The sequence below is a fragment of the Plecotus auritus genome (genome assembly GCF_963455305.1).
Source record: "Plecotus auritus genome assembly, chromosome: 13".
Lineage (NCBI taxonomy): Eukaryota > Metazoa > Chordata > Mammalia > Chiroptera > Vespertilionidae > Plecotus > Plecotus auritus.
This window is the reverse complement of record NC_137779.1, coordinates 16,130,372-16,201,440: the sequence shown is the minus strand read 5'-3', so window position 1 is coordinate 16,201,440 and position 71,069 is coordinate 16,130,372. Positions and strand designations below refer to the sequence as shown.

The 71,069-nt window shown below is 46.2% G+C and overlaps 2 protein-coding genes and 1 pseudogene across 8 annotated transcripts in view; 2 read left to right on the top strand and 1 right to left on the bottom strand.

Moving 5' to 3' along the window:
- The first annotated feature begins 27,079 nt into the window (after positions 1 to 27,079).
- Positions 27,080 to 62,354, top strand: MSANTD2 (Myb/SANT DNA binding domain containing 2). 6 transcript variants are annotated; one of them, XR_013959550.1, is made up of 5 exons: positions 27,080 to 27,572; positions 51,131 to 51,220; positions 54,984 to 55,083; positions 56,854 to 56,914; positions 60,840 to 62,354. XR_013959550.1 is itself a non-coding variant. In XM_080650169.1 (4 exons), exons 1-4 carry the CDS (start codon positions 27,108 to 27,110, stop codon positions 61,690 to 61,692), a joined length of 1,479 nt encoding a protein of 492 aa, XP_080506295.1. In that variant the 5' UTR covers positions 27,086 to 27,107; the 3' UTR covers positions 61,693 to 62,354. The 6 variants fall into 6 exon arrangements, 5 of the variants coding, with proteins under 5 accessions (XP_080506298.1, XP_080506295.1, XP_080506294.1 ...); XM_080650169.1 differs by lacking the exon at positions 51,131 to 51,220 and having other exon boundaries at positions 27,086 to 27,572; XM_080650168.1 differs by lacking the exon at positions 51,131 to 51,220 and having other exon boundaries at positions 27,086 to 27,572; positions 54,828 to 55,083.
- LOC308238184 (endothelial cell-selective adhesion molecule-like) lies at positions 35,526 to 37,451 on the bottom strand (annotated as a pseudogene). The gene is made up of 4 exons (XR_013961676.1): positions 37,416 to 37,451; positions 37,111 to 37,312; positions 36,758 to 36,912; positions 35,526 to 35,539 (listed from the first exon to the last, which is right to left on the bottom strand). The product of XR_013961676.1 is annotated as an endothelial cell-selective adhesion molecule-like (transcript).
- A 3,944-nt stretch (positions 62,355 to 66,298) lies between the features above and the next one.
- Positions 66,299 to 71,069, top strand: part of LOC308238288 (endothelial cell-selective adhesion molecule-like) — an 8,662-nt gene continuing 3,891 nt past the window's right edge. Inside the window, exons 1-2 of the mRNA XM_080649990.1 lie at positions 66,299 to 66,604; positions 69,873 to 70,060. Coding sequence (XP_080506116.1) covers positions 66,535 to 66,604; positions 69,873 to 70,060 — 258 coding nt within the window. The 5' untranslated portion in view covers positions 66,299 to 66,534. The remainder of the gene's footprint in view (positions 66,605 to 69,872; positions 70,061 to 71,069) is intronic.

Genomic DNA, 71,069 nt, shown 5'->3' with positions numbered 1-71,069 from the left:
GGTGGGAACAGGAAGTAAGTGCAGGGAATCAGAGAGTGGAGGTCTCTTTGCAAATACCCTCCCCAAACTCTCTCCTAAGATATTTTAAGCAGATCTTATCCGGGCTTGACTTGAATCCTTGCAGAGACAGGGAGCTCATAAGCTGATGGGGAAGCCTGGTCCCAGGCAGCTCCAGCGAGGACAGCGGCTCTTGTCCGCGGATACCTGTCTCATTTCGGGGGCGTGGTTCTAGTTCTGTCTCTAAGTAAAGAATTGGTTGGGAAGTGGGTAGGAATAGAAGTCGAATCAAGAAACAGAGATGGAGTCCAAGAATGAAGGAAAAGAAAACCTCTTGGTAAGATTCCAATATGAATTGAGACATTGGAGACTGAGGGCCCAGCACATCTTTTAACGATGCCTTCAGCCAACCCACAGGGGACTCAGACTGGCAGAGGCTGGGGAGGGCTGGGCAGCAATGACTTGGGCCATTGTCCAAAGACGCAGCTTCACAACCCCCACGTAGGCCCCATTTCGGCACAGCTTAGGTAGGAGGTGGGCGTGGAGGATATTCCATGGGCTATTTCCAAAGGCCAGGGCTGCTGGCAGAGGAAGCTGCAAAAGTGTGTGTGTGTGTGTGTGTGTGTGTGTGTGTGTGTGTGTGTGTGTGTGTTGGAGGGTCGGTGTGGGGACAGGGCCCATGTGTTTTTGGCTCTATTAACTAACTCCCTCCCATCCATCACAGCCTCCCCCCTGGGCTGCTGCAGCCCTGGCAGCTGGGTCACCCCGGGGAGGCTGGGCTGGAGGTCCCTAAAGGGAGCCAGGCTTCGGGCAGAGCAGCGGAGACACATGTGTGCCTAGCTGAGTTGGGGCTGGCGCCTCATTGAGAAGGGGGCTCTCCAAGCTGGGCTTCATTAGGGCAGTGGCACTAATAGGGGAAGGGGTGCAGGGGGCTGGGCTGACAGCCAATTACTTGCTCGTCTGCATTATGGATTAACCCATCTGGGCCTGGGAGATTGGCTCTGAAAGGGGCACAAAAGGGGGGGCGTGACCACAATCACACACTGAATTATCGCGTCTGAGCGCAATTGTCCACCAACAAATGGGCCTCAGGATGGGTGACCCCCTTGGGTTCTGTCCTACCACCCCCGTCCCCCCATCCCACAGGAAGAGCCAGAGATAATCTGCCGCCTGGTTAAGAGGCCGGTCTGGGACAGGGAGAACCAGGATGCCATTTCAGGGGACTTAGGGGCGGGGCTGGCTTTGAGGTTAAGCCAGAGGAGCCGGGAACTGAGACAAAGTTCTTCCAACAGACTTGCTCCCTCCGCCCTCTACTTCAGAGGCAAAGCGGTCACGTGAAACTGACCTGTCTGGAGAAACTCCTTGGAGGCTCAGCGCAGCCCAGCCCAGCCCAGCCGAAAGCAACGGGAGGCCCTCAGAGTCAGGGCTCCTAGCTCACCCATCACCCGCCCGGGACTAATTGATTCCAGACATGAGTAAGGGGCCTTGGAGGACCCCTGCCCTGCGCTGGCATCTCTGATGCTCTCCCAGTAGGAGTGCCCGCACCCTCCCCCACACCTCCTCCTTCAGGAATAAGCCCACTAAAGGGCCATGGAGGGGGCGCCGGTGGGGGGGGGGCTCTCTCCCCTGGCTAATCCCCTCATTACCATCTCATAATCAGAATCACGCTTTCAATGTAAATGGGGATGTTAAATATTGGTTTCTCTAGGCACAAGCTCCTTCTCAGAGAAATTATTGATGTGCCCCGTGGTGCCAGCGCTGGCGGCTCCCACAGGGAGGGGGTGGGCGGTGGGAGTCACTAGTGAGGCCCGGAGGTTTCGGAGTTCCGTTGGTGGGGAGGCGGTGGGGTCTGACAAGAGGGGGGCAGACTGATGTGTTCTGAGTGGGCCTCGGCAGCCTCGGTTTCCCGGATTCAGCAGGAGAAACTCAGCCAGAGGAAACTGGCTCATTTCAAGCGCATCAAGACATCGTTGGAGCTGATTGGCTTCTGGCCTCAAATTGCTCTTGACTTGGAGGTCAATGAGTTGTTGCAGATCCTAAAGTCAGGGCACTGGGCAGTGGGTGGGGGTGGGGGGGGTGTTGATTGGGCGGCCCAGGCACCTCGCCCTCTCGCCTATTGGTGGAACCCCCTGGCACACCCCAGGGAAGGAACCTGGACCGCCCTGCCAACCATTTCTAGACCCAAAGCACAACATCAAGTTACAGTGGCTTTTCACACGCAAAGCTTCATGTTGGTCGGGCTGCAGCAGCCTGGGAAGCAGGGTGCAGGTACTTCCAACCGCCAGGTGAGGCTCAGCGTCATCAAGCAGCTCACCAGGTGCACACAGCTGGCTGGTCAATCGCTGATCGTATTGGAACACGGTTGGTTCTGGGTCCACACTCAGCCCCATCCCTTGGCACCGGGCTCTATCCTTTCAAATTGAGGCCACTGCTCCTATGGGGACATGGAGACTGTTTGGTGTGTCCGTAGCTTGACCAGAGGTGTGTGCACTGAGGGTGCATATGGGGGCTCAGGCCGAGGTCATTTTCTGCTTGGATCCCCCACTTCGGTTAGGACACAGCCACAGACTGCCGGAGGGGCACCCTGCTTGTTCTCCTTCTGTTCAGGGCTGGATCCCTCACTGCCGTGGCTAAAAAGTGGGAATGAAAAAAAAAAGAAGAAGACTAGTTTCTCACATTTACTTAGCATTTACAATTTACAAAGTCCTTTTTGTGGATTATATGATGAGATCCTTGAAACCTGCTTGTGAAATAGCACCATGGCTTAAGGACACAGGTTCTGGGGTCACTTTGAGCTCCATTGCTTAGCGGCTGGGTCCCCCATGGAATAAAGATGATAATAATACAGCCTACCTCCCAGACCTTTGGGGAACAGTGAATGAGATTATACATGCCGAACGCCTAGAGTAATGTCTGGGATACACTAAGTGGGGTAAGGAGTATGATCCCATTTGACAGATGCAGAAACTGAGGCTCAAAGTCCTGAGTAACTTGTCTAAGGTTACTCAGTACCGACAGATCTGAGTTCTTAATTCAGGTGGGAAATGAAAGCTGCAGGTGATCTGGGAGCCCTGCCCAGCGTTCCTCCAGGTGAAAAGAAGAGGGTGGTCTCCTGCAGTCCTGTGCCGTGTCTTCGATCGCAAGGGCATGTTCTTTCTCTGTTTATCCGGGTTAGGCGCTCACAGGGGAAGAAGTGTCCCCACTGCAGCCGGTGTGAGGCGGCGCCCCTTCTCTGCTGGGCCAGGGCCACGCAGAGCCAGTGCACCATGTGGCTGCGCTCAGCCTCCCTGAAAAGAAAGGGCGGAGATGCCTTCGGAGCCCTCCCCCCCAACGCCCCCCTCCCCACTGCTCAGCTCCCTCCGTTTAGCTTTCTCCTCATTAACTCCCTGGCCTCATTAATCAACCCCATGAAACGCACCCCAGGGAACACTGCCTGCCAGCTCTGCAGCTTGGTGCTTTAATTATCCTCCCAGCGGGAGGAGGAGGGTGCCACACACACACACACACACACACACACACACACACACAGCCACAATCTCCCACACTCATATACACATACACATGCAGAAACACGCACCCATACACACATACACACAATCCCCCACACTCATATACACATACACAGGCAGAAACCCACACCCATACTAACACACAGCCACAATCTCCCACACTCATATACACATACACACATACACATGCAGAAACACACCCATACACACACACGGCCACAATCTCCCACACTCATATACACCCATACACACATACACATACACACACACAATCTCCCACACTCATATACACACATACACATGCAGAAACACACACCACACACATACACACACAGCCACAATCTCCCACACTCATACACACATACACACACATGCAGAAACACACACACACCATGCAAGTGCTGTTCTTACAGAAAGCACAGGATGCGATAGACGTGCAGAGCAGGACAACGAATGCTGCCAGAAAAGGTTTTCCTAAGAATCAAAGCTTGAAGTGGGACAAACTGAAGTGGGAGTCAGCTGGAGGAGGAGTGGGTGCTTAGGAAGCACATAGAAAATCCAAAGGACACAATAGGGACAGTACTGTGCATTGTGCAGCCTGGGTGGAGGACAGGGGCTTGACAGGGGCACAGCATGAGGTACGGAGGCAAGTGTGGCAAAGACCCAGGTCATCGGGGCCTTGTCAGGCGCAAAAGGTTGACTTAGGTCTCAACTAAATGTGAGGAGGAGTTACTGACGGATTTTAAGGATTTTAAAGCCAGAGAGTGACATGATGAGACTTATGTTTTGGGAAAAACAATTTTGAGTGAAAAGGATGAATTGGAGAGGGACAGACATGGAGGCGGAGAGGCTAATTAGCGGCTAGGTGACTGACTGTGTGTGGGAGGCAAGAGAGGGAGAGGAGTTTGGAATAGTCCCAAGTTTCCTCTGCAAAGGGTGTTCTGGGGATTGGGAGGAAGGTTACCTCGAGGTGTTCCAAGGTCTCTGACTCAACCCACATTGAAGGTCAGGCAGAGTCTGGCTGGTTCTCTCCTCTGGCGAGGCAGCCAGGAGACTCATTGGCCTAGGTAGGTTGAGGTCCTTCGCAGTTCTGTCATCTGTCAGAGGAAACACAGATTGAAACTGCGTTATAAACTCACAACTGCAGGGTCCTGGGAGATCTGAGCAGACCAGGGCAAGAATAAATGCCCACCACGGAGGGCAGTGCCCTTCAGCCACAGCCTGCTCTAGCCTTGCTGGAAGGGGCTCAGGATTGCCAGGCCATCCAGAGGAGAAGCCAGGACACAGGATTTTTAATAAGATACTTCCTAGTTTTAAAATATCCATGCAGCCCGGCCGGTGTTGCTCAGTGGTTGAGCATCGACCTGTGAACCAGGAGGTCACGGTTTGATTCCTGGTCAGGGCACATGCCCCGGTTGCGGGCTCGATCCCCAGTGTGGGGCATGCAGGAGGCAACCCATCCAATGATTCTCTCTCATCGTTGATATTTCTATCTCTCCCTCTCCCTTCCTCTCTGAGATCAATAAAAATATATTTTAAAATAAAATAAAAGATCCATGGAATCAAAAGGCACTTGGTGTGAAACACAACAAATATATTTCAATCCATGAGTCCATAATGATGTTTTCAAAAAATCATTGCTCACCTCTGGAGGATGCTAGGGAGTCAACCTATAATTTCGAGAAATAATGAGTAAAGGAAACGAATCAAGTATTTACCTACCACTCCTACCCCAAAGGCACCTCAGGATAAACAGTTGGGGGCAGTTTTCTTCAGAGAAGTATTCCAGCGGATACATGAACATGGACTCACAGAAGCAGAATGTCATGATTTGGCCATTTCTAATGAACAAATGGACGTGGGCCACAATCTTGCCTGGCTGCTAACACAACAACAACAATGAAACAGACAGGCAGGCATCACTCCTGAGACAATACTGCCTATGGAGTAGTCTTGCAAAAAAAAAAAAAATTAATAATCAAGTATTAATTGGTCAAGCCTCTTCTATCTAACAACCAATTTACAGGAAATATAGAGGCAGAAGAAGATGTTAAATGACACCACAGGGATATATTCAACAAAATCCAGACTGTGAAATGCTACAGAATAAATGACCCAGCTTCTTCAACAAATACATTGCAAGGCGGGGGGGGGGGGGGGGGGGGGCGGGGGGAGGCGAGAAAGAGAGAGAAAGAAGGCGATTAAGGGGGAAACATGAGGTTAAAGACACATTCCACTCGATGTACACATTTGGATCCTAATTCGAACAAAAACAACCATGAAGAAAAAGAATTGAGACAATTGGGGAAGTTTGAAAATGGATTATTACCTTTTAGGGGTCATAATGGTATTGTTACTATGATAGTTACTTAGTAACCTTCACCTTCTACCTCAGCATCTCAGAGCCCAAACAAAGGCATCCAGCGCCCAGGAAAAAAGTTCTAATAAAGGCGGGGATCTCCTAGATCAGTTCGGGTCAGAGGAGAGGGTCTTAATATGAGAAGACAGAACATCTGGGGCGGGAAGGGGAGCAAGTGGAAGTCCCCTCATCCGCAGGCACCCGGGGACGTGTCGGAGGCCGCCGCGGTGCCATTGCTGTTTGGTGTCTTAGGGCGCCTGCCTCCGTTCAGTCCCCCACCCGCCTCCCTCCGCAGACAGCGACCCTTCCCGGGGCACGTGTCTGCGGCGGGGAGGACGCGGGCGCAGGCGGACAATAGCCATCAGCGGGGCGGCGGGTCCCTGCACAGCCCCGTGGGCCTCTCATTGTCCCTGCTCCTTCTTCCCGGCGGTGGGAGCCCAGGTCAGAGCTGGCCTTAGGGGTTCGGCGCGGGTGGGTTCTTGGCCGCAGACCCGTGGCGCCCCCGCTCCGGCCGCGCCCCCCGCTCCTCCCCTTGCGCTCCGCCCTGCGGTCCGCCCTCTGCGCCCGGGCGCTCGGCCCTCCCCGCTCCCGCCCTCTCCATCATCCGCTCCCGGCAGGTCGGGGTAATGAGCCGCCCTTGGCCAGACCCCGCGCCTTTGTCTGCACGCGGGGGTGAAGCGGGGTCTCCGCGGTGCTCTGGAGGGTGACCGCGCGCGCCGCTGCGAACCCCGCTCCACACCTGCTCCTGCTCCGCTCCCAGCCTGGGGCCGGGGCGGCACGTCCCCTCCCTCCCCGCGGGAGGGGTCTCAGCTGGGGCTGCACTTGGTAAAGAGGCCGTGGAGAGGCCGGCGACGGCCCGAGGACGAGCTATAAATTTGGAGCAGATGCGACCTGACAGTCACCGGCCGGGGGAGGTGGGGGAGGGCTCGCGCCCCGCCCAGGCCCTCCCTCTAGTCCACAGCTGAGTTAGATGGACTCCAGGCCCAGGTGCCCCGGACTTTGGAATCCGGAGCCTGTCCCCCAACACGGGCTTCTGCTCTTTGGGAGGCCAAGTGTGGGGAGGAGGCGCGCGGGGCAGGGAGCCGAGTGAGCTGAGTCCTCCCCCTAAAAAGCGGTTTCTTCTGAACAGACTGGCGAAGGCTGCGCTCTGGGCTCTGAGCTGGCACTTTTTGGCAGCAGCTAGAAACAAATCTGAAAGCTAGCAGAAGCATGCTTCAGCTGTTTATTTCACATTGTTACGTGCCCACTTCGGTGCTAGAAATGCCAGAGCGGGAGGCACAGATAGACGGGTGCTGGAGGGTGAGGAAGGGTGGCAGGAAAAATACGAAGGAATAGTGCCCGCCTAGTGGTATCGCGCGGACTGCAACTCCGCGCACTTAAGTAGCGACTCCCTTTAGTAAGTAGTTTTTTTGTTTGTTTGTTTTTCCTTCAGCGGAGGAGGAAGCAGGGTACAGAGTGCCTGCGGGGTTTGATGAAGCTGGTGTTCAGTCCAGGTGTACCCGCCACTGGAGGGAGTTTTCAGGGCACCACGCCGCCGCCAGGGAGGTGGGATGAGGTCTCCATGGTGACTCTGGAAGGCAGTGGAGAGAGTTGGAGCTGAGCGTGGGTGCGGTGGGCATAGCCCTGCTCCATCTTCCCTGCCCTGGACACTGTAGGGCTCCCTCTCTAGAGCAGTGTGAATTGAAGGCTGAGGCCACGTCTCCAGTCTGAAGATCTTGGTTCCGTAACCGATCTGACAGACGGTGAGTTTGGGGGTTAGTGTTCAGGAACAAGTGCCAAACGGAGTTGGCCGAAGCCTCTGCAATGCCTGTCATCTCCCTCTGCAGCGGCTCCTCAGCTGCTTCTTACACTCTGTGGGGTGAACTAGATTGGCCTGTAGGGTCCATTGCTCTTTCCTTGCCTGCAACTCACTCCCACCAGTCTCCCTGGTCCATATTGACATGGTTTTCTAGATTGGTGGTCCTCAAACGTTAGCATGCATCAAAATCGCTGGCGGGGGGGGGGTGGTGGTGGTGGTTAAAAGACTTCCAGGGTGTCTGATTCACTGGGTCTGGGGCAGGGCCTGAGGATTTGCATTTCTTTTTTAAAAAATTTTTTAAAAATTTATTTTATTGATTTTTTACAGAGAGGAAGGGAGAGGGATAGAGAGTTAGAAACATCGATGAGAGAGAAACATCGATCAGCTGCCTCTTGCACACGCCCTACTGGGGATGTGCCCGCAACCAAGGTACATGCCCTTGACTGGAATCAAACCTCGGACCCTTCAGTCTGCAGGCTGACGCTCTATCCACTGAGCCAAACCGGTCAGGGTGAGGATTTGCATTTCTAAAAGTTTCCCAGGTGATGACAGCATTGATGCTCAGGACCACACTTCGAGAGCCTAGATGGAAAGGAGAAGTAAGGGTTGGTGAGAGGAAGGAACGGGAGTGTTTGCAGAGCTGGAGAAGGTTATTGGAAGCTCTGCCGGGGTATCTCCACTCCCTGTGAGGGATAATAGGCTGAATCCCCAAGGAATTGTGGGCATATTCCAGAATTAGCCCAGTTTGTGTTTCCTTTCTGGAGACTTAGCACTCCCCCTAATGGACTCTTAGTGATGTTGCCCTCTCCTTGGCCTTCCCAAGGAAGCAAGAATTATCTGATTTATCTTCCCAACCTAACATAGCCATCCACTGTGTCCTTGTCACTAACGGAGTGTGTGTGTGTGTGTGTGTGTGTGTGTGTGTGTGTGTGTGTGTGTGTGTATGGGGTGTCTTACACATTTCTATTTGTAAATTAATTATTGTCGGTTTGGGGACTCAATAGTGACTCAATGAATGACTGTGTATGAATGAATGAATTCATGCTTTCTTTCTTCTTTGCCTGCCAGCCCCTCCTCCTCCTCGCCTTTGTTACTCCCAGCTCTTCCAAAACATTTCAAAGGTGTTTTAAGATGACTGAGCTCCAGATATTTGTGGGAAAATTCTCCCCAATGTGTCAGTGTCACTAGGTCAGTTAGGGGTCTTTGGCTGGTGGCAAACAAACAAGCCCCAAGTCAGAGCCAAGGGATGGGTCTGCAAAAATGGAATTAAAAATAATACTGTATAGAGATTAGATGAGAAGAGCTATTGGCATTTTAATTCTTACCGCCAGGTGGCAGAACTTGCCTCGTGAATGAGAACTGTTCCCACACTTGAAACCAGGCCTAAACTCTACTCCTTTCCCATCAGAGCCATGACTAGAGCCTGTTTCTCTACGTCAGTGACTCAGAAGTGGAGGCAGGGAGAGCAGTTGCTTGAAGTAGCTCCAGTAACTTCCAAGGTACTGGAGTGGCCCCGTACATTCCTCGGTGACAAAGCTCGCTGAAACATTCTAGTGTTTTTATTCTGAGAAAGAGGTACATCCCCATGTATAGGTAAGACAATGGATCGCTTATCTAGAAAAATGCAAAGAATGGAACTTCAAACTAGAGGTTTCTGACGCCGCATGAACACGTGGAAGCCCTGGGCCACTTTACCTGTACGTCATCTGTATTCTTCCTCCAGCACCTGTCTGCAGGCAACCAACCTCCTGTTTTCTACCACCCCAGAGTCCTCTGTTCTGTTGCTCATATGGAAGGTTCCTCAAAGTAAGAACAAAGGTTTATTCTAATTCTAGAATCTGCTCAGGGGTGATCTTACTGAAGTTTGGTTTGCTATCTAATGGGCATGTGGATGGTCTTTATTATGCCCCAAATGATCATGACCCTCAGATGACATTCAACATACTATACCTATAGCAAGAGTTATACATGTACATTCTTTTTTAAAAATATTTTTTATTGATTTTAGAGCAGAAGGGAGAAAGAGAAAGAAATAGAAACATCAATGATGAGAGAGGATCATTGATACGTTGCCTCCTGCATGCCCTACAATGGGGATCAAGCCCTCAACCCGGGCATGTGCCCTGACTGGGAATCAAACCATGACCTCCTGGTTCATAGGTCGATGCTCAACCATTGAATCACGCCGATTGGACACACATGTACGTTCTTATAGAATGGCTCAATGAATGTTTTGGGAGAAGAGGATGTGAAGGCGCCTTATACACCTTTCTTATCTCAGGTGTATGTACCTCAGATACTGACAATATATTAGTATCCACCACAGTGCCAAGGTCAGAGCAGATCTATCCCTTGCGGAGAAAACAGGGAATTGTCTGTACCAATATTAGGTTCTCTAACATAGGTGGGAAATTACCCTTCTGAGTCATTACTTCTCTCCGTTGATCCGTGTGAGGCCTCCTCCCTCATTTGGGGTGGGCAGATCCCTGGTGCCCACAGACAATCTTAGTCGAGGTGAAACTTGCCAGCCCAGAGTGCTTCATGGGTAACTCCCCTCCTCTGCAGCAGCCCCCTGTTCACCTTACATGCTTATAGATATCTGCACTAAAGACAGAGACTATGAGAAAAAAAGACAACTGAAATAGCACATATTTGTTTTTTTTTCTGTGTGGGTTGTTAACAGAGTCAGTCAAAACATATTTATGGAATGGCCGCAGGGTACACAGCATGGAACTTCACCCTCCATTGAAAATCCATTAAAACAATTACCAGGTCATGCTTGGAAACTTTTTTTTCACGAAGGAATTTGCTTTAGTTACTAGGTTAGCAGGAACTAATTTGAGATGCAAACCAACAACTCCGTTTGTACTAGGAAGCCCTTATGTAAACCACCCCACACTGTGAATAATATATGTGAATGTCTTTGTACCTGTGTGAGTATATGAACTTAAAAGCTACAAACCTAATGTGACAGTGTTCATATAAGAGAAGAAAAAAAATGTAAAAGTTAGTGAGTCATTTTCTACTAGTGCTCCAAAGTTAAATGTTTACCTGGACGGTGGTGCCCTGGTTATAGGCCATGAATGACCATAAGTAAATAAAAATGTGTTCACATCTATAACACATCCTCCTGCCTCTCACACCAAGCTCAAAAAAACAAACCAGCTTCGCCGGCATGGCTCAGTGGTTGAGCGTCGACCTATGAACCAGGAGGTCATGGTTTGATTCCCTATCAGAGCACATGCCCGGGTTGCGGGCTCGATCCCCAGTAGGAGTCATGCAGGAGGCAGCTGATCAATGATTCTCTCTCATCATTGATGTTTCTATCTCTCTCTTCATCTCCCTTCCTCTCTGAAATCAATAAAAATAATTTTAAATGTTTATTTTATTGTTTAAATTATTACAAATAGTAGTACATATGTCTTCTTTTTGCCCCATTGACCTCCCCCCACTTCCCCTACCCCTGGCACATGCCCTCACCCCCCCCACCCCAGTGTCTTGTGTCCATTGGTTATGCTTATATGCATGCATACAAGTCCTTTGGTTGATCTCTTACCCCCCGCCCCGCCTTCCCGCTGTAGTTTGACAGTCTGTTCAATACTTCTAATAAAAATATATATTTAAAAAAATAAATAAAATGCTTAGTATAGTGTCTACTACAAAGCATCAGTGAATGGAAGTTCTTGGTGTCCACCAGATTCAAAGCTCTGTGAGAATAGAAGACTACTTCACTTCCGATGCTTCTGGCAGACCTTTCCCATGACCAAGAGGATATTATGCACTTGCAATTCGGCAGAAAAAAACCTCACTGAACTGTCAGTAAACTAAAGCACTGCATCATCAGAATTTTCCATTCGGAGAAAAAGCTCTACTTTGGGTAGAGTCAAAGATGAGCAAGACTCTTTCCCGCCTCGTCGTTGGCTGGTTAGGTTAGGGCCTTCCAGGGATAGACACGGATTAGAGTGCAAGGACTTTGGGGGAAAGGATCTCCAGTAGGAGATAAAAGTGTGGGAGAAAAAGGAAGAAAGCCAATGAAGGATGAGTTGTGGGTAACTGGGGTTTAATTCCAGCAGGGAACCCTGGGAGCTGGTGCTGGGCACACTTCAGAGTTATCCCATATGAGGAGCAAGGAAGTTGGGATACTTATCTACCAACTCTCCCTCCATCATTGGTTAAGATTTGCTTCTGAGAACATTAACTCCTACAGGCATGGCCACGCAGCAGAACTTTCAGGTCCACATTGCAGCTTAAATATATATATATATATATATATATATATTGGATGGGGCTGAGTCTCAGGGTGGAGCAATCAGCAATGGCTTCCCGTCAGCCCCGCCCTAAGAGGCCCCTGGTTCTCAGTGTCCTGCGGTAATCGCTGCAAGCACCTCTGAGAGAAAGCCACCCTCGAGTTTCGCCCGCTGCCAGACAGTCCAGTTTCTCCCCGTATGAGTCTGGGTCCCCAGAGTCTCGCCCGGAACTGGAGTTCAGAGCAGTCGGGAGCTTTTGTCTCCCTCCTGATTGAGAAAGCCAGCCGCGTACTCAGTTGCCAGCCCTCTCGATGCCTCTGCCTTCCACAGTTCCTCTGAGTCTCAGTGTGCTTTTCTCTTTCCTTCTAGTTGTAGAATTTCCACTCAGCCAGCCTTTCTGTGGTTCTGGATGATGTCCGTTTTGTCTTTTAGTTGTAGTTTTGAAATTGTTGTGCGAGGCAGCAGTTTAGGTGTTTACCTATGCCGCCATCTTGGTTTCTCTCCCACTGCAGCTTTTTTTAATGGAACTTGCAAGAGATTCTCCATGGCATACACATCTACAACAAACATCACTAACAACCATGGAATCTACTGGTCATGTGGCCACTAAAACTGCAACCTTAACCTGCTACAGAGTCTATTCTTGCTCTGGCTCCCCTCAAAACTTGTATCCTTCAGAGTCTCCCAATATATTGATTGGTGCAGTATTCCCAAATGTGGTATATGCTGTCTCCATAATCTGAAGAGGCCTGCCAGTACTCTGCCTCTGAGAGGTAGGAGCAAGGTACAATAATTGTCCCCAAACTCAGTGGATGTTTTGGCGTGCTTCCGACAACTGGCCCCTACAACCTTCACTGTATGGCAGGCCCCTGAATCATTTTAGGGTTTATTTCCTCTCCACTGGTGTTCAAGTGATCCAATTAACACAATGCCATCAAAATAGGGCAACTTTGTGGTGTTCCATGTTATGTGTACCAAGACAATCAAGGTCTTTGGGGTGATACGTTGAGGCTGCTGTGGGAAAACATCTTTAATATTCTCAGAAGCCCTAGTTGAGAGAGTCCTTTAGGCATCGCCTTAAATCATTCAGGGGTCTTAGCAAGGGTTCTTACAGCCATGCCCTTAATTTGAGTTTTGACCTCATACTCCTTTAACTTTGAGAAGTTAGATCCAGCTGGAAAAACGGTGATCTTACGAGACAGGTGTATTTGCCAAACCATCGCATCTTTTGGGCTTCCGTTTCTTCTCTAGATTCTGCCTGAAAGTTGAATAGTTCCTTCTTCAGCTCATTTCTCTCGTCCTGGACACCGAGTTAGAAGAAACACTTGTATCATTCTGTCTGAAGATCTTATCATATTTTTTAAAAGTTTATTAGGTGCATTTTCTTTCTTTCAAGTTTCCATTGGCAACATTTTGCCAATGATTACATCACCAGCCTCTACTAACCATTTTCTCTCTGTATTCGCAGCCTCCAGCAACTGTTTATTCACCATTCCCCCAGTCTTTGCTAGCAGCCTAGCCTCTCTGGTGTCTTTCCAGCTTCTAACCACCAGCTGTTCTAGGGGCAGAATTCCAAGCGCAAGAGAATGGAAGCTACAAGCCTCTTGTGGTTTAGGCTCATCTTAATGGAAAGAGTGACAAAATATTGTGACAATACTTCTCAATTTATAGCAGACATCTCTACACCAACATGTGGATGCATCTTCAGAAGAAATCCCCAAAAGTGAACTTGCTGAGTTAAATGCAAATACGTATTTGTGAAATATTGCGAAGCCACCTTAACGGAGGTTATACCAATTTTGAATCTCACCAGCAACATAGGAGGGTGCCAGATGAGGTTTCCAATATATTTTCCTCTGCCGATCTGACAGGTACAAAGGACATCTCCTTGTCGTTTTAATTTGTAGTTTGCATATCCTGAGTGAAATTGGGTATATTTTATTTATTAAGAGCCAACTGTATTTTTTTTCCTTGAAGCTGCATATTTACATGTTTGCCATTTTCCATTTGGTTTGTAAGCCTGGTTCAATGTCTTTCCCTGCGCTCCAGAACTGGTACATATTAGTAATGGGAAACTTGGATACCAATTCTGGGGCGGGTTCTCTTGAGTCTCTGAACTAAAAATGTCCTTGCTTACCCCTTTTTGGTCTTGCTGAAGGTAACAAATTCTCTTCTCCCTTGGAAAGGGCCATTCGTATGAGGAGCTCTAAGGAAATAATACCTGGTTCTATAGCAGGAAAAGACCTGAGTGTCTACATATTTCCTTCCAAATTTCACTGCCCCAAAAGGAGAAAATCACTGGGCGGGGTGGGAGTGGTGGTGGTGGGGATCCTGAGTCCTAGGTCCGTAGTTGCTTCAGCTTCCTAAAACAGGCGAAAGGAGAGCTGATCATAAAGGTCCCCCTGCACGTGTGTGGCCATTGCCTTCTGCAGTCCGTGGGCCCTGTGTAAAAAGCTCTGCATTTAAGAGGAACGCCTGCGTTTGAGTCCAGTGACCGTGGACAAGTGTCTTCCCCTTTACTTCAGTTTATCCACCCGTAAAAGGAGGGTAACATTGCCTGTTTTGAAGCTCAAATGTGAAAGCAACTTGCAAAGGTAAGTTGTACAAACATTTGGTTCTATGATGTTCACCTAGAGGTCCTGAATACCATCCAGGATCTAATGCAAGGTGTGGAAACGCAGCGGTTCTAATCCACCATTGCCCACAAGACGCCACTATTTCTCTCAATCCGAGATACTAGATGTTCCTGTCTAACCCCTTGTCATGTGCCCATGAGTAGTCAAACTCGAGGTTCGGTGCACAGCCTCTAGACCGCCGTGAGTGCCCAAGACTTCAGGGATCCCTTGGTTCCCCCCCGTCACGTCAGCCCAGCGGGCTAAAAATTAGGGGACAACCATGATCACCTTCAGGCTCAATGATTTGCTAGAAGGACTCACAGAACCAAGGACTTCTGACTATAGTTTTATTGTAATGAAAGGACACGCATTAGCACCAGCCAAAGGAAAGAGACACGTGTGGCAGAACCTAGAACTGAAAGCATTCCAAATGCAAACTTTTGTGTCCTCAGGAATGTGGTTCGCTGTGTGGTAATAGGCGGAGTATTGCCAACCCAAGGAGCTTGTCCTCATGCTGTGTCTATTCAAAAAAAGAGCAGGAAGGCCTAGGGGGCAGCAACAGAGGAGGTCAGAGAGGCAGCTGGGTGGAAGCAGAAAGACCCTCTTAAGCAGTTCTTGGGATAAACGAGGCAAGAGGTAATGGTGACGCAGACCACAGTGAAAGTGGTGAGAAGTCCAGTTTTGGATACATTTTGAATGGGGACCCAATAGGATTGCCTGATAGCTTGGACACAGGGTGAGAAAAAGTCAATGAGAATGCAATGTTTTTTTTTTTTTTTTTTTTTTTGCCTGAGTAACTGGAATGGTGACAAAGAGTGGAAGGAACAGGCTTGGAGGGGAAGACAAGCTGCTTGAGAAGCCTATGAGGACACCAGGTGCAGATGTCACCCAGGCAGTGTATTGTATGAGGGCGCGCTTTGGAAGAGGCAGCTGGCCCGGAAATAACAGATTTGAAATCCATCAGCACATGGGTGATTATTGAAAACCATGAGGCTGGATGAGATCAAGGAAGTGAGTGTAGATAAAAATGATAAGAAGTCTGCCCTAACCAGTTTGGCTCAGTGGATAGAGTGTCGGCCTGCGGACTGAAGGGTCCCAGGTTCGATTCCGGTCAAGGGCATGTACCTTGGTTGCAGGCACATCCCCAGTAGGAGGCGTGCAGGAGGCAGCTGATCGATGTTTCTCTCTCATTGATGTTTCTAACTCTCTATCCCTCTCCCTTCCTCTCTGTAAAAAAAAAATCAATAAAATACATATTTTTTAAAAATGGTAAGTGGTCTAAGGACTGGTTCTAAGGCGCCAGCAAAGGAGACCGAGACGGAGAAATAAATGTGGTTGGAGGAAAACTGGGGACCAGGACAGTGAAGTGTCCTGAAAGCCAAGCGCTAAACACATTTGAAGGAGGAAGCTGACGTCAGCTGTGTCAGATACTGCTGCCAGGCCAGGTAAGAGGAAATTGGGTTTTGACTCTAGAATTTAGCAACGTGAAAGGCATTGGTGATCTTGACAAAAGACGTTTCCTTGGGCTTGTCAAGGGGGGGACAAAGCCTGACCGGAGTTGGCTCAAGAAAGAATTTGGCGGGAGGTGGAAGGAAAGAGACAGGAAGTGAACATGAAATGGTGACAGGACTTGTGAGAGGTTTTGCTCAAGAGGGAAGGAGATGGAGGATTGCTTCTGGATGGCAGTGTGAGGAGCTCAGTGAGACAGCCCCTGATGACATTACTAAACAAACAAACAAGCCCTCTAAGTCCCTGCAAATTGTTCTCAGGGCAGACAGCAAATGAAGAAATGTTTATTCCAGAAAAATCTACTGCCCAGCCGGTGTGGCTCAGTGGTTGAGCATCAACCTATGAATCAGGAGGTCACGGTTCGATTCCTGGTCAGGGCACTTGCCCGGGGTTCCAGGCTAGATCCCCACTTTGGAGCGTGCAGGAGGCAGCTGATCAATGATTCTCTCTCATCATTGATGTTTCTATCTCTCTCTCCATCTCCCTTCCTCTCTGAAAGCAATAAAAAAATATTTTTTTAAAAAGAAAGAAAGAAAAATCTACTAAATCCATTTGAGCAGGTAGAGTCTGTGGCATTTAAGCCACAACTCACTCCCTCTTTGGCCTGCTCCCCAGCTCAACATGATAGAAGCTCTGCCCTGGGCAGCAATGGCCCTTTCCCCCAGCTCCCAGTCCTGGACCATGTTATCTCCCCGTGCAGGTCAGACCACCAGCATTTCTCATACCTCCCGGCTCCACGTTACAGAGGCTGAATTCCAGGGAAGTGCTGCCAAGAGGCTGGGGGCTCTTGTTTTCCACCAAGCCCCCATTTAGAGGTCAGAGCCTCTATCCAGGCATGGCAGGCCCAGAAGACGGGAGCCTAATGGCCCTCAGCCCAGTTCACATGGTGAGAGGCAAGCCAACACAAGAGGCTTACTACCTCTACCCGGTACCTTCTGAGACGCAGGCCACTCGGAGACATCTTGTCCACTGTCCTTGCCACCAGCTCTGAAGCAATAGAGCAGAGATTCGCCCAGGGGAATGATAGGCCATAGGAACAGAATGCCGAGGCTTTCCACAAGGGAACCGACTTTATTTGCAACAGCGTGTAGGAAAGTTTAAGCCTAAGGGCGCTCTTGAAAATACTGGAGATTTTTGTGGTGAGCAATTAAAAGGAGGCTGGTAGCTCCACGGGGATAATTAGCTGGCTGTAGGCCACCACGTTTATCAAAGAGATCCAGGGGAAGAGACAGGTCAGAGCAGCCTCCTGGGGGCAGGAGGAGCCTCAGACAGATCTCAAAATCTATCCTGAAAAGAGGACCAGATTGAACTGGTTCACTCGGTGGAGTAATTTGTGTCCCCAACGTCATTGTAGAAAACAGTAGAGCAATTCGCTGGCAATTAAGTAGAACCCAATAGTGGAGTATGAATGTAGATGCAGAAATCCTCAAAACAACAACAACAACACACACACACACAAAATCAACAACTAACAAACTGAACATATAAAAGGGATTATCCATCATAACAAAGTGCAGTTTATCCCCCAAATGCAAAGTTGTTTAACTAAATATGAAAGTCAATATAATTCATTATATTAGTAGACAACAATCGCATGATCATTTTATTTTTTGTTTTGTGTGTGTGTTTATTGATTTCAGAGAGGAAAGGAGAGGGAGTGAGAGAGGAACATCAATGATCAGAGAGAATCATTGTTTGGCTGCCTCCTGCATGCCCCCTTTCTGGGGATCAAGCCCACAACCCAGGCATGTGCTCTTGACCAGAATCGAACCTGGGACCCTTCAGTCTGTAGGCCAACGCTCTATCCACTGTGTCAAACCGGCTAGGTCACATGATAATTTTAAAAGAGGCTGAAAAAATATTTGACAAAATCCAAACACTCCAATATCCCTTTATGAAAAAAAAATACTTAATAAACTAGGATTGTGGAGAATTTTCTCAACCTGATAAAGGACATCTATGAAACACTCACAGCTAACATCATTCTTAATGTGCAAGACTGAATGCCATCAAGACTGCCCCTTCTTCATTCTTCTTAATGCCAGCGAAGAGCATTTTTGATTCCAGGATGTACTTTTTGGGAGTCTCCAACTACTCCATCAGTGTAACACGCCACTCGCCAGGTGATGCCTTTGTTCTTGCTGGCTTCCATGTAGGACAGTCCAGGGGCCTGAGCGGTCTCTCACCCTATAGACCATGGAGATTTGGCCCAGTCTTGGGCTTGCCTCCCTTTTCCACAATATGACCCTGGGCACACTTTGATCAAAAATCTTGCCATTCTCAACATCATCCCTTTTTAGTAAAGGGCGAAAGATTTATGCGATCTGAAGAGAAACCAGAGTATCAACAGCATCCCTTTTTGAATCGCTCTTTTGTCATGAAGTGACCCGGAGGATCCCACTCGCCAGCCGGACGTCCCGCCCTCTCGCTTTTGATATTTATTAAAATTGTCCCACAGAAAATTTCTGTTTGCATTCTTATTTGCAGTGTAGGAGAGGGCACCTAATTCCCCAACCTTCTGTCAAGTAGGTATATAAAATGCTTGAGAAATGGAAATAGCTTTCTTCCTTGATTTTTTTTTTTATTGCTAATGAAGTTGAACATTTTGTCAGGAAAAAATTTAGAAGTGTGTGTTCCACGTTAGTTCCACTTAAAAGACATTAATCTAATGGATATGTAATAAATGTTTTGTGATAATATTTATAAAATAGCATTTGAATACTTATTCTGACATAGTACTTTGCTGGGTGTTACATAAACATGTACAGAAAATCCCTGATCACTAAGAAATCACAACCTAAGAAAGTAAATGGTCCTAACCGGTTTGGCTCAGTGGATAGAGCATCGGCCTGCAGACTGAAGGGTCCCAGGTTCGATTCCAGTCAAGGGCATGTACCTTGGTTGGGGGCATATCCCCAGTAGGGGGTGTGCAGGAGGCCGCTGATCAATGTTCCTCTCTCATCGATGTTTCTAACTCTCTATCCCTCTCCCTTCCTCTCTGTAAAAATATCAATAAAACATACTTTTTTTTAAAAAAGAAAGTAAACGACCAGTTAATAAGTATTTATCAAATGCCTACTATTTGCCTGAATCTTCTTTTTAAAAATGTATTTTTATTGATTTTAGAGAGGAAGGGAGAGGGAGAGATAGAAACATCAATGATGAGAGAGAATCTTTGATCGGCTGCCTCCTGCACGCCCCCTACTGGGGATCGAGCCCACAACCCAGGCATGCGCCTTTGACCAGAATGGAACCCGGGACCCTTCGGTCTGCAGGCCAACGCTCTATCCACTGAGCCAAACCAGACAGGGCTGCCTGAATCTTTTTTAACAGCTGTATTGAGCTATAATTAACATATAATGAACTGTACATATTTAAAATGTACAATTTGAGAATCTGTAACATATGTGAAAACCATTACCACAGTCACTTTGTTCATGTTCCATCATCTCTCAGGGTTCACTATTATTCATTGTCCGATGTCCTGCATCTTGAAAACCATTGTTTCATATATTTTGTTTGGTTTTACAGTTACTTAGCACAGGAGGGTGTCTCCAGTCCGTCACTCCATCTCGGTCAATGGTGAGAGCCTGCTTGGCACTAGTGTAAGTGCTGGATCTATTAGAAGTGAACAAAATGGACACAATCCTTGGCTTCAAACAACTTACATTCTAGATGGGGGTGACACAATAAATACACGAAAGAAAAGTTAATATCTATATGTAAATTATTTTTAAAAATGTGTGTCAACGAAGTAAAATGGCAGTGTAATAGAGAGGCAGTAAAAGATTTCCTCAGGGGAGGTGACATTTGAGGAGATGAATTCTGAGGAGGAGGCTAGCCCTTGAAGAGCTAAGAGAACAGTGTTCTCAGATAAGGATCTACAACAGAAATCACTTGACTTGTTTGATAGGACAGATACAAAGCCAGTGTGGCTGGAATGCATTTAAGGTGGCAGTTGAGGTACGTGTGGTAGGTAGGAAAAGACTGTCGATCATTGTTCCAGTTACCCATCCCTGTATAACAAAACACCCTCAAAGTTAGTGGCATAGCCCTAGCCGGTTTGGCTCAGTGGATAAGAGCGTTGGCCTGAGGACTGAGGGGTCCCAGGTTCAATTCCGGTCAAGGGCACATGCTAGGGTTGCGGGCCCGATCCCCAGTGGGGGGTGTGCAGGAAGCAGCCAATCAATGATTCTCTCTCATCAATGATGTTTCGATTTCTATCTCTCTACCTCTCCCTTCCTCTCTGAAATTAATAAAAATATTTTTAAAAAGTTAGTGGCATAAGACAGCAATAGTCGATATCAGGAGATGCCTGGGATCCGTTAGGAGCTCTTGCTAGAGGTCTCTCATGTGGTTGCCGTCAGGTGGCGGCTGGGGCTGAAGTCATCTCAGTGCTTCCCATTCATATGCCTGGAGCCTGGGCTAGAGAGACAAACAACTGGAGGCCGCGCACATCTGGCCCCTTGGCCGTCCGTCTCTCCCTTTCTGTGGTTTCCGCACGTGGACTCAGGGTAGCCCAGTTGCTTACATGGTTGCTGAAGGTTTTCTGACCAAGTGTCTCAAGAGAAACTGGAAGGAGCTTCCCCTAGTTGCTTCCTCAAGGTAGTCACAAAGATTTACCCAGGTCCAAGGGGAGGGAACAGCCTTCTTGTTGAAAGGGTGTCAGGAAATAGGCGTACATGCCATTCGCGCCAAGGCCCCTAGTGGATTCCTGAAACTTCAAATAATACTGAACCCTGTAGATACTGTTTTTTCCTATACATACATACCTATGATAAAGTTTAATTTATAAATTAGGCAAAGTAATATATTAATAATAACTATTAATAAAATAGAACAACTGTAACAGTACACTGCAATTCAAGTTAAGTGACTGTTGTCTCTCTCTCTCTTTCTCACCCCGTCTTATCGTAACCATCCCCTACTTGCAGTAAATGGCGTGGTGTCACTTGTGTCAGGGCACCCTTTGCTTAAGTCTTCATATGGCTCAATAGTTTCTGGCTCAACACAGCACCATGAATCAGAACACATTTTCTGTTTATGTCTTCCACCCACAAATTCAATGCCTTTTCTATTTTAACTAAGCACATATCATGCACTGTGGCCATAACTTTTGCCGTGTGAGGTGCTACAGCCAAACTAGCACAAATTTCTTTTTCCTTCTTCACAGTTTCATGGATAGAAGGTTCGTTCTTATTGCAAATCTTAGCAAGCCGAGCATACCATTTTTTCTTTTCTTATTAAGTAGAGAACTTTCACTTTTTCACTCAGAGGAAGCACTTTACGGCTTCTCTTGGGCATAGCCAAATTGTCAGCCTCACTACTCTTGAGCTTTGGGGCCGTTATTCAGTAAAATAACGTGCGTTGAACACAAGCACTGTGATGCCATCACAGTGGAGGATCTCATGTGACTCCCTGGTGGGGATCTGCAGCATGGAGATGCTGACTAGGGGATGAGTCATGTCCCTGGCAGAACAGAGTGGCTGCCATGAGATTTCATCACAGCACTCAGAACACTGTCCAATTTAAAACTTATGAACTGTTTATTTATTTTTAAAATATATTTTTAATGATTTCAGAGAGGAAGGGAGAGGGAGAGAGAGATAGAAACATCAATGATGAGAATCATTGATCCGTTGCCTCCTGCATGCCTCACACTGAGGATTGAGCCTGCAACCCAGGCATGTGCCCTGACCGGGAATCAAACCATGACCTCCTGGTTCATAGGTCGATGTTCAACCACTGAGCCATGCTGGCCAGGCTGAATTGTTTATTTTTAAAGTTTTCCATTTAATATTTTCAAACTGCAGTTGGCCTAGGATAACTGAAACCACAGAAAGTAAAAATGCGGATGAGGGGGAACTACCATACCGGCAAAAACAATTAGAAAATAATTGTAAAAATGGTATCATTTCCAAGAGTGTTAAAAAAATACCAACTCTTGAGGAATAAATCCAACAAAAATGAGTAAGAACTTTATGCAAAAAACTATAAAACTTGCCGAAACCGGTTTGGCTCAGTGGATAGAGCGTCGGCTTGCGGACTGAAGGGTCCCGGGTTCGATTCCGGTCAGGGGCATGTACCTTGGTTGCGGGCGCATCCCCAGTGGGGGGTGTGCAGGAGGCGGCTGATTGATGTTTCTCTCTCATCGATGTTTCTGGCTCTCTATCCCTCTCCCTTCCTCTCTGTAAAAAGTCAATAAAATATATTAAAACAAACAAACAAACAAACAAAAAAACAAACAAACAAACAAAAAACTATAAAACTTTATTGAGAGAAATGAAAAACTAAGTAAATGGATATATCATTTCAAAGATTATAAAACAATTACAATAAAAATGTCAGTTTTTCCCAAATTGCTCCATAAATTCAATACATACCAATCAAAACCCCCACAGCTTTTTCTGTAGAACCTGACAAGTGAATTCTAAAATGTATATGGAAATGTGAAGGATCAAGAAGAGCAAGCCACTCTTGAAGGAGGAGTGACTTTCTCTACTAGACAGAAGACATCATAAAGTCAGTGTGACACATTACCAGAGCAGTGTGATATTGTCACAAGGAACACAAATAGAAAAATGGATAGACAAATAGACCAATCTATATATATAAAAGGCTAAGCGACCGGCTGACGAGCCAACAGGCCGACCGGTAGGTATGACGCCCACTGACCACCAGGGGGCAGATGCTCAATGCAGGAGCTGCCGAGCGACAGCAACTTTGTAGAGTGCCCTCTCGCACTCCGGGACTCCTCGGGGGATGTCGGACTGCCGGGTTCGGCCATGCACTGGGCTTCTAGTATAATAGAAAAGCCCAGAAACAGACCCATGTACATATAGGCATTGATTTATGCCTAAGAAAGCACGAGAGAGAAAAAGTGGTCTCTACAGTAAATGGAGTTGGGATAATTGGGTGTCCACATGGAAAGAAGGGAGAAGAAAAGGGAGGGCTGGAGGGGAGGAGGAAGGTATACAGTCTGCAGAAATACGTGCACTTCAATAGTGGGATGGAGAAATAAAATGAGATATATTCATAAAATAGAGTATTTTGTGCATAATACAGAACAGATGAATCTTAATTAAAAACACAATATGAACGAGGTAAGCTAGACTCAGAATATATTATTTCATTCACAAAACATTCAAAATCAGATACAACTTTGGGTGATGGATAACAAAGTGATAAATTATAGAGAGGCAAGTGAGGAGAGTGGTTATCTGTATAAGGGAGATAGGGGTTAACACTGGGCAGGGGTTGTAGGACAGGGCTTACAAAGTGCTGGCTATTCTATTTCTTTACCGGGATGGTAGTTACGTGGTACCTGCTTTACAATAATTCATATGGGCCCTGGCCAGGTGGCTCAGTTGGTTGGAGCAGCATCCCTTACTACCTAAAGGTTGGGAGTTCAGTTCTCAGTCAGGGCACATACCTAGGTTGCAGGTTCGATTCTCAGTTGGAGCACGTACTGGAGGCAACAATCCATGTTCCTCTCTCACATTGTTTCTCTCTCTCTCTCAGATCAATAAACATATCCTTGGGGATAAGAAAAATTCATGTAGTAATTGTACATCTATGTTTTATATATTTATGCATGTTATATTTCACAAGAAAAAGCTTTTAAAAACTAAGTTCTCTTTTGTTACTATGTAAGCAGACAAGTGTACAAGCAGGCATTCCAGTTTTCCAGTAAAGATCCGGTGGAGGCTTAGACTAGGGTTGAGAAGCAGTCAGATTTAGGAAAACGTTTTAGAGTTAAAGGTAACAGAACCTGATGTAGAGTGTGAAGGAAGAAAAAGACAAAGCAACAAACACACTGACAGTCATAAAACACCGTTAAGAAAGTATGCAACAGAATTAGCTAAGCTTGCAAATGCCAGGCTGTGTGAGTGGGTATTAGATGGAGGGCTTCTGTCCAACTGGTTAGGGGAGGCTTCATGGGAAAGCTGGGAGAACACACACTTGACACAGACTACGGAGAAAATGGATGCGGGGATAATTCCATGAAAGGGAGTAGCTGAGAGTTTACAGGTAGAATAGTAATATGTATTGTTCTGTACTCTTTTGTACATTTTATTTTTGAGACATTTCACACATCATCTCTCAAATAGGTTTTTACCAACTTATGACTATCATTCCAATCCACAGTGAAAGGTGTAGTACATTACTTCAGACACAGTGCCATTCCATAAATTCTGATGGAACTATGAAGACCTCAACAAGCCTATCACACGATCCTGGAATCCAGGATCAGCCATGGTAAGCCAAGACGAAAAATGTGTGACCCTGGTTGCCTATATCACAAGGACTTTATACTAAGTAATACACATTAATAACTTTTACAGCATTGGCTTAGTTTTAACTTCAGGAAGTTGCTGGATTTTTTTTTATTATTTTGATAGAGCTTTTCCTTATTGAGTAGTCTGATGGATGCGGTAATAAAGAGGGTTATATAGAAATAATATCTAGAAACAGAAGTTTGTGAGAAGGGAGATTTCTCAGTCAACCCACTTTATCTAGGAAGGCTTCCCTCGTGAGTCATAGCTGATTTGAGAATCACCCAGAATTCACAAGGGAAGGGGAGATAATTATTTTTCTGCCTTGTGGGGAAATGAGAACGGGATTAAGTAGTGATTTAAAAACTCTTTGGGGTTAGTGTTGGATTTAGGCATGACTCTCCTTTTCCAACACACTAAATATAACATAAAAATACTTACTGTTGGACTGAGAGTGAATTTGCTTAGAGAGATGTTTGAGATCCCCCTAGAGCCCGCAAGAGAACTGAAAAGGAGAACACTGAAGCCAGCAGTGGAGGGAAAGTGACAAAGGGAAGATTCGATTGACTAGAGCATAGGCCAAGGGAGATGAATAGCTAGAGGTCACACAATGTTAACTGTGAACCAGCCACCATTCTAAGGGCTTTCCCTGTTTTAATCCATTTCATTCTCACAAGAATGCTGTGAGATCATCCTCATCTTATAGATGAAGACAGCATGGTACTCAGAGGTTGGGTAAGTAAGTTGGCTGAGATCACAGAACTAGAATTTGAAGCCAGGCATTCTGACTCTAGAAACCATAATCTTAACCAAGGTGTTGGACAATATCTTTTTCTTAGAAAAAGATCAAGAAATAGCATAAATCCTGGAACTTCTTTGATTCTCCATACTGGTACTTAGAAACTATAGTGGCATCCTATATAATAAAAGTCTAATATGCAAATCGACTGAACAGACAGTGGGAATGACTGGTGGAAAGACCAGTCGCTATGATGTGCACCAGGGGGCAGATGCTCAATGCAGGAGCTGTCCCCAGCCCGCAGGCCCCAGGCCAGCCAAGGTGGGTGCCAGTGGGAGGCCCCAGGCCAGCCAAGGTAGGTGCCAGCAGGGACCCCCAATCGCCCTGCTGGTCACCCTGCAGAGAGAGGTGACCAGTGGGGGTGGGTGGCACCAGGCTGGCCAAGGCAGGTGCAGGAGGGGGCCCCCCCTATCGCTCTGCTGGTCACCCCACAGGTCAGCCCTGATTGCTGGCCAGGCCTAGGGACTCTACCCATGCACGAATTTTGTGCACTGGGCCTCTAGTTTTAATATAACATACTAAGACAATTATCTCCTCTACTTTATCATTATTGTTTATTCCTTTGGCTTTCCAATGACAGCTATGTCATCCTCTTGGATGACTCGCAGAGTTAAAAATGTAGCTGACCTCAGCTCTATATTTTTTAACCTAACACATGTTCGCTATTTTAAAAAGTGTTGCATAACTTATTCAAATTTTTTTGGGGAAAATCTGCTGAGGTTTTTAAGTTAAAGATCCAAGATAAACAACTAGATTTTTGGCTTTCAAAAATATTTAAATAACTCACAGCTACGTATTGGATTTGCTGTGCTAGGTCCCTTAAATTGTAGCATTGAAGGAGCCTTCTGGAGCGATTAATACACTAATTACTAGAGGTCACAAAAGCTATCATAATTGAAGTCTTCTTTTTTGATCTCCTGCCAGTTGCCTGATTATATAGGGCTAGTGAAGAAAAGCTACGTGCAGCGGGGAGGGTGTGGTAGGATGGGGATTGCCGGGTATGTGGCCAGTGTGTCTGCCTCCAAGATTAACAATGTAGTTAATCTTTTCATGTCAAAACAGCCCATTCCCGGGACCGAGAATGGTCAGCATTCCTGGGGCACACTCCCGGAGGGGGTCAGGGCCCAGACAGGGCGACCCGGTCAAAGTGTACCTTCTTTGATCAAGACAGAGCAGACACGATTTATATCTACACGCACTGCCAGTGGCCCACTATCCCCTCCCTGCCCCCATCCCTTCTGAAGAGCATGCCGAACAGTGGGAAAACTACTCAACTTTCAAATCAGGGAGAATGGAGAATGGTATTGGGAAGTAACTTTTTCTGCCGGGCTCCCCAGATAAACTGCACAAACGCAGCAAGTTATCGAATTCTACAAATGGTCACACCCACCCTCAAGAGCCTGGAAAATCTATCATAATTGGAATCGGAGTTGCTGTTCCTTAAATAATGCGCTTGTGTTTCGTGAAAAGCGACAGGGTTCCTGCTTTTTAAAGCCTCCCCCAGAGATGCTCGCCCTCCAGCTCCGGCGCCTCCCTGGATGCACCTCCGGAAGCTCCCCGGCCTCCGCCTGGACGTCGGCCCAGCGCCCCCGGCCGGGCTGGAGGGAGGGGCGGCCGAGGGGAGGCGAAGAGGAGCGCCCTGGTCCAGTCCCCCTTAACCGCGGCCCCGCGCGCGCCCTCCCTCGCGGGGGCTGAGATTGGAGAGGAAGTGGAGAGGCTCCGCTCGGTCCGCACAGCGGTGCCCTCATGCCCCCTCCCTTCTCCTCCGCGCGGGGCCCCGGCGCGCCCCCTCCCTGGCCCTCGCCCCGGGAGAGGAGCGGGCGGCGCGGGCGGGCCCGCGGGGAGAGGCCGCTGGGAGCGGAAGGCCCGCGCCCGGCAACGGAGACCCTGAGCCGCGCGGCTCCGGGCGAGCCAGGGCCCTGGGCGGCCCCCGTGAGCGCGGCGGCCGGAATCGCGGGCGCGTCACTTCCGGGCGGTGCAGTGGCGGCCGCTAGGAAGATGGCTGCGCCCTGTGGCTCGGAGCGGCCCGCCAACTCGCCGCTTAAAATCCCAAAGATGGAGGTGCTCTCCCCTGCCTCTCCCGGTGGCCTGAGCGACGGGAACCCTTCGCTGTCCGACCCTTCCACGCCTCGGGGCGCCTCCCCGCTCGGGCCGGGCAGTGCGGCAGGCTCGGGGGCAGCGGCGTCCGGGGGTCTCGGGCTGGGGGGCCGCAGCGCCGCCTCGTCCTGGGGAGCCCCCGCGGCCGCATGCCGCGGCATGTCGTGGACGCCGGCCGAGACCAACGCGCTCATCGCCGTGTGGGGCAACGAGCGGCTGGTGGAGGCGCGGTACCAGCAGCTGGAGGGAGCCGGCACGGTATTCGGCAGCAAGGCCCCCGGGCCGGCCATGTACGAGCGCGTGTCCCGGGCCCTGGCCGAGCTGGGCTACGAGCGGACCCCGTCCCAGTGCCGGGAGCGCATCAAGGTAACCGGCCGCCCGGCCCGGGGCAGCGAACCCGAGGCAGAGAGGAGGCGGGGAGCGGACCTCGGGGGCGGGGCCGGTCCCAGCTCGGGGCTCCCTCCGGAGCCCGGTGGGCGACTCGCATCTCTCCGCCTTTTTCTTCTCTCCCTGGGAAGGGTTTTTTCCAGATGGCCGCCAGCCCGTAGGTTTCCTGAGTTTGAAGTTGGGCGTGCCTGCCGCCGCCCCTCTTTCTTGCCAATGGAAGACGTTCCTGCGCTCTGAAGTTGCTGGTTTCTCCTTGCGCGCGGTGGGCATCCCCGAGCCCGGCGCCTCTCACCCCACCGCCGGGGCCTCGCTTTGTTCCAGGCAGAGGGGGCGCCTAGGCAGAGGTTACCCTGCGGGATTGAGGAAGGGTAGCGGGGGGCGGGGGCGGGGGGCCGGTGGGCCCCCAGTTTAGGGATTTTCCAATGAGTGCGGTGGCAGAGCCATACAGAGGAGCGCCTTTGGATGACTGGCCTTTGTGTCAGTCGCCTTGCTTCTAACTGGAGCTGTGAAGGACGAGGAAAACTGGAGATGCTTTGGAGAATTGGAAAGGCGTGATTGGAGCCAGATAGTGCATTGTTCTGGTGAAGTTAGCTTGCCTGGTAGTTGGTCTAGAATTTGGGGTGTCAGTGCCTCCTCCAGAGTTAGGTTGGCTTGAGGTGTGTTTCTGACTTAGCTCCTTCATGAAAGCCCGTTTCCCCTGATGTAGTTGTTGTGCGGGATATGGTGAGCAGTAAAGCTCTCAGTGTGCATCCAGCTATCCTTGGGTACGTGAATGTGGTTATCATTTTGCTGTTTTTACTGACTTTCAATGGAGGCATTTCCAGTTTGTATGTGTATTCTAAGTTGATACGGAGTTGTTTTTTAGGTAAGTTAGTTCCCTCATCACAGTGTCTGCTAAAAGGTTCTGGTAGGATTCCAGTCTTCACGGAACCACTTCTCCTTCATAGTCATAGTATCTCTGTACTTCTTTTCTGATAGGGATGGCACTGTTTTACCCTCGGGGAGGGGGTAAAAACCAAGTAAGGACGATGGTAATCACCCTGAAGGAGGAGATTGCTGCAAAATTTAAGAGGTCTTGGCTCAAGTAGTGTTCATCTGGGGACATTGTTCCTTAGAAAATTTAGTCCAGAAACTAAGACATTTCAAACCTATTAACTATTGATCAAGGAATTTGACACCCATTTCTCAATTACAAAATTAAATTGGTTTACTTGATAACATGTACCTTTGGGTCTTATGACACCCCTCCCCCCCTTTTTTTTTAAACAGGAATGTCATTATAATGGCAGTTTATAGACAGGATTTGAATTGTGCAGGTCCACTTATATGCTTATTTTGTCAATAAATATAGAGTCCGTCTCCATATCACCAAGGTTCACATTCTCAGATTCAACCAACCCTGATTAAAAACGGTATTTTATTTTCGCATTCCCCACCGTGGTTGGTTGAATCCGCAGGTGCAAAGGGCCTACTGTAGTTGAGGTTTTGGGGAGTCCAAAGTTATTTTCTGGATTTCCATTGTATATGGGGTCAGTGCTCCTCACCTCTGGGTTTTTAAGGGATCAACTATAGTAGCTAATAGTAGCCACTGTTCTCTGACTCGCATTCATTCTTCTGTTCAAGGACAGTAAGGCTCAGGGAGGCGGAGTTTTTGCACTGTGTCCACTAGCTTCTGTCTGTGAACTTTTCTTGAGTTTAGAAGTGCACCTTAGGCATTTGTGACTGTTTTAACTTGATTGATTTTTGTCCATGGAATTTCCCAATCAACAGGGAAAAGTGTCATGCTATCAAAAATTCACTGAATGTAAACGTATCTATGAAATTGTTTCTCAGATGACTAGGAAATCTCTAGTTTTGGGTTGTGTCTTTGTCCAGTTATGAGAAACTATAACCTAAGCAAGGAAAGGAGATTGAGCTTCTCTGAAGAATATTTTTTAAAGGATCAGTTTACCTGTCTTCAAACAGATAAGACCAAATTGACCTCATGCTCTTAGAATATTTTGAGAATATGTAGATGATGATAATGAGTTCTGTGATCCACAATAGCAGTTGACAAGGACAGGTAACTGTTAAGGGCTGTACTCCTTAAGTGACTTCAACCAAGGAACAGACTTCTTCATTAACAATGTTGGTCTTTCCTGTCAGAATTATAAGCTCTGTAAGGGCAAGTTCTAGTCACTTACTCACTACTGTATGGCCAGTGCCTAGCACAGGGGTGGGGAACCTTGTTTGCTTCCAAGGGCCATTTGGATATTTATAGCATCTTTTGCAGGCCATACAAAATTACCAACTTAAAAATTAGCCTGCTACCACTCATAGATGTGTTTCTCTCACATTGATATTTCTGTCTTTCCCTCTCCCTCCCAACCATCTCTAAAAATCAGTGGAAAAATATCCTCGGATGAGGATTAAAATAAATAAGTTTAAAAAATAAAAAGCAATTTAAAAAATTAGCCTGCTATATTAGGTCAGACATTTAATTAACTCACCCCTAATGCCTTGGCAGGGCCAGACCAAATGATTTCGCAGGCCTTATACAGTCCTCAGGCCGGATGTTCCCACCCCTGGCCTAGCATATAGTAGGCTCTGGATACATATTTATTAAATTCACCAAATAAAGTCTAAAGAAGAATTTTGGAAAGTATAAAAATCTAGAGCAGCCCTAGCCAGTTTGCTCAGTGGATAGAGCGTCAGCCTTCGGACCAAAGGGTCCGGGTTCAATTCCGGTCAAGGGCAACTACCTTGGTTACAGGGTCTTCCCCAGCCTGGGCCATGGTCGGGGGCATGTAGAAGGCAACCAATTGATGTGGCTCTCTCACACCGATGTTTCTGTCCCTCTCTCTTCCACTCTCTCTAAAAATTCATGGAAAAATATCCTCAGGTGAGGATTAACAACAACAACAAAAAATCTAGAGCAGTGTTACTTAAACTTGAACCTAAAAATAGAGACTTTGAAACCCAGTTTGAAAACTAAGCTCTGTCCCTCTACGAGACTTACTATGAATTTAATTTTAAGCATAGAGGCAAATGGGGTCAGTGAAATCATAGCCTTACACAATTATGAGGTGGATGTCCCAAGTAATCCAGATTATAAAAACCTTAAAAAATTCTCAGAATCCCAAACCCCTGAAAGCAAACTTTAGATCCCAGTTTCAGAAATGCCGATTTAGAACAGGTAATTCAGAAAAAACTTCCACTTTCTTGTTTTGATGAGACCTGCAAAAAGGAATTCAATAATCTCTTTTGTTTTAGGTTTTACAAAATAGAAATAAAGTAGTGCAGTAAAATGGACCATGAGGAGTTCTTAATCAGACTAATATAATGTGCTCACTTCAATGTGAATTCTGTCAGAGGCCCACAGGGAATATGTAGATAATGATAATGGCTCATCACAGTGTGCATCAGTTACATTTCTGGTCTGATATATACGCAATATCTATCAAACTTCAATTATGAAAACTCTCATAATTTCTTCTAAGTTTGGGAAGAGGGAGGAGATAATATAGTAACGTAAATTTGTTCTTTTCAGGAAACTTTCCCCTAATCATAGTTTCAACATGTTGATGTAGCAGCTTTCATCTCATCATGTGAAGGCGTCAGAAAGCTGAATCCTATCCCATCCTTTTTCCCGACCACCTTCCCGAATAACCTTAAAGCACATCACTTTCCTTCTCTGGGCTGTGCTCAGTCCTCTTATGTATACTCTAGAACAGTGGTCGGCAAACTGCAGCTCGTGAGCCACATGCAGCTCGCGAGCCGTGGTTTGCCACTCTGTTGACTAATGAGTTTGCAGACCACTGCTGTAAGGCATTACCCTTACCCAGAAGTTTTGATTTCAGGTTAAAGACATTAGTACATTATTAAAATGTTTAAGTGTTTCTCCCTAAGGCAGTGGTCGGCAAACTCATTAGTCAACAAAGCAGCAAACCACGGCTCGCTAGCCACAGTTTGCTGACCACTGCACTAGACGTCCGGTGCACAAAATTTGTGCACTGGGCGGGTGGGGGGGTGTCTCTCAGCCTGGCCTGCACCCTCTTGCAGTCCAGGACCCCTGGGGGCGGGGATGTCCATCTGACGGCAGTTAGACATCCTTAGCGCTGCTGTGGCTGCAGGAGAGGCTGCGCTCTCCAGCCGTGAGCTCAGCTTCTGGCTGAGCGGGGCTCCCCCTGTAGGAGCGTACTGACCACCAGGACACAGCTCCTGCATTGAGCATCTGCCCCCTGGTGGTCAGTGTACATCATAGCGACCAATTGTTCCGCCATTTGGTTGATTTGCATATTCGCCTTTTATTATATAGGATGGAAGTATTAAAATGTAAACATTGAAATTGAATTAAGAGCATTTGGATTTAGCTACCAAAGTACAATTTTTAAATACCAACCAAGTGTTTATGTATATCTCTAAGCACATAGGATTTTAACTTAAAGTCAGATATAAACATTTGTTTATTGCTGCAAAGAATTTCACTGAGAAGTCTGTCTGATATGTCATTATTAATATTTGTTTAATCATTTGGATAAAATGGATGTGTTTGAGACTGTGTTGCTGCCTATACTATTGTTTGGCTCTGATGTCTTATTGCTTTTTGTTTGTTTGCCAGAAGAAAATTTGTCTGCTACCAATTCCAGCCTAATTTTGGAGCCAGGTAACAAATAGGGGTTTTTTGTTTTTTTTGTGTGTGTAGTCATTACATGATATTTTATCCTTTTGTATATGTAGGCCTTTTCTTCATATCTCCATTCAGCAAATACTCAAGCGCTTACTATGTGCAAGGTTGTCTGCCAAATGTTAGTCTGAATAAAAGAACTATAACACACAGTCTGAGAGCTTACAATGCAGGTGAAGTTTGTATACACACATCAGAGAGTTAAAAGCTGTACAAGACAACACAAGGAATGGTATATAATGCAGTACTTGCTTCAGTGTCATTACTAAAATGCTTTAGTGTCATTCTAAAGCAGACAATAGGTGTGATGACTTCAAAGGAGGGAGAGAGCACATCGCACTTCATCCTGTAGTAGTGGAAAGAGCGCTCTAGATTTGGAATTCATGAAAACATTCACTTCTGAGCCACATGCTATATTCACACTTCCATCAATTCATCTGATGCACTACAAAACTCATTCTCAAGTCCCATATTTTTGCGTTTTCTCCAACAATTTGCCTCGTGAGAGTTGGCTTTATGTCTTTGAAGCAGATGTGTTCTTCTAGGTCTGCCTGAAGATGAAATGCAAAGTGACTGCATGACCTAAAACACTTGTCTTTGCTGAATCAGTGCTGGTGCTCATCAGACCTGTTTACAAGCGGTAGGCAGAATTCTACCCAGCAAACACAGTGACTGAATTTTTAGAGACATTGCTTAGATTTATTCATCAGTAATTGTCATAATGTTTGGAACAAATTTCAAACTTCAGCAGACCAATCACAGTATAGTATTATTTGGTCTTTTTTTATTAGTATTATTTTTTAACCTTCACCCAAGAATTATTGATGAGAGAGAGAGAGAGAAACTTCGATGTGAGAGAAACATGGATGGGTTGCCTCCCATACGCACCCTGACTGGTGATGAAACCCACAATCTTTTTTGGTTTACAGGACGATGTTCCAGCCAGCTGAGCCTCCCTGTCCAGCCTAGTCTTTATTTGTGAGAACCAATAGGGCAAAGGTAACGTGGACCCAAGTGCTTGTGTCTGTATAAGCATTTTAATAGACTCCTCCCACCTCTGAGGACGTTTCTCTTGTGTTTGCAGACAAGACTTTTCCTTTGCATTATCGCTGAAAGATTTCCAAAAAATATGGTATACTATCAAAGAGTTCATAAGGAAGATTTAGTCAGAGCTGTTTCCTTCCATTTTTTACGTATTCAGTTTCTGTTGTTCCCATGCCCCTGTTAGCCAAACGCTTGTGTGTTTCAGTTTGCTTGTCTGTTAGTCAGTCTGACAGGGGCTTGATGTGTATCTTAACAGAATATAGTCCCACACCCCATAGCGACATTTCAGTCAACAATGGACCGCATATATGACGGAGTATACCATATAGCCTGTGTATATGATTAGTAGTATATAGCCTGTGTATATGATTAGTAGTAGTAGGCTGTAGTACATCCAGGTTTGTGTAAGTGCACTCACTCTATGATTTTTCCACAATGGGGAAATCGCCTGACAACATAGTTTTCAGAGCGTATCTTCATCGTTAAGCTGCGTATGACTGTAGACTTAGACTACCAACCATGTACTGCTTATATTTAGGCTTTCGGTTTGGGAGGTAAGGGATTTAACAAGCACACGTTGAAACTGGATGAATAGGCTTCCAAGTTTCATTTTAATTAATTTAATTTTAAATTATAAGTAGCCACATGTTAGTGCCTACCATATTGAATAGTGTAGGGAAAAGCTTGTTATTCAGAGTATTAAAAGTCTTTTTATTATGAAAGGATTCGCTTGGCTACACACAAACCTCTGGGGAGTTCAAGATTCCTTCTTGCACTCTGCCACTTTACCCCTGAGTAGGAGGAACCTTGATAGAAGTCAAGAAAAATGCTCCACCATTCTAGGAGGAAGAGCTTTTAGTGCCAGGAATAAGATGCTGTAACCTCAGTTGTCTGGGGCAGTGCCATGCTCTTGGTTCTCTAGGACAGTGCTGTCCATGAACTTCCTGTGATGATAGGAGTTTCTGTGTCTGCACTGTCCAGTCGCCACTGTGCAGTAGCCACTAGCCACAGGTGGCTGTTGAACATATGAAATGTGGCTAGTATGACTGTGAAACTGAATTTTTAATTACATTTAAATAGTCATGTGTGGCTAGTGGTTAATGTATTGGCCAACTTTTTTGCTCATGTATTCCCAGAAGTGTTTTGAAATCCATGTACTTTCTTGAACATTTTAAAGCTGAAATTAAAAATGTTTTCATAATATGTTTGAAAGTTTACAGAATATAGAAAATGTTAAATCTTGTATGAGATGAGTAAAATGAGGATTAACCATAAAATTTATTGAATATACTCTGAATGCGGTGAGAAGTTCTTATCTGTAGGTTCTATTAAATGTATCTTGAAAATGTTGATGATCAGACACCATTCCACTTACTTTTTTGTTTTGTTTTATTAATTCTCACCTGAGGATATTTTTTCCATTGATTTTTGAGAGTAAAAGTGGAAGGGGAGGGAGGGGGAGGAAGGGAGGAGACAAAAAGAAACACCGATGTGAGAGAGCACATCGACTGGTTGCCTCCCACAGTCACCCCATGGGTGGAACCTGCAACCCAGACATGTGCCCGCCCCTGAGATGTGTGGGGCTGAGGCTCTAACCACTGAGCACACCAGCCAGGACTCCACTTACACTTAAACAAAACAATATTACTAACCTCTATTGCTTTGGTTATTCTCAGTTAAGGAGCCAAGCTTCACACCTGAAAAATACAAGGCTGGGAATGACAGGAATCCCTAAGGTTTTAAGGTTCCTCGATCAGTCATTAAAGAAGGTGTATGGATACCCCAGCTGAAGACCACTGCTTTAGAACTCTGAGCATCTTTCTTGACTGATTAGTGGGCCCTTGAATTCCACTGCCCTTAGGAAATGGAAAAGGTGTGCAGTTTAACTCTTGGCTAAAATCCAGGCTTCTGGGAGAGGGCTTAGAGATCATGCTCATTCCCTTTTATCACACTCGATGACAGCATCTTACCGGGGTTTCTGTAAGTACTAAGGTCTGGAATAAGGACTTAGTTTTTTATATTTACCAGTACATATTTGAGTGCCTTCTGCAGTAGTTCCTAGGAATACAGCAGTGTACCACTTATCCTCACTGTGTCCACCTTCAGTGGAGAGTCAGACTGCTAACACACCAGTCACAGTATTGTGAGCACGGTCTGTGTATTGTGTTGGTGTTAAGCTCATGGTGCTACAGGTGCCCACATGAAGGGCATCTCGTAGGCTTTCAGGAGGTGGATCCTGAAGGTGAGGTGGGACTGAGTTGGCAGAAGGGAGTAGAGACAGATGAGCAGTTGGGGTGTAAAGACCCAGGGGCTGTATAACTTAAAATGGTACAAACTGCAAATTCAGTAAAATACATTTTGTTCAAGAATCCAAAAGAACCCATCCAAATAATGCACTTGTTCCAAGCAGTTTATACGTGATCAGCTGCTTAAAAGTCATGCCTTTAGCCCTAGCTGGTTTGGCTCAATGAGTAGAGCATTCGCCCATGGACTGAAGGGTTCCAGGTTCAATTCTGGTCAAGGGCACATACCTCGGTTGTAGGTTTGAGCCCCAGCCCCAGTCAGGACGTGTGCAGGAGGCAACCAGTCGACGTGTTTCTCTCACATCGATGTTTCTCTCTGTGTGTCTCTCCCCCTCCCTTCTGCTCTCTCTAAAAATCAGTGGAAAAATATCCTTGGGTGAGGATTAATGAGAAAATAAATAAAAGTCATGCCTTTCAAATGAAGAAAATATTGCCATAGAGTGGCATTTGGTGAAGGTATGACTTACAGGCTACAAATGAATGGTTGGTGGTGTCATAAAGAAACATGCAAAAGGGTGGGAAAGATAGTTTGGCACATAATAGTGCCAATTCCAGATAATTTATATGTTTTGCTAAATAACATTTTTATAGTGTTGAGTTGCCATTATGCAAATACCCATGATACATCTCTTTCCTTAATTTATGTACTAAAAGAAAAACCACAGCAATGCATCTTTTTTGAACATATAACAAGAATATATTTTACTCTGTGGCCTAGTACTTACATAATATATCTGTGGAACTGAAACAAATGCCGCAAAATAATAATGAATATGGCTCACACTTCTATAGCCCTCACTGTGCTGTGCACTGTTCTAAGTGCTTTACAAATATTAATCTATTTAATCCACGCAATGACCCTATACTTAACTATGTTCAGAATTCTCTGGTATGTTCTATTCTGTTTGAATACAGGTAATCTAGCTCCTGAATCGCTAGGCCATGGATCCTCTTCAGTAACATAGTTATACGTGAAAGCACCCAACACAAGCTTGCACCTGGTGACCCTCTTTCTCCACCACTGCCCGCACCCTCCTCCTCCCCAGGACTTTGCAGCACTGCCTTCCCTTTCCACCCAGTCCCTCTGGTACCTCATCTTGCCCCAGCCCCAGCTCCAGCCCCAGCCTCTGTTGTCTCTAGAAGTCTCTCACCTAAAACTGGTGCAAAGAAAACCTCACCAGATGGGTGTAACCGCTCCCATGGTACAGGGCAGCTGGCTTACTCCTTGGGGACTTGCAGCTCAAGGTCACATTGGTCCCCAGACGGGGCGTACCCAGGAGATGGCAGGATGGAGGAGCTGGAGGAACTGGGGAAAGGGAGACAGGTTAAAAACTCACCCCCAAGAGATCAATGGACACCCACCTACACACACACCAACTTCTGCACACAGACTCTTTAGTCACCCTGTTTAACCCTCCTCCAACCTGCGCACTCAGCATTTGGGAGAGAGACCTGCCTGACCTCCCGTGGGGTGGGGAGGTACTGGAAAGTGTGTGCTTCTTACCCCACACGTCAAGTTTTAAAGTTTTGCTGCTGTGGCCCCTGCTTGTGCCTTGCTTGTCTTGCACGTTCACAGAGCAGCGGTAGGACCCGGAGTCTTTCTCCTGGAGGCCCTGCAGCCGCAGGGACACGTTCCGGGAGGGCATGGGGTAGACCAGGGACGCTCCATCTTGGCTTGTTGTGGCCCCATTGATGTGTGCCAACACCTGGTGTGGGCATAACCCCTGCCCGTTACCACGTGCCTGCACTGTGCCCTCAGGCTCAGCCAATCTCCCTCCCCCAAACTGTCAAACCTCAGATGCTCCTCACCTGTACCGCCCCCTCTAACCTGTGCCAGCTCCCCATTCACCCCTTCTCCCTAGCCACCCTCTCACCACCCCAGATCCTCTTCACCGGAACGGTTCTTGATCCCCTGTATATTGTTTCTCCATCTCCCACTGGGGGTGTTTGGAAAGGTGGTAACAGCCCACAAAATCGATTTTCCAACCCACTAATGAGTCATAACCCGCAGTTACATAAAAGAGGGTTAGAAAATAATGAGGTGAGATCGATTTTTTTTCAGTCATTGTGCTCTTTTAGACTTAAGGTATTAAAACTCCAGAAACATTAATTATATCCTGGTGAAATGTGTTATGCTATGTAGTTTGAGATAGCTGGAGCCTAGGGTTTGAGGGAAGGGGGTGGGAAGTTGTAGGAAGTGAGACTGGAGACATCATAAGCAAGAGATCAGATGATGTGCCAAGGAGTTGGACTTTATCCTAATCATCAAGGGATTTTAAGCTGGAGAGCGGCATGGTTAGTCTTAGGTTCTAGAACTGGCTCTGATGTGGAAAATGAATTGGAAAGGTTAAGACCGGAAGCCCAAGGATCATTTGAAGGCTTCTTGCAGTACTCTAGACAAGCAGTGAATAAAACCGTGGTGGTGAAAATGGAGAGAAGAGAACTGACTTCAAATATATCAATATCCAGGAGGCTGCTTGGAGAATCTGAAAATTCAAATTTATAGGATTTGTTAGATCTTAACCTGTCATAAAACCCACTGTTTGCTGCTGTACCAACTCACACAGGATTCTTTGTTGTATCCTCAAGGATCATCACGTCACAGTACTTCATAGCTTTAGTTTTTAGAACCAATGAGACCCAACTCAAACACCATTTTAGAACAGCCCTGCCTCTGTTACCCCTAGGAAATAGTCTCTACAGACACTTGGATTCTGATCTGCTCCCCAGTCTTCAGAAGTGATCATCCTGCTTTCTTTCTCTTTTTTAACATTATCGGAGGGCAGGCACTAAAATTCAGATCTGAAATCTCAGATGTTAATTGTCTGAGGGCACTCTGAAGGGTATGCTCCTATCACTAGGTTAAGGGAGGATAGCAGTCTCTGCCCCCTTTGGAAGTTCATAAGTGTAATGTTTAAAAATGTTTTAAAAAATGGGAGGAAAAAACTTTTTGAGCTTCAAACACAAAGACCAGTACTACAACGAGTTTTAGATTTTAAACAGTTGATTGTTAGGTACTCTTTAAATTTATTTCTGTTGTGTGGTTCATGCAACGTGTTCTGCTCGCTCTTTACCATTGCAGAAACTTGATTCAGTGTTCACAATGAAGGCTTAATGGGTCTGAGCCTCATATGCATATGTTACAAATGATCTGGAGTTTGTAATCTATGTGGAGTCTTACTCCCTATGGTTCTGAATAATTGAAAAGTGCCTTCATATTGGAAAAAGACATGTATTTAAATCTGTATAATACTTACCTAATTGGGGGAGGGGCCTTGAGAGCCAATAGAATTTTTTTTTTTTGCACTAATGGAATTTTTTTTCCCTTGGCAAAAAAAAAAGAAAATCATGTGAGTGTTATCTTGTCACTTGGTGACTTGCGTTATTCCTTAGGAAAATGCAAACCTGTGTTTATTTTCAGACATTTTAGGCATAACAGCCATCATTTTTTTATATAAGTGTTCTCAGCTGTATTCATAAATTACATATTTTGAGCTACCAAATAACACTTCATTCAAAATAAATTGGTACAGTAGAATGGAAGTTATTCATTTAGATGTTTTCTAGTTGCATTTTCTCAGCCTGTGTAAGACTACTTTGTTGTAATAGCCTAAATTTTTGAAACTCACACTATTGCTTCTTTACTATCTACTTTCAGATTACTTCATTTATCAAAAAACTCAATTATGTTTGTAATTGATATTAAAACCAGAATAAAGTCTATATCTACCCCAAACTGCTTTTATTATTATTATTTTGAATCTGCAAATACCTTTCTCTAAATGGAAAGATCTGGTTTATGACTTAGAAGGAAGAGTATGACAGGTTAGAAAGTACCTCGAGCTGGCCCTGGCCACTGTGGCGCAGTGGTTAGAGTGTCAGCCTGCGCACTGAAGGGTTGAGGGTTCGATTCCCAGTCAAGGGCCCTGCCCTCGGTTGGGAGGCAACTGATTGATATGTCTCTCTCACATCAATGTTTTTCTCTTTCCCCCTCCCTCCCTTCTACTTTCTGAAAAGCAATGGGAAAAATATCCTCAGGTGAGGATTAACAACAATAAAAGTACTTCGATCTTATGTTGGATGTCTTAACTGTCATATGTAATTTTAAGGAATTTTTATTCATTTCATTCATTCATTTAGCAAAAATCTATTAGGCCACTTCTGCATGCCAGGCATTGATTTAGGTGCTGGGGATACATCAGTGAACAGAACAGGAAAAAAAGAATAACTGCCTTCCAAGAGCTTATATTTTGATAGAAAATGATATGCTACTTAAAATAAATTAATTAACACAATTAGAAAGCCCCTTAGATATGATATTCCTTGATATCGGCTTTATTGACCTTAGAAAGGTCGAGTTCTCTACCTCACATTATGCACAAGAAATAGAAATACATTTGCCTTTGCTTTATTAAAAATGATTTACATTATTTTATATTGTGCCTTTTTATTGTGATACATCCAGTTGTCCCTGAGGTTCGCCTCACCAAGCAGCAGAGTGCAGCATTGTTAGAATTCATTCACTCGTTAGGTAATGAGCACCCCTGTGCTGGGTTCCTAGGTTCAGCCTTCAGCAAAACCAGAGAATCTTCCCTCTCTCTCCTGCAAATTAGAGAACATGATTAATAGTTGGAGTAGAATAAACCAGAGTTGTGCCAATTTTGTAAAATTCTTTTTTAAAATTATATTTTTATTGATTTCAGAGAGAGAAAAGCAGAGGGAGAGACAGAAACATCAATGATGAGAGGGAATAATCGATTGGCTGCCTCCTGCGTGCCCTGACCAGGGATTGAGCCCTGACCAGGAATGGAGCCATGACCTCCTGGTTCATGGGTCGATCCTCAACCACTGAGGCACAGTATAAAATAATATTTTTATATAAATAAATATAAAACACATTAAGAGTGAAGGAGAAAAACCAATGGAAAAATTTAACTTCAACATAACCACATATTCATGAAGTATTTTTTGAAAAGTGATGGTGAATTTTATTTTAATTCCAGGAAATTTCCATTCACCAAAAAGTGAATGAGAGGTCTACATGCTTTTTGTTCTAGTGAACTCTTAAGAAAAAACGTGGGTCATTCACACTTTTTCTTTGATTCAGGCTGAGTTTTGCCTGCCTCTTGCTTCTTGCGAACACATTGCCCAGTAAGCAAGGTGAGGCCTCACTCTGGATTCCTTCCCCCTTTGTTCTGTGTCAGTGTTCAGTCACCATATTCCTGCCAAGGCTATAGCCCTTTGAAAATGGTTACATGATCGCTTTTATCTGTGAATGAAGAAATATGACCAGAAAGTTGAAGAAGCTGTGATGATATAGCCAGGTGTTTCTGAAACTTGAATAATAATGGGTGAGCAAAAACATGTACATAACAGTGTTACTTACTCAGTAACAAACCTAAATCTATGTATAGCTCTCACATGTTATCTAACAAAAACAACTTTATAAAATACTTTAAATATGAATAAAATCAAGCTAGTATTCCTTTAATATTGGAGGACATGGGCTCACTGAAACCTGTTTACTTTTCCAACAAGATTTTGATACCGAGTGCTGCAGTTGGGTTCTTTGAGTTTGTTATTCCTACCATTAGCTTTATGATAAAACTTTGCTGCTAATTTTTCTCCACTTGAACTAACCTTTATTCATAAGGCACCTTGGTCTCCATATTGTGTGACAGTCATTTTTGTAATAATAATAATAATGGCTAATATTTATGGAGTGTGAGCTGTTGGGCAGACACTGTTTTAAATGCATTACTTATATTTTTCATTTAACACAAGAATGAGGTCTTGTTATTAGCCTCACCTTACAGGTGGGGAAGTTGAGGCACCAGAGCAATTAATTTGTCCAATGTCACAAAGCTAGTACATAGGGGAGCTAAACTAAGCAGTCTGACATCATACTTTTAACTATTTGGTTATACATATTGCTCCCTTATCATCGGCACAACTTTATTAAATTTGGACAATTGAAGTGATATTTTGGCAATAGTCTGAGAGCATAAATGGTCATAAATGCAACACCAAAATCACCTAGCAACACCAAGATGGACATTATGTTCATACATGTTTTGTATCATAGAAATGAAAACACAAATTTTAAAAATTCTGGTAGCCCTGGCCAGTGTGGCTCAGTTGGTTTAGTGTCATCCTGTGCACTAAACCTGGTCAGAGTGCATGCCCAGGTTGGGGTTTCTGTGGGAGGCAGCTGATCGATGTTTCTGCCTCACATTGATGTTTCTCTCTCCCACTCTCCCTCTCTAAAATCAATAAAAACATGTTAAATAATAAATAAATTCTTGTAGATGGTTCATAGTGTCCTAAAATAACAAATACAATGAGATAAGAAAACAAAACCAAAAAGAAATTTTTAAAATAGAAACTAAAGTAATAAATACAGTGAGAAACCTTGATATGGAAGTTTCTTGCAAGGATTTAAAACAAACAAAACTTTATATATAATAATAAAAGGGTAATATGCTAATTAGACTGGACGTCCTTCCAGACAACCTTCCATTCGAAGCCAGGGCTTCGAAGGAAGCCTGGGTCCTGGGTGCCAGAGGGAAGCCGGTGCCAGCAGCCAGGGGAAGGAAGGCCTACTCTTGCACGAATTTTGTGCATCGGGCCTCTAGTATGTATTTATTTCAGAGAGGTAGGGAGAGGGAAAGAGAGATAGAAACATCAATGATGAGAGAGAATCATGGATCGCTGCCTCCTGCATGGCCCCTACCAGGGAATGAGCCCGCATCCTGGGCATGTGCCCTCGACCGGACTCAAACCCGGGACCCTTCAGTCCGCAGGCCGACGCTCTAGTCACTGAGTCAAACCGGCTAGGGAGAAACAAACAAAACTTTTATTGTAGAAGACATTCAATCATTCATTCAAGTCTCTATAAAGATGATGGTATTTATTGGACTACCAACTTCTCTTAAAGGAAATAAGCTTGAATTATAGAAAGAAACGTTTACAAAGTAGAATTACCTTTTGACAATAAAAGCAGGTAAGGTTGTGGCCATGGAGCGTCCCATTACCTTATGCCTGCCATTGTTCACCTTTTCCCAAGAGGTGATGGGGATGAGATGGACTGTTTTGTAATAAATCACATGAATGTACCAACAAAAAGGATATGCATGTGAAGAAAGCTAAATAAGAATCAGAAAAGAAATCAGTGCAGAGAGTGTAGTAATCCGGTAAATACGGTTACTTTAGCTAAGTATTAAAATGAGCTATAAACTTCTCAGCAGAAAGGTAAATATACGTTTCAGTGTCTGCTGAAAAGAAGCATATCAGGTTCCAGTTTTGAAACCGAAGATTAATTTACGTTTGACTACACTCTGGTAGTGACCTTGAATAAGTGGCTACCTCTTAGTTCTCTTTTCTGTTAAATAAGGATGCATCACATAGCTCTTGTGCTTATGTGATAACACTGCCCAGATTCCTCCTCCAGGAATGAGACATGAGTCAGTCCCCCAGCTGCCCGGAGCGCGGATTGATGATGGCTTCTGGTTGGATTCCTCCGGGGAATTTCTCTTTGCCCGAGGGAGCTGTCTTCCCCAAGGTTAGGCTCCCTGTCCTGTGGCAGCCTGAGTCCACTGACTGGTCAGTGCTGACATACAGAGGCACGGCCTCCTTGCCTCACTTCAGGACAGCTCTGAAGGGTCATCGAAGTCCCGTACCTCACTCTGGGACTAGCCAAAGCCTCTGTTCCAACCTCAGCTTCTTTGCCCAGTGCTGCTGCTCCTCGGTCTCACAAGTAAACCTCCTGCACACAGTCTCCTCAGAGTGTTTTCTGGGACCCTCTCTTTTGGCTTTATTATCAAAACGAGGAATAATAAAGTTACACTGGTTAGCCCCAGTCTCAGTGCACAGTAGGCACTGAGAAAATAGTAATGGTTTACTTTCGTTACATGGGACATTGAGCCGTATATGGCAAACGTTTGGTTTTTTGTAGAAGTACAGACATCGTTTTCATATGGCCATTGCTTTTAGCAATCCTCATAAAGATAAGAATAAAATATTACAGTGCTACCAAATGAGCTATAAAAAGTATGATTGACCTGGTCCAGTGGCTTAGTTGGAGCATCATCCCATACACCAAGAGGTAGCCGGTTTGATTCCCGGTCAGGAGCAAATAGGGAAGCAACCAATCCATGTTTCTCACATCAATGATTCTTTCTCTCTCTCTCTCTCCCCCCCCCCCCCCCCAGTCTCATCAATGAATATGTCCTCAGGTGAAGATTTAAAGAAAACCACGTATAATGATTACTTGAATTTCTTTCTAAATAAGTTCAGGTTGCCCAAGAATAAGTGTATAAACTTAAAACATGCTTATTTTCAGGTTTTCCTAGGAAGGGTATGTGTCAGATGTGTTCTTTTCACACACTTATGACCTGTAGTTTATATCATGTAAATGCAAAAAAAAACCACACAAACAAACCCACACTTTTTGAAGTAATTCAATATTTGCCCTTTTTTAAAAAACACAGTTGATTGAATCGACTTAATGCTTTTCCCTAGATTTTTTTTTTTAAAATATATTTTATTGATTTTTTTACAGAGAGAAAGGGAGAGGGATAGAGAGTTAGAAACATCGATGAGAGCAACATCAATCAGCTGCCTCCTGCACACCTCCCACCGGTGATGTGCCCGCAACCAAGGTACATGCCCTTGACCAGAACCAAACCTGGGACCCTTCAGTCCGCAGGCCAATGCTCTATGCACTGAGCCAAACCGGTTAGGGCTTTTCCCTAGATATCTTAATGGAGGGAACCATCTTTATGAAACCTTAATTTTTACATGATTTTATCCAAGTGTCAAGATTATTTTTTTCACAAACAACACTTTAAAATTTACTAATGGAAAAATATGTATTATAGGTTATTTTTGCATTATAGATGGTAGGGGTTTTTTTGTTACTGTTTTGTTTTAATATATTTTTTTTTTATCTCAGAGAGGAAGGGAGAGGGAGAGAGAAACATCGATGATGAGAGAAAAACATTGTTCTGCTGCCTCTTGCACACCCCACACTGGGGATCGAGCCCGCAACCTGGGCATATGCCCTCTCTGGGAATCGAACCGTGACCTCCTGGTGCATAGGTCAGCACTCAACCGCTGGGCTAGATAGTAATTTTTAGCGTCATCAAAGGTCAGGTCATTGGCGTCAATTCAACACCAACAGGAATTCCAGTTTGGATGCAGTGAAGAAGGAAACTTTATTTAGTGCAAACAGCTCAATAGTGACACAGCATGTCTGTGAAAACAGTACTGCTGTTAGGAGGCCCTGAGGCAAGGCCCCTGTCCAGCTAGACAGCTCTGCCCTGCTCTGTGTATGCCTGCCTAGTCTGCTCCAGAGAGCTCGATGGTATTTCAGCCAAGGACAGGCAGTCTTAAGTGGAAAGGGAAAGTGTGCTTCCAGAACCAGAAGTGAGCTGACTTACAGAGATAGAAGTCCCTGCTCCAGGTCCTTGAATGGTCTGTCCCCATGCAAATTAGGAGTCTAAATCCTCACAGTTTGATTGGTCCAAAGGACATTGTCCTGACTGGTCAGAATGGAGCCCCCTCTGATTTATGAAGAAGCTGATGGGGATATAGCTGCTTATCTCTAATTAGGTGGAGCAAGTCTCAGTCCTGTTGGTTGAAATAGGATTCTAAGAACTCCTTCATAAAGGCTGGCTCTGATGGCAGGAACACAGTGCCGGCAGGCCTTTCTGTGAAGGAGCAGGCAGCTTAGCGCAGGCTTCTCCCGCAGGCCCTGCATAGAAATGGCTGTAGGCTCTGTTTGCTTTCTTTTTTAAAAAATGTATTTGAGGAGGCGGGGAGGGAGAGAAAGAGAGAGGGAGATGGACCACTTACGTGTGCATTTATTGATTGGTTGCTTCTCATACCTGTCCTGACCAGAGAGCGAACCTGGAGCTTTGGTGTATCCAGATGACACCCGGCCACGATCTGTTTTGTTTCTAATCTGAGCCCCTTTAGCCATTGGGAGCCCTTCTTAGTAGGTATCTTCTCTCTCAGGATCCACATTAATAAGAAAATAACTACAAAACTGAGAGAATAACATCATCAGCATATGAAAGGAATAGAATAGCCTACTATTTTTTTTGGGGGGGGGGAGCTGCTCTGCAGTTTCCCTTTTAAACATGGGTCTCATGAATAGAAGAATGTACCATCATGTTTGGGAAGCAATACAATACAATACAATACAATACAATACAATACAATACAATACACGTATCATTGTAATGATACAGCTGTGGAGTTTTGTAATTTGTGTGTGTGTACATGCTTGTGCATGTGTATATCTTAATATTTAGACATGGCTGACTATGGAACAGTTAGTGCATAATGCAGGCCCTTTGTATGGGAGGCCTTTAAAGATGAATGATTCTTCTCTGCTATCCTAGAAATATTTTAGATAATTCTCTTGAATGTGCTTTTCAATTATAAGATACTACTTAAAGTTAACATTTTTATTATCATCTTAAATACCACTTTAGAGGTGATATAGGAGGTTAGATGAAAATAACCTCTAATGCAAGTCAGTTCTTTACTAACAACTGATTTTTCCCCCCTTTATGGGAAAGAGGTTCTAGACAAGTCGTGTTATCTGGCTATCTTTGATGACTGTAACCACTTGTTGCTGCCATTGGCAGAAATAGTTAAGTAATTCAATGTACCCTAATTTTTTTTACCTGTCTCGTTTTAAATAGAAAAACACTTGATTCCATGTCTAGAAGGATTCTTTGTATCCCAAAGAAACCCTTGAACATGACCACACATATTAGGTATGGCTTTTATAGTATTGCTGCCAGTATGAGCTATTGTATGAGTATTGTATGATTTACCCACAGTGGAAGGTTAAAAGCTTTATGGCCATCTGAGTGTAGTTCCTTGAGCAATGAAAGATGTTTGTTTTTCAAGTATTGTCCTCCTTGACACAAGACCCTCTGCTGATAGCGTGGAGGAACCCAGAAAACTTAGGAGTTGATACTCACTGAAAATCAAAATTTCCTGAATTATTTGTCCTATGCAAGAATCTGTCTTTTGTGAAGATCGTACTGACCAGTTATAGAAATAAAAATGAGTTATTGAGCCCGGCTGGCGTGGCTCAGTGGTTGAGCATCAACCTATGAACAGGAAGTCACTGTTTGATTCCCAGTCAGGGCACATGCCTGGGTTACAGGCTCAATCCCCAGTATGGGGCCTGCAGGAGGCAGCCGACCAATGATTCTCTCTCATCATTGATGTTCCTATCTCTATCTCCCTCTCCCTTCCTTTCTGAAATCAATAAAAACCGTGTGTGTGTACACACACACACACACACACACACACACACACACACACACATGTATTTTAATGAGTTGTCGATAGCCAGATTCAGGAGGAAGTGCAAGCTGGTGGAATTCAGTCAGGACAGTTCCCCAGAGAGTTGGGGGGAGAAGACAGGGGATGGTCCCCCGGAGAGCGGAGAGAGAAGATCTCGGTTTCCAGTGGTCATTCTTCCAATTAACCCTATTAAAATCCAGGAAACACCTCTAGTCTTTTTCTGTCTTTGACAGAACTACTCTATACTTTAGAAATATTTTTTATAATTTGTAAGGCATAAGAAATAATAAACTTTGGACAAGGCTGTAGAGCTTCATTTGGCAGGTGACCCCCACCTCCAAGAAAAATATAATGAGAATGGTAGATATTTTTATTATTTTTTGTTGTTCTAAATCCTCACCCGAAGATATTTTTCCATTGATTTTTTTAGAGAGAGTGAAAGGGAGGGAGAGAGAGAGGAAGAAAAACATCCATGTGAGAGAGAAACATCAATTGGTTGCCTCCTGCACACACCCGAACTGGGCCAGGGATCAAACCTATGACCCAGGTAAGTGCCCGGGAATCGAACCTATGACCTTTCAGTGTGTGGGCGGATGCTCTAACCATTGAGCACACTGGCAGGGCAGTATGTTAGATATTTTTAAAACAGCCTTGACCTTTGCAGTTAGTCTTCCTTTGTTACAAAGAAATTAATTTGCTTTGCTAACTATAGCACTGTATTTTTTTTTAATACCCTTTCTACTCCTGATTTTTTCAAAAGATTTCTAGGAGCCCTACCTACTTTGATTTATTGATTTTATAAATAAAATCCACCATCGTGGTTAAATGAGTTTCCTGATTTTCTTTGCTAAGAAAATTTCATCTTCTTGCTAAGCGGTTTACTACTTGAAAGTTACCTTAATTCAGCCCAAGCAGTGTGGCTCAGTGGTTGAACCAGGTGGTCACGGTTCGATTCCTGGTCAGGACACATGCCAGGGTTGTGGACTCGATTCCCAATAGGGGGTGTGCAGGAGGCAGCTAAGTAATGATTCTCTCTCGTCATTGATATTTCTATCTCTCTCTTCCTCTCTGAAATCAATAAGAAATATTTTTTTAAAAGTTACAGAAATTCATTTACTTAAGAAATATATTGGACAGTCCTTATCTGATAGGTCCTACTCTGGGCTCAGAGAAACTGAACAGGCAGACATGATCCCTACCTGCTGGAGCTCACAGTCTAGAGGAAATGTCACCATTTTGTGGGTGGCACTTGGTAACTTTTATATATATATTTAAAATTGATTTCATAGAGGAAGGGAGAGGGATAGAGAGATGGAAACATCAGAGATGAGAGAGAATCATTAATGAGCTACCTCCCGCTTGCCCCCCACTGGGGACTGAGCCTGCAACCCCAGTATGTGCCCTGACTGGGAACCGAACTGTGACCTCCTGGTTCATAGACCGATGCTCAACCATGAGCCACGCCGGCCAGGTGGCACCTGGTAGTTTTATATGCCAGGTCTCTTTTGAAGGAATACTTATTTGTCTTGGGCCTTGGCTCCTCATTGGACTAGGTGATCTCTAAGGTTTTTTCCATTTTAGAACTTCCATATATTTTGGAAGTTGGGAACTGGTTTGTCATTAAAGCCGTAGGCAGCTCCAACAACCCCGGTCAATCAGTATATTATAGAAAGTTTTTTAAAAAATATATTTTTATTGATTTTAGAGAGGACGGAGAGGGAGAGACGGATAGAAACATTAGTGATGAGAGAGAATCATCGATCGGCTGCCTCCTGCATGCCCCCCACTGGGGATCAAGCCCACAACCCAGGCATATGCCTTGACTGGGAATCAAACAGTGACTTCCTGGTTCATAGGTCAACACTCAACCACTGAGCCAGGCCAACCGGGCTATTATAGAAAGTTTTATAAGAGATATTTGGCAAGGATAGGAACACAGATAATGAATAGCATTAAACGCTCGGGAAACTCAAATGAGTTAAGGACTAAGTTTGAGGACCATTTTTTCTTAACAATTACGAAGACATTCCTGACCATAATATGAACAGTTTCAATGGAATAATCCCATTGAGTTAAGGATTGAATAAGTGTAGGTGTTGCCTAATCCTTTGAGACCCTTTTAGTGTTAAAATGGGAAGATGTTAAAGCTTGGCCGTTGTGACTACTAAGACTTAATTTCATGTCCATACTTGTTTCTAGATATGTGAATGTCCCTGTTTTAAGTTGTTGTCTTGGGAGATTTATCTAGCATCGATACTGATGTTAATCAGATACTGAATGCTCCAGTACGATGTGATACAGTCGGAACAGGTAACCAGCATAACTCTGAGTTCTTTAGTATTGCTTAACTGCCACTTCAGAAAAAGATTTCTTTCCCAGGAAATAGAAAAAGTGCTATATTTTCTTAAAGAGTAAGTTGATAACCTTGTATGCTTCTTTTAAGAAACAGGGGAATTTGGCCACTTTACCTCTTAAAGGAAATATTAATGGTGCTTTATCTAACTAAATGAGCAGAATAGTGAGTTGGATGGGTAAATTGTACTTAAACTGGATGTCCCAATTCTTAGAATCTCTTGTAAAATGCAAGACTTGAATGAAATCAACCTTATCTTAGGATTTCTGGCTACTTCCTGTTACATTCTTTTAGGGAGGAAACCAGCACATGGTACAGAGCAGTTTTTTAACACGAGGTCCTTGTATGGGCTCTTCACAGAGTCCATGTTCCCCTTGAAATTGTCTTGTTTGTGTTTTTTCTGGGGAGGAAATCCATGACTCAAAACAGTTAAGACTCTGCTCTGGAGAGGAAAAGGAAAAGGAAAATTTAAGAATAGATCTTTCATTTGCCAAAACGTCCTATATTTCCCTAAGAACTATGGGAGTGTGAAACAAAAACTGTATTTTTGTGGGTGTGCTTTTTTTGGGGGAAGGGGTGTTTGATTGGTTTTAAAAGATTTAGATGATTTGGCAAGTCAGTTTGCCAGGTTTTAATGTATAAAATCCTAAGAAAATAGAGGAAAGTTCTGCTGGCCCCAGATGGATGGATTTTGCCTTAGATGATGCCCTAACCATTAGGTACATCTCAATAGATAGATGATAGATAGATAGATAGATAGATAGATAGATAGATAGCTGGCTATAGAAATTCATACTATATTCTTAATATCCCTCTTACTGTGCACAGAAATGTTTCTTTACTTTCAGGTTTTTTCCCTTTCCTGCCTTTGTACTCACAGTCAGAAAATAAAACTAATTAAATAAATTTTGAGTCTTAAAGATTTTGAATGAACTCAGTGTTGTTGTTTTTTCCCTCAATTAACTAAGAGTTACTAGTTACAATAAAGTAATTAAGTTTAAAGGAAGAAGATAGATCTGTTTCACAAAGACTTTTTTTGCTTCAAAATACACATCTGCGTAGGTAGAGGAATTGTTCTCAACACTTTTATAATCAGTCACTGGAGACTTACTCCCAGTAATATCCCCCATTTCCGGTGGAATATAACATGATTTTTAAGACTTTGTTTGCAAATACAGTAAGTGTATTCTTATTTAATCTGCTGGGTTAAAAGGACGTCAAATGTGTCATAGTTAGTTGGCAGAGTGTTAAGGTAAACGATGTAACCCGTTTCTAGAATGGCCAGTTTGGCAGCTACATTTGGAAATCTGTTTCACCGCTTGTTTTTTCTTTTAACATTGTTTCCTGCTGTTATAACCAAGCTGTCCTCGCACAGTTGGACTTGAGTTTTCATCTGACATCTCAGACTACACAATACGTTTATATGGCTATTGTGCCCATTGCTCTCCCTCCTTGTTGTATGGCGTCCCACCCGCAGTCAGTTCTGTTAGAACAGTGGTTTTGTCATGGTGCTTACTTTATGATCGAATGAAATGGGGTACATTTTGAGAAAACGATTGAGCCAGTAGCAGAATTAGTTGGCATATGCCCATACGCTTGGCATAGCTTGCTTCCGACCTTGCCATACCATGGAAGAATTCAATTCTTCCCGCTTCCTGACAGTCAAAGGAGGAATTGGAGGGCCCTGAGGCAAAAGAAACGTTATCTGTAGCCCCAAAGTAGCTTCTGTGACGGCAGAAAGGGCTCTGATGAAACCACTGACCCTACTCACAGATCTTATTTTCCAAGCCTTTCGTTATATTATTTGCCCTTTTCTGAACTCTACAATTTCCCTCTCTTGTAGCTGGTTCGATGCCCAGAACTGAATGCTGTGCTCCAGCTGTGGCCTCACCGGTGCTGAATAGAGAGGAAGAGCCACCTTCATAGCTTACATGTGATTCCTCTGCTTATACAACCCAATACTGGATTTACTTACTTTGGCAAGATAGCTGCATTGTGCACTGTATTTGATGTTCCGTGTACTGTAACCCTGGGTCTTTCTCTGCATTGCTGCGTTAAACCCCCAACCCCGCCCATCTCCAATCCCTGCCTTCGTTTACCTGCCCTCCCCCCACCCCCGTAGACTCCCCTTACATTCATCCACAATGAATGTCATCTTTATTCTCTCGTTTCTTTTCAGTCTAATCTTAAACCTGGGCAACACTTTCCCTCTGTCTATAAATTGTCGGTTGTCAGCCTTCTTATTTGTCTCCCTGCTTTGGTAATGGGACGCCTTTCAAGTCTTTTCTCTGGTTCTTTTCCTCCTGTGGTCATGGTTCAGTGGGCACGGGGGATTTAGTAAGCATTCGCCTGGCATTGCTGCCCATCAAATACCTGGGAAGTCCTTTGATTTGACCACCGACTCAGGTTGTTACCTACACTCTCGGGCCTCTGTTCAGGTTTCCTTAACTCCTCCTGACCTCCATCCCTGTGGCCTCATTCAAGATGCCCTGTATCTCACAGCTCTTCCCCAGGGAGGGGCCCGGAGGCTTGTTTACCATGGAAATTTCTAACAACAAGGAAAGCGTTCTTCTTAATTGTGAATAGAATGGTCTTTAATAATTTTAAGCAAATTCTTTCCCCCCTAAGATATTCATTGTTGTTGTGTGTTTTTCAATGCTAGAGCTTTAAAAAAATAGAACTTAAATCACTATAAATTTCTCAGAGGAGTGAGGTAAAGGAAGAAGGAAGGGAAGCAAGGCGATGGATTGTTCTGAGCAGGAAACAGGAACTGGCTCTCCAGGAAAAGCTAACTCGAGGTTCTCGCTGGGTCTGGTGCAGCTGTCAGAAATGGGGGCGAGACTTTGTTTTTTCTAGATTCTGGAGCACTGTCTTAACTTTAGATTTAGAGTAGGTGTTTAAGCTGGTCTGTGTAGGACTCCAGACACAGTTGTTTAAGTGCATGCTTTGGTTAACCATGAGAGTGTGGAAGGTGTAACCTGTCTGATTTATGGGAGCTAAGAATTGGTGAGGACACCTCCATGTGTCCCTCTTGATTCATTTCTAAGTCCCTCCGGTTTCTTACAGTAGCAGTCAAGCTGAAGTTAGAGCTCTTTTTTTTTTCTATGCCCTATTTCAACAGCTTCTCCTTAGATCTGTCATCTTTGCTGAACCTAGACGATACCTCATATGTATTTATGTTTTTGAGAGTTAAAATCAATTTGGAAATCTTTTTAACATTTCAGTACATCAAATTTTATCATAACGATTGAGGATCACCAAGCATTTTTCCTTCAGACCCTAGTAGACGTTTTACATACCAGCATATTAACTATGAAAGTGTATTTCACAAGTACACCACAAAGCAAGCCATCTACAGTAAAATGCAGCATCTGACTGTGCTTCCATGTCTAAGACCATTAGATATGGCTGGTTTTCTTATTCACCGACACACAGTGAATGTAAGCTCACGTTGGTGGTTTCAAAGAAAGTGACTCTTCCCTGTGGTTTCCCACCAGAGGGTCAGCAATCGGTGCTTTGTTTATGCCCACGTCACAGCTTGATCAGTGTGGCCCCTTTCTTCAAAGGCACATCGGTTGTGTTTCCCGGCTTCGGAACTAACCCTCAGTGACAGCCAACTGGCCCCTTTCTTGTGCTGGGTGCTTTTCTCAGACAGCCAGGCGGTGGTGGCACGGTTCCCACATCCATTTATGGCCCTGGAGGGTGAAAGGGACACGGCTGGGACTCTCCATGTACGGTCCTCGAGGAGTCAAAAAGCGTGGTTGGGGTGTTCTTGGAGGCAGCCACTAGACATTGTGAGATAAAAATAAATTGGCAGGAGATGTTTGCAATTCCAGGTCCAGTGTCTGCCAGGAGGGCAGAGAGCACGGGGGAGAGAGCAGAGAATCCACGGAGCTCTGTGAGGCATCTGTCTCCTTCCCCTGAAGGGCTGCCCGTGACACTCCCCCAGTTCACTTGTGCTCTTAGAGAGTGTGAGCTGCGTACTGTGACCGTCCTTTATGAAGAGAAACCTCAGTTCTCTGAGGCATCAGTGGAGGCACCAGAAGAGATCTGGAGAGAGGAAGAGGGAGGAAGGTGCTCATGCAGGGGCAGGCTGGCTGGTTTGGGGACAGGGCGATGCTGACCACCACTCTGTCTGTGTCTGAGGAATATCGTCCTGAGTGTCATGCTCTTCTTATTCCTTCTGCCCATCTGGGTTTCTGGCATCAAGAGAAGATCTGCAAAGTATCTTAGAGTGTCTTGTGGTTTGTCAGCTGCGATTTAGAGACACTGAACTTTCATGGAGGTTCTGTAAAGGTTTCTGAGTTGTTTTAGTTTGGTGAGAACAGGTGATGTGTTGGCTTATGGGACGTCATCTCACATTTAGGAGACAGTTATAGTCTGGCAAGTGCACGTACGGAAGTCTGAGGTGAACAGCTTTGCGCAGGCGTGTTAGAAAGTATTTGGGAGCCACCAGAGTTTCCTTGTCTCAAGGAAACTCTCAGAGTGAAACCCAGTCAAGTAGAAGGAACATGGAGGCAGAGATGGGATAGAGACTGAGAACAACTAAACTAAATTTGGAAGCTGGGACTAAGTCTTTGATTTAGCTTTTGCAATATTGTTCAACTAAGGAAACTGAGCTAATAATACGAACTATGCCCTAGAAGACCATGAAGAAAATGGAAGGGCTGTGTAAGATAATAAAGTCATCCAGGTTTTATATGTGGACTTGCAGAATGATATTTATATGCTGTGCGTTAAAAGGCAGAAAGATAAATGAAATAACACCCCTCTACCTCACTTTCCCCCAGAAAAGGAAATTAGCGGCTTCATTTGTTGGTTTGTTTGGCTGGCCGTTTGAATTGATAGAATAGACTAGTCTTACTGGCTAATTTTTAGATGTAGGTATATTGTTTCCTGATAATTGATGTTTGAGACTGGGAATCGGTAGCATTATTGATTTGACCTCTCTTAAATTTTAGCAACTTCCCCAAAGACAGAGTGAGTTAGTGAGGAATATGGACTATCTGAGTAATGTGGTTCACTAGTCGATTCACTTAGGGGGTTGTTTTTACCCTGTATTCCTTCTTAAGAGTAAGGAAGGTAATATTCTTTGCTTCAGGGAACTCTCCTTTCTGTCCTCCCTCCCTCACTTTTTCCCAATTCTGGCCCCAAAGCAGCTCTATCTCTTCTGTGGCAGGTGTGCATCCTATTGGCTGGCTGGTATTTCTTGTTTTCTTTTTTTTTTTTTTTCCTTATTCTTTTTAAGTGGGGGAGGGGGTATAAAAATATGTGTATGGGGTACATGCAATAATGTTGTAATGATTCTTGTTTAATGGATAATTAATTGCAAAGTAATTGTTTGAATGATAACATGTTTGAGTAAATGCTAAATTAGTATTTTTTTTCTAATATAATAATGAATTTGAAATCTAGCATTCCTGTAACAATGTGTCTGTGTTTGTCTGTCTGTGTCTGTCTAATAGTAATTAATATCTGTGGTCCGTACCTGGAAGAGGAAGGACAGCTTTAAAGGAATAACAAAAGACTTTGTGTCTTAGACCCTTCGCAGGTGTTACAGTCGGGTGAAAGAACATGGTGTTGGGAAAAGAAAGAGCAGTTACACATTTGAACAGTTGGAACAGGTGTTTGGTCAGGGAGGATGGGATGCTCAGCCCTGCCAGCCTGTACTTATTAACAGTAGTGGCTTGTACCAGGAGCTGGAGTCAGATGGCAGCACTATGGAGGAGTATTCACAGGAGGACTGGGGAAACCACAGTCAGGATCTCCATGGCTACCCCACAGATCAGGAATTGGGTAAGAAAGCCGACGTATCTGCTACTCGTCTGTGTGTGTGTGTGTGTGTGTGTGTGTGTGTGTGTACCTTTATATGTGCACCGGGACTGGTACTGTCCTACTGGCAGCACAAGGCATGTAGCCCCTTTATCTGGGGCACTTTGGGCGGCCTCGATTTAGCCTTAAACCACCAGCTCGTGCTTGGTGCTGGTCATTTGGTGATTTGGGTGCCAGCAAACATCCTAAATCCACAGAGGAATTCCTCACTCTGAGCTACACAGGAAGCTTGGTGACAGAGTCCTATGCAGTTTGGAGTATCCTGCACCTCTTAGTTCTGTGGTGACTGCCACGAGAACTGGCTCTTGGCTCAGCTGCTATAGAGGAACTATCTTTTTTCCTTTTCTGTTTGTGATTTGGAAATGGTCCCCTCCCAGACTTCGGTCTGAACAAAATATGAAGGGAAGCCTCGATTTATCTTAAAAAGGGCTCATATTTGAGCTTTATCAGCAGTCATATTCCTTCACATTTCACAAAGGATTCCAACAACAGCTGAAATGATTTACCACAGTCTTAACGTTCAGAATGGAAATGAAACCCCTGGCCATCAAAGCTGAGCTTGTGTGGCCTAATTAAGAGGGTATATGTAAGTTGCTTTTTGTAGTAAATGCTCCAGTTTTGATTTTCATGATGTGGAAGTCCTAATCACGTTTCTGCTGCAACCATTGTAGCTTAATAGCGAGCTGTGTGATGAGTACTCACTCACAAGTAAATGCTCTTACTCCCCAGTGAGAGAGTATAGTAGGATTGGCACTATCGGTGTACTTCTCCAGCTCAAGATAATTAGCATTACTCGATCATCATCCCTGATGCTAATTCAAAAGAAACAGTATTAAATGCTAGTGTTTCTTATGAATGCTGTTTTTTGTTTGTTTGTTTAATCTCAAATATTGGAAGAGAGAGGGAGACAAGAAAGAGGCTTATAACTGTAGGACTAACACAATTTAAGAGAGAGACTTTAAGATTGGAAGAATAAGCCCTGGCCTGTGTGGCTTGGTTGAGCATCGTCCCATGCACCACGAGGTTGCTGGTTGGATTGCCGGTGAGGGCACATGCCCAGTATGGCCTCAGTCCCTGGTGGGGGGTGTGCAGGAGGCAGCCCATTGATGTTGTGCTCTCACATCAATGTTTCTCTCTTTCTCCCTCTTCCTTCCTCTCTCTCTCAAAATCAATCAGTTATTCTTTAAAAAGAAAGATTGGAAGAATAAACAGGGCAGATGCTAAGCGATTACTATCTCTTCACTTCAAAACAGTAATGAGGTCTGAATTACTTTGACATCCCATAACTCTGGTTTTGCTAGAGAGATTTAAGTCACCCAAATCTTTAGGAAAAAAAAATAACATGTGGAATATGTGGATCCTGATATTGGGGAAATAATTCCTCTGTAAAACCTACATAGAAAATCTAAATCTCGCAGAATTATTTTCATTCTTGTTCCTTTACAAATCATGTTTGCAGAGAAATTAAGCTTTAAGCTCCCAGCTAGAAATCTACTGGTGACCTTGAAGAATTTTATACTTGTAGAGCTGGTTTCTGATCTTGCATATAAATGTATGCATCTCATTATAAAAGAGTTATATTTATAAATCTGGCATTGGGCAGCCGTTTGAGACTAGAATCAAGTCCTCGAATTGGGATGTGTGGATGAACAGTAAACATATAGCTACTTATTTACATAAATGTATGCCACCACTTAGGAGAATATAACTTGTTTCCAAAACTTTGCCTTTCAGATGAAATACCTGTCACAAAGAGAACATTAAAAATAAAACAAGAGTCTTCTGAAGAAGCACAGTAAGTAGACGCTTTCCTTCTCTACAAAGTGTATGCATCTCGGTTGAATGGGAAGGTGCTTCCTCCGCCATCTCACTGAGGAGGCATGCTGGTCATTCTTCCTCCCCCTTAGCTTAAGCTTTCCAGTGGTTAATCTAAGAGTGGTGCGAGTTTTACATACAACAAGAAGAAGTAAATATGTTACATGAAAAGAAGCCTGTTTGTGGTGTTTGCCTGTGTGTGGATCTGGACACCTGGATGTTTTACTAAGATGGAAAGATGAGTCGCAGGACCCCGAGTTTATCTGATGTTAGGCAAAATGATAGGAGGGCTAGAGGACACGTAAATTTCTTATATTACATTTTGGGAATCAAAAAGCACGCTCTTGCCTGGCTGGCATGGCTCAGTGGTTAAATGTCGACCTAAGAACCAGGAGGTCACAGCTCGATTCCCAGGCAGGGCATATGCCCAGGTTGTGGACTCGATCCCCAGTGGGGGGCGAGCAGGAGGCACTTCATCAATGATTCTCTCTCATCGTTGAAGTTTCTAGCTCTCCCTCTCTCTCTGAAATCAATAAAAATACATTTAAAATAAAGTAAAATTATGACATCAGAATACCCCAAAGGAAGGGTAACTTTGATGAGTATTTTATAAAATGAGGCCACCAGTCCAGACCTTCAGAGCCCTGTTCTCCAAAGAGGCCATCGTGTCTTTCACTACGATGTCCCATCTCTCCCTTTAGCCACTCGGGACCTGCAGAGGAAGCCCGGTTGGTGTAACTGGGGATGAACTTAACTTCACAGTATTGGGGTCACCAACCCCAAACCACCGAACTTTTCCTATGATTGAGATTTTAAAAATCAGGAAATGTGACAGTTCTCAAGGACCGTTTCAACAACTGGGTCTCGTTCTCATTGTGTCCCATAGCTCCGAGGAGTCGATCTGAGTCTTCAGCTCAGGGAGCTGCGGGCTGATCAGCAGGGCAAGAAACTGAGCAGGCTCTGCAGAAACATTCAGCCTGGCTGCCTCTTCTCCAGGCTTCCACTCTCAGGGCGAGGGCTTTGAGGGCTTCCCAGCAGGCAGTTTATCTTCCAGTGCAACCGTTTCCTCAGCGCTGTTCCCTGCTGATGATTTAGGCCTGTGATAGTGCGGAGTAAAATCATTCATTTGGGCGTTGGATTTCTTTCTCTGTGTGTTGCAGGTGGCATCCGCCTGAACTAGCTGACATAACCTGTAGTAAAATACCATCCTTCATCCATGAGGAAGAGTCACCTATTCTGCTCATTTGTTCAACATATGTATCAAGTACCTTCTGTAGGTCAGGCATTGGGATACATCAGCGAACAGACAAAAGTCTTTGCCTTCCATCCCAACTCCTTAGCCTAGTCCTTCTTGAGATCAGTAAAATATTTCAAAAGAGGCCCAGCCGGTGTGGCTCAGTGGTTGAGTATCAACCCATGAACCAGAAGGTCATGGTTTTGTTCCTGGGCAGGGCACATGCCTGGGTTGTGGGCTTGATCCCCAATGTGGGGTGTGCAGAAGAAGGCAGCCAATCATTGATTCTCTCTGATCATTGATGTTTCTGTCTCTCTCTTCATCTCCCTTCCTTTCTGAAATCAGTAAAGATATATTTTAAAGAATATTTCAAAAGAGGACAAGGAAGGATGGTGGCTCTGAAATAAGTTTTTTGGGGGGGTGTTTTTTTAAAGCATTGACCCATGGAGAAACATGGTCCTATATCTTAACCTCACAAGTAGCACATTATAAATATTAGAAAAGTGGCCAAGTGCCTTTGTGTCCTCGGAGAAGAGGGACAAGTTCCCAGGAACACAGTGATTTAATCTTGATGGCCACTCTGACGCTTGAGAAGCTCTCAAGGCACCCTGGAGGGTGGAGGAGAATCCAGGGCAGTATTTGGCCTCAAGAAGCAGCTGATAGCAAAATATGTCACATCTTTGTCATCTCGCAAAGAAAGTCAAGGAGAGTAAGAGGTCAGACTGAGAATGACTGCATGGGCGATCCCTCAGTGTTAACGAAAGCTTTTCCCCTGGAAGATTTGAGAATTTAATAGGAAGTTTCCAGGGTCTGTCTCCTCTCAAGAAGCTAATAAACTGGCATGTACACCCTCTTCATTGCATACATTTGATGGTACATGCGTAGTTAGTTGAGTATTTTTGTAGCTTAAGTCTATAATTGTTGTAGAGGGTAATAGTTGGTTGTTAAGTTAATATTTAACAAACTTCAGTCTTCCAGTATCAAAGATTTGCCATACCTGAGAAGCAAACTTGTAATTGCATATCCCCACATATATATGAATCATGGGATATCAGTTACAGTTATATGAGTTCAGCAGCATATGCAGAAAGAATTCCCTGCCTTTTCTGTCATAATGCTGTTACTCATCCAAATCAAAATTTCTTTACTTTTTTTTCCCTTTATAAAATATTTTCTAGAACAGTCTCAATTCATTATCTTGAATTTTTTTAAATCCTCACTCAAGGACATGTTCTTTTATTGATTTTAGAGAAGGAGGAAAGAGAGAGTGAGAGAGAGAGAGAGAGAGAGAGAGAGAGAGAGAGAGAGATCAATTGGTTGCTTCCCGTACATGCCCCAACTGGGGATTGAACTCTAAATGTAGGTTTGTGCCCTAACTGTGAATGGAACCCATCACCTTTTGGTGTACAGGATGACACTACAACCAACTGAGCCACCCAACCAGGGCTCATTATCTTAAATTTTTATCTCTTAAAAGCTAAGCCTAATATGGATCTTCTACATCTGAATTCTCAGATCTTAAATCTGTGTTGAACTAACATTTCTTTTCAGTTTGGAAGAGGTAATGAATTTCTTCTACAAATAGAAGAAAATGTCATTTTCTTTTTGCAAGCATGTATCGGCCAAAATGATTGCACTTTCAGAACTTCCAACTTTGAAATTAAGATGTTCATTATTTTAAATGATACTGTATACCGTTCTCTTTGGTTGACTTATTGGGATGACACTGTTCAACATGAGCATATAGGTGTCAGGTGTGGGTTCTACGTTACAAAATCCGTATATTGCACCGTGTGCCCACCACGCAAAGCCAAATCTTCTCCTCTCTCCTTGTATTAGGACTCCCACCCTCTTCCCTCTGGCAGCCAACATACGGCTGTTTGTGTTCACGAGTTCCAGTTTTATATCCCACATATGAGTGAAATCAAGGGTTCTTAGCTTTTTCTGACTGACTTACTTCACTTAGCATAATGTTCTCAAGGTGGATACCTTTCTGGAGACAGATTTTTTCACTTGCTCTTGATTAAGTCTGAAGGCCTTCATGCCCATTATAATAGCCACTTAAAACAATTCATGATCCTTGGGTTCTGAAGTCCTAGGGCCGTGGTCGGCAAACTGCGGCTCACGAGCCACATGCGGCTCTTTGGCCCCTTGAGCGTGGCTCTTCCACAAAATACCACGGCCTGGGCGAGTCTATTTTGAAGAAGTGGCGTTAGAAGAAGTTTAAGTTTAAAAAAATTGGGTCTCAAAAGAAATTTCAGTCGTTGTACTGTTGATATTTGGCTCTGTTGACTAATTAGTTTGCCAACCACTGTCCTAGGGTCTTACATATCAATAGTTGCTAAGGTTAATAGAGCCAGCCTATCTAAGTAATGGAAGGTAGCTTATCATTCATTCCTAGAAACTTCCTAGGGGAGAATGTTCTCAGATTTTATACTATGGTTATCTAAACCTGCCCTGACCCATGTGGAAGCTACTAATCACATGTGTTCATTGAACCGTAATTTCACATTATAATGAAAAGTACCTCACTCACACTGGCCACATTCTGAGTGCTGATGCTAGCATAGTGGACAGCACAGATAGGGAATATTTCCATCATTGCGGGAAGTGCTGATGGACAATGCTCATCCAGACCCCTGAGGAATCTGATTTTTGTTTCTCTTTCTAGGAAGAGAGACATCATGCAGAATATCGTCCAGATTTTGGAATCCGTGCAGTTGAAATGGGAACTGTTTCAGAGCTGGACGGACTTTTCAAGGCTTCATCTTTCTAATAAACTGGCCATCTTCGGGATCGGCTATAACACCCGTTGGAAAGAGGATATCCGCTACCATTATGCTGAGATCAGCTCCCAGGTGCCCCTCGGCAAACGACTCCGGGAGTACTTCAACTCCGAGAAGCCCGAGGGGCGGATCATCATGACCCGCGTGCAGAAAATGAACTGGAAGAACGTTTACTACAAATTCTTAGAGATCACTATTAGTGAGGCCAGGTGCCTGGAGCTGCACATGGAAATTGACTGGATCCCCATTGCCCACTCCAAACCAACTGGTGGCAACGTCGTTCAGTATTTATTGCCAGGAGGCATTCCCAAGAGCCCAGGCCTGTATGCCATTGGCTATGAAGAATGTCTGAAGAGGCCCTCCTCCCCCCACATGGAGCAGAGTTCCCTGGACCCAGGAAAGGAGGGCAGGGTTGACCTGGAAACCCTTTCTGCACCAGCCTCGTTACAGGTAGAAATAGAACCCACCCGGATCACCTATTGCTACCTCGGGATCGCTGAGGTCAGGACTCTGCAGCAGTGCTTGTTTTTACACTTCCAAGCCAATACCAAAACCTTCAGCAAGGACTGGGTTGGTATTAATGGGTTTTTGTCTCAGAACTGCATTGTGGATCCTGGAGTCTCCCCCAAATCCATCTACATCAAGTTTGTGGAAGTCGAGAGGGATTTCCTTTCCGCTGGCTCTTTAGTTGAGTGCCTGGAAAAAGCCATCGGGTACCGCTTAAAGTTTAACAACTGAATGTCATCCTTCATAAGGATCTGGGCTCTTACCTCCCCCTTCTCACTCCCGTGACCCAGACTGTCCCTCATCCAGATGCTGCCATCAGACTCTCCACGGACACTCTCTCCACCACTGGGCCAGTACAACCTTTAAAGGATCACACTAGACTTTGAGCAAACAACACAGACCTCACCTAAAAATGCTCACTTTGAGCAAATGAGATTTACAGCGAACTTGCATGGTGGGTCGACTGTTTTTTTTAAAAAACAAAACATTTTTAAATGGGTATTAGAGCCCTAATATAAACAAACATAGGTACATTCCATATTGGACAAAACTTATACTTTGAGTTTCATATAAAATTGAAAATTTGTATTTTTTCCACAATGTTTCATTTTTACACATCTCTATGTCTCTATATAAGTATTATTTACAACCCTGAATAAATAAGCAATAGATAATGGCAAGTTAAATCTCGAGTCACAGTAAATAAGACTGTTTTTCAGTATCACCTTTAGCTACTATTGTATATAATTTAGAGTTTCATTTTTTCACCAGCCAAGTGTTTTGCTATTCCCAATCAGTGTTGCCTGCAAAGACCTTTGTTTCTGTGATGTACCAACTTGACGGTTGTGTTGCCGTTTAAACTTTTTTTAAAAAAATTAAAGTAATTCCTGGCCTCTTGGCGTAGTAGTTGAGCTTTCTGTAGCAGAGTGCGGCCACGCTGGCAGTGGGCGCTGTGCTCTGACTTCCTGCTGAGAATGAACCGAGCAAACAGCAGATCTTCACTTTCTTGCACTCTCTGCACCCCAATGTCATTATTTCTTGTCAGCGTGTACCCAAGGTCATTGGACATTGCATTTTGTATTTTTAAAAAACGACTAGGATATTCCTTCTGACCCTGAATACATTAAAGTATAAGAGACTTTCATTCCTCATCTTTCTACTCAGTAACCAGGGGCAGCTCTCCCAAGGAGTCAGGTGGAGAATTGGCGCCATCATAGTGCCTGTAAAAAAAAAGGAAGACGAGCCCAGCTGGCGTGGCTCAGTGGTTGAGCTTCAGCCCATGAACCTGAAGGTCACGGTTCAATCCCCGATCAGGGCACATGCCGGGGTTGCAGGCTAAATCCCGAGTAGGGGGCGTGCAGGAGGCAGCCCATCAGTGATTCTCTCTCATCATTGATGTTTCTATATCTCCCTCTCCACTCCTGTCTCTGAAATCAATAAGAATATGTATATTTAAAAAAAAGAGAGAGAGAAGAGCTGACAGAAACATCCAAAAAAGTTTTTAAGTGATCCGTAGGATAGGAAATTGGGAGGTATGAGTCCATGAGAAAGATAACAAGCACATTTCGATCTTTCTGAATTTTCTGTGGGTCAACTAGCACTCCACTTAGAGGTCAAGACTCGTGACTAAGAGCCAGCTTACTAGAAGGGTAGTCAGAGGTCACTTTGGTGTCACAGTGGGGACTTGTTAGATTGGTTATCTGGAATGATTCCCTAACAGCTCTCAGGTGCTCTACTTTAAGTAGGCTGCAAATCCAGGTAAGAGCTCTAATTCTTCTCCCTGTTTTTCTATACAATTGAAGATAAAATTACATATTGATAAAAAGTATTGTTTCGCACAGTGATTTTTCTCATTCTGATATCTCTTGGTTGGTTGGTACTTACTTTTCTAGTGGCTAGAGAGCTTATAATCCATGTCATTTGGGTCTAGGTTTGTGGAATCGGCTGTTTTCTGTTGTGAGCTGCTAAAAACAGGTGCTAGTTCAGAGAGAGTATAAATATTATGGGCTGTTTGAGTGTAGCACCCCCTTTCCCTGGGCAGTCTGCAGGGACAGGCCTTGGGAAATTCTCATGCGTTGGCTCTTCTCTGCAACTTGACATTGTAGTGCAAGCATGTTAAACTCGCGGTGGGCTTGTTGTAGTCCTACAGCCCTATAGTCCTTCCTTGAGGGGGCCGAGGCCACCACGGAGCACAGGGGACAGGGGAGGGGCGGTTAAATTAAATTGGCCAGAATGAAGCTCCATTGACCATCTTACAGCAATAACCCTACAGTATTCAGTGCTAAGAGCTGCAGGGGGAAAGCATTATTACCAGCCCTACATCCTTAAAACTTGCCACTGACCCACCCCAAAACTAGTTATGCTTCACTTTCCATCGCTGTTAAGTACTTAGCTCCAGCTGAGCATTTTGTGAGCCTTGCTTGAGATGGTTTCAGATCTACCTCACATTACAGAGAATGGCACTGCCAGACCGCTGTGAGCAGCGAGGGGAAGATGGCAAGCCTGGTCCAGTCCATGATTCCACCATTGGGCTTGGGATGGGTGAGGGATGGCGTCAAGAGGACAAAGCCGAGCATCAAGAAATGGAGACCTGGAAAGAAAGTAGCTTGTTGATACTGAATATCCAGTCTCGTTGGCCAGAACATTCTAGAAAAGAGGGCATCCAGGTGTCAGAAAATGATATGTGTGCTGCTAAAAACAAAAAGTGGACTATTTAGACCTTAATGAAGCTTTGTAACTGATTGGGGGGTGGTGGTGGAGGCACTATATTCAAACCTAAGAATCTGCATTAGAAAATACTGAGAGATGTAGGATGAGGTATGACTGGAGAAACGCTAGTCCCCTGCAAGTCCCTTACGTGGAACTGTGAACTTGGCTCCTGCACACAACATGGTTCTCAGGTAGCTCCCAGGTCATCGGTGCCAATGTTCTCATTTTACACAAGAGAGCAATGTTCACCCTAAAATGCATCTTGGCAAAAACTTAAAGTCATGGAGCTGCTGTGCTAACTTCTACCACTTTGACGGCCTCAGGCTCAGAAAAAGAAGGGATTGGGACAGGAGGCAGTGGAAATTCGTTGATTGGGGCGAGGGCAGTGGACCAGTCCCGAAGGCCTGGTGCTGTGTCACATGGAAACAGTCACTGCCCACAAGTCTTGGGCTGCAGCTTTACTTTCAACGTTGCACTTTATTTGGGATCCGAATTACAAAGAAAAAATGAGCTACAGAGAATGAGCGTTGAGACTCTACCTTGGATGCGCACAGCCTATGTAATTGGATGCTTTGGTATTCCTGGGATATACAACCAAGAGACTTTGTACCGCGTTTCTGAAGTTACTTATTTTGGGAGACAACCCTCATCTGGAAACAAAGGAGAGATGTTTACAAAAGGGGTTTGCGATGTTAACTAACGTCGAGAAAAATGTGAGTGTGATAGAATAGAAAGAGCAAGCCACACACGCACACAATCTATGTGACAATTTCAAGTGTGTAGGTCGCTGCATAAGGGTATGAGATGGGCAATTAATCTATTTCTGTTGCCTTGGCTGCCACTGAGTTGCCAAGTATTAGGCTCCAGAGTTGACACTGGCAGTGTAGTGTTTGCACAGGCATTTCTCAGAGCCACTGCCCCGCAGGTATTTAAAGAGCAGCCAGGCAAGTCACGCTAGGACGCAGCAGCCGGGAGGGTCTGTGTGCAGCGCAGGCACCGGGTACACACTCAGCGTTAGAGCAGAACTCCGGAGTCAATGGAATCCAGGAGGCCTGGCTGCTCTTCTCCCCTGCCAACAGCCACCAGCGCAGGCAGCGCCAGGAGTTCGTGGTTATCCTTTGTGTCCTCGGGGGCCTTTGCGCGGAGGTTGAGCTGTGCGGGATGTTTGAAGCATCTTTGTTTTGGGTGTTGGGACTGAGAAGCTGGAACAGGTGCGAGCGCTTCCTGGAGGGGCCGCGGCCGCCAGGGGGCGTAGGGGAGGGGGGAGGGGCGGTTAAATTAAATTCGCAGGAAAGAGATCTAGTTGGGGAAAAAAGCCACAGGGGCTCCGTGCCGCCTCCCCGCAGCCCCCTCCCCGCCAGGCAGCATGCGGTCCAGGGGAGGATGTGTGCAAAGGTGAGTATTCAGTTTCCCACGCTACTCCCAAGGCGTCCTCCCGCCAGTCTTTCCCCACTCAGTTCGTGGGACCAGGCACTAGACCCGGTGACCCGCGAGCCCTCCCCTCGCCACCCAGAGGAGGATAGGGTCCCAGCGTCCCCACGCAGGCGAGTCCCTTGCGGGCCTGACTTCCTGCCGAGCGGCCTCGGGCTTGTTGGCTCAGGTGGCCATAACCCGCCCACTGACCCGCTGCTCCTCGCGGCTCCGGCCCAGCACCCCCTGCCTCCCCACCCCCGCCCTGGGAAAGCGGTCATTCCGGGTTTGGCGCCTTCCCTGCCGGTTCCCCACACTGCGGAGCCCCAATGGCCCTGGGAAAACTGTTCCACTCTTCCTCCACCAGGCAGGCCGCTCGGGTTAGGCTCGGAGCCAGTGAGTCGGGGACCAGGGCTCTGTGATTTACGGTGTGGGGGTGTGAGTGGTCCCTGGACACCGAGGGATCCCCAAACCTCCCTCCCTCCCATCCTTCTGCCACCCGCCCCGCGGAGAGAGGGTGGCTGCGCTGTGGCCGCCCGGACCCTTGTCTTCCCTGCCCCAGGCCGTGGTGAGTGCGCCGGCTTACCGGACCCTGCCCTGCGCGCTGACCAGGTCAAAGCCACTAGATCCCAGAGCTCCAGGAGGGTCACCCTCGTGCCCCGCCCGGGAGGACGGCGACCTCTCCGCCCCTTGCAATGCCCCGCCCCCTGTCCCTGTCGGTCCCCACCCGGCCACCGGCCGCGCGCGCACACTCTGGCTAGCGCTGCCCTCGGTGTCAGCGTCCCGGCTCCAGAGTCCGCTCCGGCTGTCCCGTGGCCTCGGCACCTGTCGGTCCCTGAGGCTGTCCCGTGGCCTCGGCACCTGTCGGTCCCTGAGGCTGTCCCGTGGCCTCGGTACCTGGCGGTCACTGCGTCCCAGAGCCAGCGCCCCTGACCATCAGGGCCAGGGAAGGCCATGGTGTCGCCGCCCGGGCTCCCTGCGAACAGCCTGCTGCAGGTTTTGTTCCTGGGGCTGAGTGCCTTCGGTAAGTTAAACCCAGAACCGGGAGGGGACTTGATTGGGAGATGGGGAGACTCCGACCCAGAGGGAGCTGGTTTGGGGCCTGATGAGGAACTGGGTGGGACCAGACTCCCGCCTCTGACTCTTACCCTCTCCACATACACACTCCAGCCTCTCCCCACCCAGGGCATCACGGCTGCTACTGATCCCATCCCTGTGGGTTGGGGACAGCTCCCACTTCCCATCCCAGGTGTGTGTGTGGTGGGGGAGAGGGTCAGGGCATCACCAGGGTAGATCTCTGGGGTGAGTTAGGGGAACCATTCCTCACCCCCTCTCCCTACCACCCCTCAGCAGAGCTGGATGAGCTGAGCTGCTAGATGAGATACTGGCTAAAGAGCTTAAGGACTTAACTCCAGCTCCGCTCCTGCCCCCTCCCCACACAGGCCCCGGGCAATTCCCTGGTACTGGGCTTGACACCCCACTTCAGTCCCCCAGCCCAGGCCTCCCTCTGCCCCTCCTCCTGCTTCCTGCCCTAGGAATCAAGGGAGGTGCCCCCAACGCACAACCGTGAGGTCATTTGGGATACAGGAAATGGGGGAGGGGCCTGGGTGCCTAGAGGAGCAGAATGGTGACCCCCCCCAGAGGTCCACCACCGTCCTTGGTTCCCAGGGTCAAGGGGACATAGGAAATAGAGAGGGAGCCTCAAAGAGTCAGAGAGGGAGGTCACCTCCCCGGAGCAAGTGCTTTGCGGGGCGTTAGAAGCTTCCAGGGTTGTCCAGGAGCTCAAGGTGGCCCAACTGGGGAGAGAAGGACCCGGCAGGAACTAAGCCTGTTCCACCCCACCTCCCAGACTTTCTTGCCATTCCTCCTCAAGGACCCCAGGGGGGCGGGGTGAAGCGTGGGTTAGGCGAGGCCATCTTGAACTCATTTTTCTCAGGTGGAAAGTCCAGGGCAAGCAAGGCTAGGAAGGGTATAGAGTGAAATTCAGCAGTGATGGGGCCTGAGCTGGGCCCACCACACCCTCAGGATGTTGGGGCAGGAAGAAGTAGAGCCCCAGACCAAGTGGGGCTCAGGAGCAGCTCCCCAGCCACCAAATCTGGGCAGCTTCCTGCCCCTTTAGCTTGGTGGGCCTGTTCCAGGGTACCTCCATTTCTCAGCGCCTCTCCCCGCCCTCCCGCCCCCCCCCCCCCCCCCGCTTCAACCTCAGCACCTCTTTTCCTTCTGCACTCTGCTCCCCTACTCTCCCCCCGCCCCCCCCCTCCTCCTTCTCGCTGGGGGGTTTCCGAAGCAAGGGGGGAAATGCCAGTTGGCTGCCTGGGAATCTCCACAGCTTTCTGGGTGTGTGTGTGTGTGTGTGTGTGTGTGTGTGTGTGTGTTAACTCTGAGCTTCAGTTTTCAGAGTGACAGCCCAAGCTCAAAGTCCCTACCTGTTGGCAGGGGGATTGCAGAGTTCCTCGACTATGCAAGGGTTAAATGGCGCTGGGAACCCAGGCTCAGGGCCGGCACTGGCTCTGCGCACTTGGGCTCTCCGCAAGGTCCTTGCTGTCTGCGCTCCTCAGTGGCCCAGCACTGCTGCCCCTGGGGCGTGAGAAGCCCGAGGGGGGAGTTTCTCAGAGAAAGAGGGAGACTAAAAATAGTAGCCCTGGAGAGCAGGCCCATTCTCAGTCTTTCTGGGCTTTTGCTCTGGGGAGTGGGCCAGAGGGTCCCTTTCTTGGGCTGTTCAGGTCTCCTTTGCCCAAACCCAACCGCCCCCTTGTCTTTGGACGGCACTGTGGACCCTAGAGTGAGAAGGGACCAAGAGTTGGGGACTTCAGCGGACACCCAGGGAGGAAGGCAAAAGCCTCAGGCCTCTGCAGCTCCTGGTTTCTGATGGGCCGATAAGAAAGGGCGCCTTTGCCCAGAAGTGTATCCATTGCTATCATCTTAATCCCCTCTACCTCTTGCAAAATGAAATACACTTGGGGTCTGAGGGCACAGCATGCCGTTTGTAGGAACTGCCTGGCCTCTGGGAGCACTGCAGACATGCCGGGAGAAGCAGCCCCGCCCCAGGAGGGGGTGTCCCCGGGGGCCTCGGGCTCCTTGAGGCAGTGGTTGTTTCCAGCTGTAGAACCTCTGGCCTAGCTCCCCCCGCCCCTCCTCACCTCCCTCATTGTCTTCTGGCTTATCACCCGGCACAAGTTTCCTGCCCCGGCCTGCCGGGACCTCGCCAGGAAATGGGAAGGAGGCTGCTGAGAAGGCTAAGGACTAGGTGTGGGGGCTCCTACGGGCCGCAGCGGGAAGCGGTGGGGGTGGTGCGCATCCTGGCCGGGTGTGCTCCGGGCCTGACAGGCTTCAACCAACTCCTGGAGGGCGGAGAGCCCGGCCAGTCTGCGGCCTCTGTCCGTGCCTGGGCTGCCTGGTCACCACGCAGAGGTGGTGGTGCAGAGTGGCCGGGCCTCCAGCCGCCAGGATCCTCAGGCCCCCAATGGCTTAGGACTCTGCCCATCATCTCTCCAAAGGGCAAAAAGCGAGCGTTTCTAGGTGCAACATTGATTCGCTTAGTCCCCTCCCTGAAACCCACACCCCAGTCCACCTCCTGGACCCGGACACAGGCAGCCACAACTTCGTACTTGATTGTTGGGCACCTTCATTTGTGCCCCAGCTCTACCGACATTCCCTGTGGCCTCAGAGGACCCGTCCTGATCGCCTGAACCCCAAAAGGTCCTGTGGGAGCCTTCTGGGTCCCAGCTCTCCTCTCTCCTAGGGAGCGCACCTGTCAGGGCTAAGAGGGCGGGAGGGAGTGGGGAGGGAGCGCAGCAGTCACCGGGCGACTCGATCTCTGCCCGAGGCTGTTCATCCGGAGCTGCGGTTCCCAGTGGCCTCCCAGCCCCTCCACCCCTCGGGGCAGGAACGCTCCGATCCAGACCTGCCGTGTCGCTCCCTCCACACTCCCTCCCGCCCCGAAAACTGCGGGAGCAAGTGGGCTACGCAGAATACGCATCAAAACTATTAAACCTGCCCTTCCTCGCTGGAAATCTGCGCCTCTGGATACAAATAAATGGCACATAATTGTGTCCTTCTCCGCACTACACACCCAAAGGCTGAGGTTTCAGAGAATTAGCGCTCCGGACGCTGCTGATGCTGAAAGCAGGCCCCAGGTTCCCGCCTCCCGGTAGTAGGGAGCCCTCGAGCCCCTCCCGGGACAGGACTCTTGAGGTCCTTCCGATTGGCAGGGCTTCCTGCCCCCCACCCACCCCCCCGCCCCTGCCAGGATGGGCAGGTCCGAGCTCACGCTTCCTCGCTCTCCTCCCCAGCACCCGCCTCCTGCGCCCAGTTCCAGCTGCACGTGCCCTCGGGCCTGGACAGAGTGCTCGCCGTGGAGGGAGACGAGGTGGTGCTCCCCGCGTGGTACACCTTCCAAGGGGAGGCGGCCTCGGCCCGGCCCTGGGAGATTCTCACCCTGATGTGGTTCTTGGAGCAGGAAGGGGAGGATCTGAAGCAGGTGAGGTTGAAAGCCCCTCAGCTTAGCCCAGTGGGGGCGGAGGGCGCTGCTGGCGACGTGGGGGAGGAGGGAAGGGGCGGAGCCAGGGAAAGGGGGATGGGGGGGAAAGTTTCGGGGGGAGGAAAGCAAGGTCTTCCTCACCGGTGTAATTTTGTTCCGTTCTTGGAGGCGTCCGAAAAGGATTCTCTTTCCCCCAACTTTCCCTAGAAATCTGGCCACAAACATGGCAAGGTGAAGAGGCATCTTACTTCGCTATGGGGGTGGGGAAGTGAGGATTAGGGGTGGAGGTGGGAAGAGTTAGGGCGAGTATCACACAACTCTTTAAAATATATATATATAATTGATTTTAGAGAAGATGGGAGAGGGAGAGAACGAGAGAGATAGGAACATCAATGATGAGAGAGAATCACTGATGGGCTGCCTCCTGCACGCTCCACTCTGGGAATCGAGCCCACAACTTGTGTCCTGACCAGAATCCAACCGTGACCTCCTGGTTTATAGGTCAACGATCAACCACTGAGCCACGCCCGGCCGGGCCTCACACAACTTTTTAAAAGTTGCCTATCAACCTGTTTTCACAGTCACAGGCTGCTGCCTCTTCTACCCACCTTGAGAGGCAAGGGGCAGTCTCCCGCTGCCTCCCTCCTGGCCTCTCCTGGCATCACAGGTAGGGCAGAGGCCAAGGACACTTACCTGTCAGAGCCCCTCACTTGCATGGCTCCTTCGGAAGCCCTAGGACGTGTCTTCAAGAGGCCGTTTGATAAACAGGGGTGTGTATGAAAGACACTTAGGTTGCAGGGGTCGATCTTGGGTTCATGGGGCCTGAACGTGTGCATTTGGTTCCTTTTAGACATAACCCCTGTTTACATGATCTCTCACCCATTTTACCACCTTTCCAAACACCCCAAGTGGGAGATGGAGAAACAATATACAGGGGATCAAGAACCGTTCCGGTGAAGAGGACCTGGGTGGTGAGAGGGTGGCTAGGGAGAAGGGGTGAATGGGGAGC

Excerpts from the sequence above, each read along its gene's own strand:
- MSANTD2 (XM_080650168.1), top strand. The coding sequence starts at position 27,108 with ATGGCTGCGCCCTGTGGCTCGGAGCGGCCCGCCAACTCGCCGCTTAAA. Across the intron at positions 27,573-54,827 it reads AGTGCCGGGAGCGCATCAAG|ACCCTTCGCAGGTGTTACAG; the intron begins GTAACCGGCCGC and ends TTTGTGTCTTAG. Across the intron at positions 55,084-56,853 it reads CCCCACAGATCAGGAATTGG|ATGAAATACCTGTCACAAAG; the intron begins GTAAGAAAGCCG and ends TTTGCCTTTCAG.